Genomic DNA, 72,089 nt, shown 5'->3' on the forward strand with positions numbered 1-72,089 from the left:
CTGCTAAGGTACATGAGGGGGATTCACCACTACACCCAGCATGCTAGACAGAGTAAGTATACTGTATATGTAGTGTGTAATGTGTATGAATGTAAGTGTATAATGGATGAATGTAGTGTGTGTTACATGTCCTGTGTATAGTGTATGGACTGGATGGTTTGTATCTGTATGTAACCGGATGGGTTCATTTCAGAAAATTAAAGTGTCTTATTGATGTAATGAGAAGGAATGTATTATTTTAATGTCTTGTGTGTATATATATATATATATATATATATATTCGAATGGCTATGTGTGTAGAAGTCATTGTAGTTGTGTGTGTGTATGTATACTGTCACACCTATGTCAACTGTCCAGCCATATACCTTAACAATAGTGTAAACATTGGAGGATACAGTTGTTTGTTGCTATTGTTGTATGGCTGAAAGAACCTTATAGCTGTAATTGTAAAAATGGGTCCCCATTGTGCTTGGTAAATATGTACAAGGCCGGAGAAACATCAGATAACTTCCATCCATGGTCATCAGTGGTCTACATAGACATACAAGCACATCACCCCCCACCCAAACTTACTATAAAGGTCGGGGGTATGTAGCTTCGAGCGAGCCTCAGCTGGGACCATGGATGGAAGGTGCCCAGCACTCTGGAGGTCATCGAGGGGAAATGGGCGTATATCAGACCATAATATACAAAGGGGCTCCCCATTTCAATGTGGATGAAACATCTATGCATCTGTACCATCTGTAACTACAGCTAAGTATTGTTCTTTGTATTAAATACCTTATTTTTCTATTAATCTGTGTGGTTATAGCCTTCTCCGACTATTATCAAAAGCAACCGGTTACATAATGGTGTCAGAAGTGGGATAATAGTCATAGAATTGCTATAACTGTTTAATAGGATATAATGTATGTGTTAGCTGAGATGTGTAGTTGTGGGGTAGATGACAAAGCGAGTCCAGTCCCCTGGTGGGTGTGTAGTTCGCGACCCTGTGCACCCAGCACTCGAGGTGGTGACACCATTTCAGCTGACAGACCCCAGTCGGCTGGTGGTGCATCTTGTTATGTCTCTTGAATGGCAGAAGACCGCAGCAGATGTGGGATGGATCTGTCTGCTGGCGCGAATTGAGAGAGACATACAAGAAAAAGAAGTGAAGCAAGTGGGCTTCATGGATGTGGAGATTCTAGGGTGGGAGCAGGCTCCTCACCAGGTTTTGGCCAATGAGCGGTCACAGTGTGATAGTAAGAAGTGTAACTTCCAGCCATAAATGAAGGCTTGTATTTGTTGTGTGTTGTAATGGTTTGTATTGTCATGACATGTAAGAGTTTCTGACGTTGCATGTGTTGTTGCACTGCAGAAAATTTTGTTTGTTTATTTGTATTCTGAAAAGCAGGGCGAGTCTTGAGCAGTCAATAGCCTTTGTTCAGCTTCTGAGACTGATGTCTATATGTTTGATATGGAGTTAGTGGAGTAAAGTTTCAACTTTAAAGTTATGTTTTTAAGTCTAATGTTACTAGATATTCATGTTTGGAACTAATGAAGGAAATGGTCATGGATGTGATTTGTTAGTTACTTTACAAAGGTATAAATGCAAGTGACAGAAGGTGATTTGTATTTTGAATCTCCAGAATATCGGACTTGGTTGGTATTTTGAGTAGTACGTCATTTTGGAAAGCAGGGTACAGGGAGATACTCCTGCTCAGTAATATCTGTGTGTTGGTATTCAGAGAATGTTTATAAAAAGACAAGGTGTAGGTCATGGGAAGTTTAGTTTCAAGGAAAGATGACTAGGAATGTATATTTCTGCTGCTGTGGAAAAGTGTGTTAGTTGTTTGTTTTTTTGTGTGCTATCTCTGTTGAATAAGAATGGTTTTGGTACTGTGTGTTTGTCATTTGTAGGGGAGTTTATGGCTATTTTGTGTCTGAGAGCTATAAACGTAATCTCTGTGCAAAGTCTTGTCCTCTCTCCATTGTTTAGTGTTTGTATTTTCTGTTTGTGGACCAGTCAGATAGAGGATATAATCTGATAGTATATGGTGACGTCATGGGATTATTTAATCTATGATAAAACTAATATGTCTGTGTTTTATCTGCAGGTTCTTGAAGGAATGTTGCTATACAGTATATAGTATGTGTATAACTTGTAATATAATGGATCCATTTAAATTGGTAAATGTAAATTGGGGTATAAAAAGAGAAAAATCCACGTGGTGATATTGATTACACCTTATAAGATTTGAAAAATAACCATGAGTTTTGTTTGTTTCCACAGCTGTAGGAGAGTTTTGCCCTAATGAAAAGTTTTGTTTATTCCACAGTTAAGCAAGATGGAGACCAAAAACTTCAACTGTGTGAAAATGCCATTAATTGTCCATTTATATTTTAGGATTTGCACATGAAAGAGACATTTTTTGATATGGTTAACCACAATTTTTTAGGCATTTCATGATGTTTTTTTTTTTTTGAAAGGAGCTCCATGTTTTGTTTTATTTTTAACATTTCTTTTGTGTGAATTATATGTTATGAATGAATGGCCCCATGTGTGTTTTATGTTTGTACATGTCTGTATTGTTATATGTTTGTCTTGTGATACCACAAGAAGGTTAGTAGGCTTTTATGGTCCCAGGGTTACAGACAACTGACCTGAAGTATGACAATACAAAGACCTGGACTAAGGGGGTGGTGACTAATGACATAGAAAGGTGGGAGGAGAAAGGTGGGATAAGAAAGGGAGAGTGACAGCCCCTTATGTTTGGATATACCAGTCCTTTGCTCTTCCTAAAGATGTTATGGTCACTTGAAACCTGAGAGGAAAATAAGGTTGAGAAGTCTGAATTATCTTCAGATGCCTACTTGGTGCTATATAAGTGGTGTATCTGAATGTTAAATGGAAAATGTTTGATTGAAATTGTTTTGGGATAAAAATTAATCAATATTGAAGTAATAAACTGAATGAGTTCAGAACGTTCAAGATTGTTTACAAACAAAACAATAAGGGTGGGTGAATTGTGTTGGGAAAATGCAAATATGTATGGGTAACCATTACTGAGAAAATGCCTGCATTGGATATAGCTATATATGTATGTGTGTATATACAGTATATATCTCCAATACAGGATGATGGGTTTGCTTTACATGGGATGCATATTAAAGGATATGTGTGTATACTCTTGATTTGTTTAACCATCCAATAGACTGAAGTCATATACTATATGTTTAGTTTGTATGCTTGAAATTTAAGAATGTTGTTTGACGATAAACATGTTGGTAATGGGATTAGGTAGATCGCCATTGTTACATGTCCTTGCTATCAACAGAAACACTTTCCTGGGCAGAGATTTGATTTGTTGTTTTTTTTTTCCCTAAGAAAGACATTTGGATTTTTATTTTTAAGTTCTCCATTTGATGAAGGAATGAGTGACCACCATGAAAATGCACAGGACTTTATACAGAGTTTACAGAGACTTCGCAAATGACCTTCTGTTCTCATGTGACTGAATCTAAAGCCACCATGTTTCCTATCTGCTGTGGATTCATTGATTTATTCCTATTTGGATATTGACCCTTGTTAAGTCTGTCTCAGCAAGTGCAGAGAGCCTGAAGAGCTGACATCCCGAGATCTAGTGTCTTCAAAGGTGCCAAGATGATGCACAAGTGCAGGAAGACAATGTACCTGGAACAGCACTGCCAAAGGGGCTCTACAGTCTGCAGCCATACCTGCAACCCCCCAACCCCTCACCAGAGATACAGAGGGGGAGGGAATGAATGAGACAGATTTCTGAACGTGTAAAGGGCTGGGGCAGATGCCTACTGAGGGTCTGTCCTTTGGCCAACCATGGAAGTAGTGACGTTACCTGAGCAATAGGCCCCTGTGGCGAGGGCACAATAATCCCCTTGCTTCCCTGCACCTGAGATTGGGGTCTAAGAAGATCAGAAGAAAGAAAATTCCCACCAGAATGGATATTGCATTTTGTATTACTGGACATTTGATTTTTCTTTTTTGGTTTTAAGCCCAGCTGTGACCGCACCAGTTTCTGTTTGTAGCAACCGACCAATGTAAGAGAAAATAGGAAGTGAGCAATCACATGGTTAAATGAGGATGATATCAGAAGAATGTGTAAATGGCGTCACAAATAATGTTTTGTAACTTCCTTACATCACATCAATAAGACAAGGGGTGGAGTGTAACCGGATGGGTTCATTTCAGAAAATTAAAGTGTCTTATTGATGTAATGAGAAGGAATGTATTATTTTAATGTCTTGTGTGTATATATATATATATATATATATATATATATATTCGTATGGCTATGTGTGTAGAAGTCATTGTAGTTGTGTGTGTGTATGTATACTGTCACACCTATGTCAACTGTCCAGCCATATACCTTAACAATAGTGTAAACATTGGAGGATACAGTTGTTTGTTGCTATTGTTGTATGGCTGAAAGAACCTTATAGCTGTAATTGTAAAACTGGGTCCCCATTGTGCTTGGTAAATATGTACAAGGCCGGAGAAACATCAGATAACTTCCATCCATGGTCATCAGTGGTCTACATAGACATACAAGCACATCACCCCCCACCCAAACTTACTATAAAGGTCGGGGGTATGTAGCTTCGAGCGAGCCTCAGCTGGGACCATGGATGGAAGGTGCCCAGCACTCTGGAGGTCATCGAGGGGAAATGGGCGTATATCAGACCATAATATACAAAGGGGCTCCCCATTTCAATGTGGATGAAACATCTATGCATCTGTACCATCTGTAACTACAGCTAAGTATTGTTCTTTGTATTAAATACCTTATTTTTCTATTAATCTGTGTGGTTATAGCCTTCTCCGACTATTATCAAAAGCAACCGGTTACACTGTATAATGTGTTTTCATGGATGTGTGAGTGTATGTATATATATATATATATATATATATATATATATATATATATATTAGTGTGTGAGTATTAGCACTGCTGTAGAAGTGAATAGACTGTGTATAGGAGCTGCAGCCATTCTCTGGCCTCATCAGTCCTATGTAATTGCTGCCGATGACCACTGAGGCCGCTGATTGGCTGCAGCTCCTATGTATATAAGGCAATACGGTGTATTTTATTGAGAAAAATAATAAGGTGGTATTCAGTCCTTAGGTGTTGGTCACTGTATGCTGGTAATATTGGTCTGTATATGGTGTATATATAGTCATTACTGCCATAGATTGACTGCCACATAATGACACTATATACAGACCAATATTACCGCCATACAGTGACCACCACATAATGACTATATACACTATATACAATCCAATAGTGCAGCCATAGAGTGATCGCCACATAATATTGATCTGGATACAGAGTCATTATGCAGTGGTCAATCTATGGCGGTAATATTGGTCTGTATATAGTGTGTATATAGAGTTATGTGGCGGTCACTCTATGGCGGTAATATTGGTCTGTATAAAGTGTCATTATGCAGTGGTCACTCTTTGGCATTAATATTGTTCTGTATATAGTGTATATATAGTCATTACTGCCATAGATTGACTACCACATAATGACACTATATACAGACCAATATTACCGCCATACAGTGACCACCACATAATGACTCTATATATACACTATATACAGACCAAAAGAACAGCCATAGAGTGACAGCCACATAATATTGGTCTGTATACAGTGTATAAAGAGTCATTCATTATACAGTGGAAAGTCTATAGCGGTAATATTGGTCTGTATATAGTGTATATAGAGTCATGCGGTGGTCACTCTATGGCAGTAATATTGGTCTGTATATAGTGTATATAGAGTCATTATGGGGCGGTCACTTTATGGTGGTAATATTGGTCTGTATATAGTGTATATATAGAGTCATTATGGGGCGGTCACTTTATGGTGGTAATATTGGCCTATATATAGTAAAGTTTTCTTCAATAACGGTATGGAGGTAATATTTGGTCCTGATTATAGTGATTTTTTAATTTTATTTTTTTAAAGCAATTCATATAAATAGTTCTTGTGTTTACACCACTAGCGGCAGTCCCAGAATGTAGTGGCAGTCCTGGCATTTAGGGGCAGTCCTGACATGTAGCGGCAGTCCCAGAATGTAGGGGCAGTCCCGGCATGTAGCGGCAGTCCTGGCAGTCCCAGAATGTAGCGGCAGTCCCGGCATGTAGCGGCAGTCCCAGAATGTATGGGCAGTCCTGACATGTAGGGGCAGTCCTGGCATATAGTGGCAGTCCTGACATGTAGGGGCAGTCCTGGCATATAGCGGCAGTCCCGGCATGTAACCTTCTGAACTGAGTAAGGGGCCTAATACATGGAGCGAAAATAGTCCGAATCAGGACGCTATCGCTCTGTGGGGACACTGGGGAACATGATCAGGTAGTATATATCACAGAGAAGGCCAGAGGGCACCGGGGAACGTGATCCGGTAGTATATATCTTTATTGTTTACTTTATACAGCAAGGATTGCACACACATCACTAATGATATACTGTATATATACACATAGGGGGAGATTTATCAAACATGGTGTAAAGTGAAACTGGCTCCGTTGCCCCTAGCAACCAATCAGATTCCACCATTCATTACTCACATTCTAAGATGGTGGAATCTGATTGGTTGCTAGGGGCAACTGAGCCAATTCTTCTTTACACCAGTTTGATAAATCTCCTCCATAGCTTTTGCTGCATCATAAAAGAGCCATGTAGTAGGCTCTCTAAGCGAGCTCCATTCTACCCGATTGGCGCTCACTTCTGCAGAATATCAGGCCGTGTAATACAGCCTTAAAAGTGGCCGTACACTTCCAATAACTGCTGGCTGAACAATCCTTCAGCTGACAATTATCTGTCCCATCCGGTCCCGTCCTCCCCATACACAGAAATTTGGCACATCTGAGTGTTCCTGTGTTCTCTATGAGAGGGAAAAGCCATAGCCATACAGATCTGATGGCGGCTTATCTCTCTGAGAACAAAGAGGTTGGGCGTTGATTTTCCATCAAGCTTGACCCCCTATGTCCACTGATATCATCTGTCAGAGGACTGTCCAGAGAGCCCCATACACCTTACGCTGATGGCCAAACCCACCAGGAGCAACAGGTACCACCAACAAAAGAGTAACATGTATGGGGACCTTAAATTGTTGCTAAAATATTTCAGCATTTGGGGCCCCACCTTCAACTTTGCCCAGGGCCACATCTAGTCTAAAACCGGTCCTGCCTGCCGCTAGCGTGTTGTCAGAGCGGGTCTTCAGTGCAGCTGGTGCCGTCATCACTGATAAGCGCACCCGCCTATCAACTGACAGCGCTGACAGGCTGACGTTTATAAAAATGAACAAAGCCTGGATTTCACCTGAATTCAACTGTCCACCCGGGGGAAGCAGCTCAACATGAAGATTCTTTGTATCTCCTCTCCTCCTCCTCCTTCAATTCTCAGCCAACAGTCAAGTCTTCTTCCGCAATGCAGGGTCTGGCCTAATTATTGGGAGGCTCAATTGCTTCCTCACTCACTTACCATGCTCTGATGTCACACTACGTCTGCGGAGGAGCGGGACTGGTTGCCGGGGGCCCGCCGATCGCGCCCCCGCCAACCAGCCAGCTGTTTTATTTTTATTGTTCTAGCCGTGGCCTCACCACCCCCGGTCGAGAGGCATCAGGTGTACCCTTGACGGTGACTGACAACTGGCGTAGCCAGTTAGCTGTCAGCACCCAGGTTCAAGTCCACTAAATATCCCAGCCCCTGGACTCACTCCAATTTTTGGTAGGCTCACTCGCTTCCTCACTAACTTTTAATGGTTCTCTGTGTGCTCAATGCCATGCTGTGTCTGGCCTAATTTTTGGGAGGCTCACTTGCTTCATCACTCACTTTTAATGGTTCTTTATGTGCTTACTGCCATGCTGTGTCTGGCCTAATTTTTGGGAGGCTCACTTCCTCACACTTTTAATGGTTCTCTGTGTGCTCAATGCCATGCTTTGTCTGGCCTAATTTTTGGGAGGCTCACTTGCTTCATCACTCACTTTTAACCCTTAGGGGACACAGCCAGTTTTGGTGTTTATGACACGGCCAAATTTTTCAAATATGACATGTGTCACTTTATATATCAATAACTCTGGAATGCTTTTACCGATCCTTGTGGTTCCAAGACAGTTTTTTCGTGACATGTTCCACTTTATGTTAGTGGTACATTTGGGCCGATACCTTTAACTTTTTTTGAGAAAAACTCCAAAATAAATTTGAAAGTCTCTGCCAATAAGGAAGATAGTTATACCACATAAATTATTGATTAATTCATATCTATAACATGACTACTTTATGTTGGCAGCATTTGGTGAACATGCGTTAACTTTTTTTGGATTTTAGAGGCCGTAATTGTTTGGTAGCAATTTTCTAAATTTTTGTGAAAATTTTAACTCAGAATTTTTTAGGGTCCAGTTCAGTTTTGGAGCATATTCTAGAGGCCTGGATATTAGAAACCCCCATAATTCACCCCATTTTGAACTCTTCACCCTTTGAAGTATTCAAATTGACATTTAAAACAGTTTTTAACCTTTTAGGCATTTCACAGTAATAACTGCAAAGTGTGAAAAGTAAAAATTTCCATTTTCTTTGCAGACATTCCAATTCAATTCTATTTCTTTCATACCGCACAGCTATAAAAAGTGAAATGCAATAAAACATTTATTCCTCTGAATCTGCAGTTTTTATCAATACCCCACTTGTGGACATAAAGTGTTGTGTGGGCGCACAACACGGCTCAGAAGAGAAGGAGCACTCTTTTTAAATTTTGGAGTGTGGATTTGGCTGGAATAAATGTAGGAGACCATGTTACAGTTACAAAGCCCCCCTAGTGCCGAGACAGTGGAAACCCCCCACAAGTGACCCCATTTTGAAAACTACACCCCTTAAGGAATGTAACAAGGGGTACAGTGGGCATTTGGACCCTACAGATTTTTCACAGTTTTTTGCAAAAAAGGGCCGTGAAAATGAAAAATCACATTTTTCACACTTATACATTGGTGAAACCCCACATTTTTCAAAATTTCAAAAAGCTTGGAGGAGAAAAAGCCCCCCAATATTTGTAAAGCAATTTCTCCTGAGCACAGAAATACCCCATTTGTGAACAGAAAGTATTGTACGGGCTCACAAAAGGGCTCAGAAGAGAGGGAGCACCTATGTCTGTGTGTGCACAGAAGTTTACTGACACTTACTAACAGACACTGACCGACACTTACTTACGGATGCTGACTGACTAATGGATGCTGACTTACGATTACTAACGGACTCTGACTGACGCTTACTTACGGATTCTGACTGACTAATGGATGCTGACTTACGATTACTAACGGACTCTGACTGACACTGACACTTATTAACAGAGGCTGACTAACTCTTACAAACGGATGTTGACTGACACTTACTAATGGACGCCAACTGACACTGACTCCTACTAACGGACACTGGCTGACACTGACGCTTACTAACGGACACAGACTGACACGCGCTTACTAACGGACGCTGACTGACGCTTACTAACGGACGCTGACTGACGCTTACTAACGGATGCTGGCGCTTACTGATGCTGACTGAAGCTTACTAACGGACGCTGACTGACACTAACGGACGCAGACTGGCGCTTACTAACGGACGCTAACTAACTTTCGCTGACTGACGGACACTAAGATCTCCCTTATTACTGGGAGATCACAGGGGAGGGGGTACTTTTTATTATGTGTGTGTGTGTGTGTGTGTGTGTGTGTGTGTTTTACAGTATATGGATGCAGGCTTTGATCTCCTCACAAAGTAAGGGGTCAGAGCCTGCATCCATGCTCTGCCACGATCAGATACTGTGATTGGCAGCTCTGATCACAGAGCTGCCAATCACAGTATATAGCAGCATGTACCATGCTGCTGCAGCAGGATGGGGTCACAGCAGAGATTGCTCCTTCCCCCTCCTCCTCGCAGCACTGGCTCCCCGATCCCGGAACTCACTCTGAGCTACGGGATCCGGGGAGCCAGTTCTGCGAGGAGGAGGGGGAAGGAGAGACATCTGCTGTGAGTCTCCGGCACAGTGGCAGCGGCGGCGAAGCATGGGTATTGGCGGCACCAGGGGGGGGGAAATCAGGGGGGCGGCAGCAAGATCAGAGAACGCCACAGTGGGGGAACACTGCAGCAGGGGACTGAGGATCTTCCGGGGACACATTAGCGGGGGAACACGGCAGTGGGGGACTGAGGATCACTTAGGGGACACACAGCGCGGGGGGAGGGGGGACACACACAAGGATCGGCAGACATGGCAGCGGGGGGCGGGACAGCGCGGCAGCAGCTTCCCCCTGATCCCGGAACTAGGCAGAGACCGGGACCCGGGGGTTTAATGCTTGCTTCACCGGTACCGATCCACTGATGCTGGTGATCGTCTGTGCTGGACCCCTTCAGGGGGTCCTGCAGCAGCTACACTAAACTGTCAGCTATCAGCTGACAGTTTAGTCGCGGCTCCCGGTCACTGTTTATGTAAACAGTGAGCACTGGGAGCCGGGAAGTTATTGTACGTCCTGGTGCGGAAAGTAACCTCCTGCCAGGATGTACAGTAACTCCCTGGTGCGGCTAGGGGTTAATGCTTCTCTGTGTGCTCACTGCCATGCTGTGTCTGGCCTAATTTTTGGGAGGCTCACTTGCTTCCTCACTTAGTTTTAATGGTTCTTTGTGTGCTCAATGCCATTCTGTGTCTGGCCTAATTTTTGGGAGGCTCACTTGCTTCCTCACTCACTTTTAATGGTTCTCTGTATTCTCACTGCCATGTTCTGACACTACGTCTCTCTCACACTACGTCTGCGGAGGAGCGGGACTGGTTGCCGGGGGCCCGCCAATCGTGCCCCCGCCAACCAGCCGTTTTATTTTATTTTTTTTGGTCTAGCCGTGGCCTCACCACCCCCGGTTGAGAGGCATCAGGTGTACCCTTGATGGTGACTGACAGCGGGCCTAGCCAGTTAGCTGTCAGCACCCGGGTTCGTTTGTAATTAGCAGTGAGCTTGGCTGCGTGTGACAAGGGGCGGAACCTGGTGGTGGCTGTGCAACTCGGCAGCCTTACACATGTACCATGCCTGGCCCACGTCTTCAACCTAGTATTGCTGCGCTTCCTTAAAACTTACCCCAAGGTGCACCGCATCTGTGTGCATTTCCGCAAGTCAACCAGTTAAACTTACCCCAACTGCTACAGTCAAATTCAAACTCAAAACAATGGTGGTGGTGGTGGGGGGGGATGTGGTGAGTCACATGATGCAGGGAATGTTACCCCAACTGCTACAGTCAAATTCAATTTACCTTTCTTGTCTTCTCCATTTCAAACCATATTATCTGTGGATGTCATCTTTTTTAAAAAAAACATATTTTATTAGTTTTACAAAATAAACAAGGTATACATGTCATTAGAGTAGCCACAATTTCTGAGAATGAACAGTAGAATTGTATCATTGGGATGACTCCATAACACTATACAGTAGGACAAGGTGCAATGTGTCACCCTATAGGTACCATCTATTATTGCGGCTGGTCATATATACACCTATCTAAGGAGATCTAACTTCGGATAAAATTAACCTTATAACATGGTAATGACGGTATAAACCAAAACCGCCATTACTGAACCGAGAAACAAAAAAAAGGAACTGAAATAACTAGGCCATCCAGCCTTAAGTGTGCAAGGTCTAAGGTAAACAAAACATTTTTCAACTCCTCATCTTGTGTGTGTTTGTGCCCCTTAAGAACATCCGTATGTGCGCGGTAATTAGGCAGTGGCCCAGTACTGGGCAAATGACCAAGAGAGGATGAAAGAAGTTACGGAAGCAAGTAGGTAAGTAGGTGAGTATGTAAGTGCATAAATGTATAGACACAGCACGCTGACCTCATGTGATACCTGGTGGATGCCATGCATCCGGAAGCCTGAGATTGCCCAGCGAGTCCCTAAAGGGAACCAATCACCTCAAAAACGCATATATAGCTTTTTAAATGTGCTGTTAGAGCACATAGCACACTTTCCATACATGTTTCTATATACTCCCTGCCTCCCCCGTGTAATCCATAAAGTAACTTTATAAAACTGGCGCCCGGTATGCAAATTACATCAGGTAGTCACCTGGGCGGTGTTCGGCTAGATGGTAGTCACAGTCAGTCCGGGTCCCCTGGGCATTCTTCGGCGGTAATCACGCCCCTCTGGGCGTGATTCAAATCACCCGGTAGCTCCGACGTCACTCGGGAGCGTGCTGTGCACGACGTCGGCGCGCCTATGTTCTTACGCCGCCGCGCATGCGCAGTACAGCCGCTTCCATTCAGGCTGTACTGCGCCTGTGCAGAATAGCCTCGAACTCCTGCTCACACTGAGTTTGCGGCTATTCTGCACAGGCGCAGTACAGCCTGAATGGGAGCGGCTGTACTGCGCATGTGCGGCGGCTTAAGAACATAGTGCGCCGACGTTGTGCACGGCGCTCTCCCGAGTGACGTCGGAGCTACTGGGTGATTTGAATCACGCCCAGAGGGGCGTGATTACCGCCGAAGAACGCCCAGGGGACCCGGACTGACTGTGACTACCATCTAGCCGAACACCGCCCAGGTGACTACCTGATGTAATTTGCATACCGGGCGCCAGTTTTATAAAGTTACTTTATGGATTACACGGGGGAGGCAGGGAGTATATAGAAACCTGTATGGAAAGTGTGCTGTGTGCTCTAACAGCACATTTAAAAAGCTATATATGCGTTTTTGAGGTGATTGGTTCCCTTTAAGATCCGCCTGGCAATACTAAGAAGTCAGCCTTAAGTTATACATTAATTGTCTCCTCCTCTCGTCTGATTGCCAAGTCTGAATATAGCTCTTCCATTTGCCGAAGAACGATTTAGCAGATTGTTCTTTGTCCCTTAAAGGAGAAGTCCGGCCAAAATTATTTTTTTATATGTTATTACTTATGAAAAGTTATACAATTTTATAATGTACATTAATTATGGGAAATGCTCATATACTGCTATTTCCCTTAATTTAGTGTATCAGGAAGTGTTAGAATTATCTCAGAAGCAGTGACGTCACGACGAGAGGTGTAATTCCTATGGAGTGAGCAGCAGGGGGCGCTCTTTATATAGAAGTCAATGAGTACCATTGACTTCTATATATAGTGCGCCCCTGCTGGACACTCCATAGGAATTACAGTGTATGTAATATGTTATGCACTATACTTTTGGGGACTTCATGAATACATTTATAGAATACTTTGGGGAACAAGTGTCCTTGCTCCCCAAAGTATCCCATAAATGTATTCAATGAATAGATTTGCAGGGCACCGAGCAGGGAGGGAGAGGAGTGCCATCTACCTCCCCCTCCCTGCTTGGTGCTGGGAACATATACAAAGTACTACTCCCCCATTATCTGCAGATAATGGGGGAGTAGTACCTGTGCTATGCCTATCATCGCCGCTCACACAGGGGCTGCCGCGCCGCTACTCACTATCCGGCCGGCCGCTCACTCCCACCCGCCCGCGCCGCTACTCACTATCCGGCCGGCCGCTCCTCACTATCCCTGACTCCCGCCCGCACGCCCAGTTCCTTACCGCTCCTCACATTATCTGGCCGCCACTCTCTGCTCATGCATGACGGCCGCGTCAGCCCGCCCCCACCCCGGCCGGGAGCACGGCACTTCCTGGTGTCCCCGGCCAGGGTGGGGGCGGGCTGACGCGGCCGTCAGGCATGAGCAGAGAGTGGCGGCCAGATAATGTGAGGAGCGGTAAGGAACTGGGCGTGCGGGCGGGAGTCAGGGATAGTGAGGAGCGGCGCGGGCGGGTGGGAGTGAACGGCCGGCCGGATAGTGAGTAGCGGCGCGGGCGGGTGGGTGGGAGTGAGCGGCAGTCAGAGGCAGCCCCTGTGTGAGCGGCGATGATAGGCATAGCACAGGTACTACTCCCCCATTATCTGCAGATAATGGGGGAGTAGTACTTTGTATATGTTCCCAGCACCGAGCAGGGAGGGGGAGGTAGATGGCACAGCTCTCCCTCCCTGCTCGGTGCCCTGCAAATCTATTCATTGAATACATTTATGGGATACTTTGGGGAGCAAGGAAACTTGCTCCCCAAAGTATTCTATAAATGTATTCATGAAGTCCCCAAAAGTACAGTGCATAACATAACATTACATACACTGTAATTCCTATGGAGTGTCCAGCAGGGGCGCACTATATATAGAAGTCAATGGTACTCATTGACTTCTATATAAAGAGCGCCCCCTGCTGGACACTCCATAGGATTTACACCTTTCGTCGTGACGTCACTGCTTCTGTTAATTCTAACACTTCCTGATAGCAGTATATGAGCATTTCCCATAATTAATGTACATTAGAAAATTGTATTACTTTTCATAAGTAATAACATATAAAAAAAAAATTTTGGCCGGACTTCTCCTTTAAAGTTGTTGTCAGCTCATAGTGAATCCATACACTCTTGAATTTCCTCAATCTTGGGGGTGGTGGGTTGCAGCCAGTGGCGCAATATGCTTTGAGGGATGCCAGTAAAAACTAATGTATTCCCTTGTGGGCTATTAGCGGGGAGGAAGGGTCTGAGGCGTCCTTGGGGATATAATGGAAAATATAGGTGAGAGGGTCAAGAGAGATATGGGTGTGACACACCTTCTTAATAAAATGTTGTACAGCCTGCCAAACCTCTTGGATCTGCTGGCACTGCCACATGCTATGAAGCAGGTCTGCCCTAGGCATTTTGCACTTGGGACATTAATCTAAATGTACTATCTGAGTATCCCTGAAAGCAATGTTGAATGCATATGTGGCTTTATGTCTCATTCGGAGATGAGTCTCCCTTAGTGTTTCGCTAGGAGTTGCCTGTCTAACATATAAAATGCCTTTCTTTAGTTTGTCAGGTAGGTCTTCGGTTTGGAAGGAGGGCAGCCACCTACTTAGGGCTTTGTGCTCCACTGGTTTGAGATGCAAGTCTATTAGATTTTTGTAAATGTCCGACAGAGTCATGTCTGCTCGACGGTCCTATAAGGGAATCAAAAGTAGTCTTTTTTCCTAGCTTCTCGCATTGGGAGGCCAACGCCCTAAAATGGGATTTCAGTTGTATATATTGCCAAGATTGCGTCGGGGCCAGTCTGAATTTGGAGGAGCAGTCATCCCAGGATAGGAATTTCCCTAGAGAGGGATCCAAGAGGTCCCCAAAGCAGTTCACATCGTGGTCTTTCCATTCCTGGAAAAATTTATTAGTCGAGCCATGGGGAAGGCCGGGGAGTCCCATAAAGGGCTATATTTGGAAACTGTAAAAGGTGGGTTATACAGTTTTCTGACTTGTTTCCAGGTGGAAATAGTATCGATGAGAAGTGGATTGGATCGGACACACCCAGGCAGGGCTGCATATTTAGAATGCAGTAATGCCGCAAGAGACCACAGTGAAACTAGCTTGGACTCTAGGACATAGTTGGAGTGGAAATTAGTGTGTAGGATCCAATCCCTGACATGTCGAAACATGGCCGCAAGGTTATACATCCTTATTTGTGGTAACTGTGCTCCTCCTGCAAATTTAGACAGGCATAACGTCTCGTATGAAATACGCGGCCTCTTTCCCTGCCATATGAATTTCACGAAGCTGCTTCGTATTTTATTGTGATCCACGTGTCGAAGGGGGATAGTTTGCATGGGATAAAGAAGCTTGGGGAAGGAAATCCTTTAGAGGAGGTGAATACGGCCAATCAGTGAAAGGGGAAGGGAGGCCCATCTAGTAAGTTCTTGTGACACTTTCTTGATGACTGGTGGATAGTTTAAAGGACAACTCCCACGAAAATTTTTTTTAGCTTATTTAACACACATTACAAAGTTATATAACTTTGTAATGTGGTTAAATACCCGGTCTGGCCCCCTTCTTCCACTTTCGGACCCCCGACCCCCCCGCCCGGAAGTTAAAGAATATATACATTACCTATTACGATCGTCACGGTCCTCTTCTCCCGGGCGGCATCTGGTGACGACGACGTCAGAGCCGGGGGGCGGTCCGGGTCTTCTTCCTCCTCGGCGTCTTCATAGAGAGTGAATGGGACGGAAAAGGCTGCAGCCTTTTCATTGGCTGGAGCGCATCACATGGCTTCCAGCTTCGTCAGCCCTGATTGGCTGAGGTTGCCTTTACCATCCCCAGGACCCGGAAATCAGAGACATCGCTGGACGGCGGTGACGGTGAGGCGGACGGCGGGCGAATGGAGTGGCGATCGTCACCGGAGGGATGGTGAGTATGGTGTCTGTGTTTTTTTTTTTTTTTTGGGGGGGGAGGGGTCCCGCGGGAATTGTCCTTTAAGTTGTACATGGAGATGGGGATCTACCAACTTTAATTCCTAGGTATGTGATATGGAAGTTGTTCCCTTTAACTGATAGGGAATCAGGTCGTCGTTACTACTGTGGATGTCATCTTATCTTACGGGTGTCCTCTGCCATTCTTTCACCAGTACCTTCTACCTTTTCTTGATGTTGTAGCCGTTTTTAAGGCAGGATTGACCAGAGCAGTAATGGACATCCAGGTTGACTACTGCTGGGCCTTTACTGGCATCCATGTTGACTACTGGTGTGCCTGCCCTTGCCTCCATGTTGGCTACTGCTGGGCCATCACTGGCATCCATGTTGACTACTGCTGGGCTTTTACTGGCATGCATGTTGACTACTGCTGTGCCTGCCCTTGCCTCCATGTTGGCTACTGCTGGGCCTTAACTGGCATCCATGTTGGCTACTGCTGGGCCCTAACTGGCATCCATGTGGACTACTGCTGTGCCTGCCTTTGCCTTCATGTTGGCTACTGCTGGGCCTTAACTGGCATCCATGTTGACTACTGCTGGGCCTTTACTGGCATCCATGTTGACTACTGCTGTGCCTGCCCTTGCCTCCATGTTGGCTACTGCTGGGCATTAACTGGCATCCATGTTGACTACTGCAGGGCTTTCACTGGCATCCATGTTGACTACTGCTGCTCCCGGGAGTTCTCTGTGTGCTCAATGCCATGTAGTGTCTGGCCTAATTTTGGGGAGGCTCACTTGCTTCCTCACTCACTTTTAATGGTTCTCTGTGTGCTCAATGCCATATTGTGTCTGCCCTAATTTTTGGGAGGCTCACTTGCTTCCTCACTGCCATGCTAGGCCTGGTATAATTTTTGGAAGGCTGACTGGCTACCGCTTCTACCTTGTTCACTCTGTCCTCACCGCCATGCTGTGTCAGGCTGAATTTTTGGCTGGTTCATGATATGCTACCTCTGTTTTAATGGTTCCCTGTGTTCTCACTGCCATGCTGTATCAGGCTGAATTTTTGGGTGGTCCATATGCCTACCTCTGTTTTAACCAGGCTGTTGCACAAAATTAGGCATAATGGTGCCATTAGGCAGCCTCAGAGGCATGCATACATGCTGCCCCTGCTGTTTCCTGTCCATTTCCGTGGTGTTTCCATCATTTTCTGAGGTTGACAGGTTTTCACACGACCTTCCCCCTACCGAACTTGGGTTTCCTGCAAATATGCTTGAGTCTGCCATTGACTTCTATGGGGTTCGTTACTCGAAACTAGCACTCGAGTATCAGGAGATATTCGTCTCGAGTAACAAGCACCCAACCATTTTAGTACTCGCTCATCACTAGTTTTTACAAAGAAAATGCCACCCCAAAAATGTCTGGTTTTTAGCTCTCATTGACTTTACTGAGGAATGCTCAAAAAAGCATGAAAACTGCACGGCTGCTTCATTACAGTGGCACGAATATTCAAAAAACTTTCCCCACTCCCAGCAGCATATTGACAAATGATGCCAGGGGGAGGTGAACTCCATGTCAGGCCTTTCGCAGACGGCACTTCCATGAAACACGGAAAGTGCGTATAAGGCCTAAGACCTGTTTTGTAGACCATAATCTAGAACTAATGTTAATCTATAGAGGTGTTCACATTATAAAATAAAACACAGCATGTGCTACATTCATCCATTTCCTTTGAAGACGTATATGCATCCATATTTTATTTGTACTGTATTAGTATCTTTATTTATTTGATCATCTAGTTTTTGAGATAATTAAAGGGGTTATCCAGCGCTACAAAAATAAACATGGCCACTTTCTTCCAGTGACAAAGCCCTACTCTTGTCTCCAACTTGGGCAAGGTTTTGCTGCTCAGTTCCATTAAGGTGGATGGAGCTTAAAGGGGTTATCCAGCGCAACAAAAACATGGCCACTTTCCCCCTACTGTTGTCTCCAGTTTGGGTGGGGTTTTGAAACTCAGTTCCATTGAAGTAAATGGAGCTTATTTGCAAACCACACCTGAACTGGAGACAACAGTAGGGGGAAAAGTGGCCATGTTTTTGTAGCGCTGGATAACCCCTTTAATTGCAAACTGCACCTGAACTGGAGACAAGAGTTGGGTTGTCTCTGAAAGAAAGTGGCCATGTTTTTGTAGCACTGGATAACCCCTTTAAAGGGAACCTGTGCCGGGACAGAGCACGGCTGACCTCCCCCCCCCCCGATGCAAACCCATATACTTACCGCTTCCGAGAAGTCCCGCTCCCGAGATATCTTTGTCCGAAGCCGTGAGCGTGCTCCCAGAGATTAGTCCGATGCTCCGATGACAGGTCTCTCTTAAATCTCCTGCTTAGAAGACGCCCTTAAAGTGTCACTGTCGTGAATTTTTTTTTTGCAGAAATCAATAGTCCAGGCGATTTTAAGAAACTTTGTAATTGGGTTTATTATCCGAAAAATGCATTTTTATCATGAAAAAGCAGTTTGAAGCTCTCCCCCCTGTCTTCATTGTTCTCCTATGGAGAGAGCTAAAGAAAAGACCAAAACAGGACAACAAAGAGTTAATCTACAAATCCCTCACCGTTATCTCTTCTGACCATCACCAGTGACCTGTCTGAGCTCAGATTACAGCTGTCACCCGGCTCCATGCCTGTAATCCTCTGTTATCTGCTTTCAGCTGCCGGCTAACTCCCTCCTTCCTCCTCCCCTCTCCCTAGAGCAGACAGGGTACGACTCCTGCAACAAGTCACAATTTTCAGATTTTTTGGAGCGGATGAAAAAGAGGAAGGAGGGGGGGACCTGGGAAAAGGCTTTTTACATGCAGATAACGGCAGATTTGGCTAATAAACCCAATTACAAAGTTTCTTAAAATCGCCTGGACTATTGATTTCTGAAAAAAAAAAAAAAAAAAAAACGACAGTGACTCTTTAACCCCTTAGTGACCGCCGATACGGCTTTCTACGGCGGTCACTAATGGTCCTTATTCTGCTGCCATCAGCTTTTTACGGCGATGGCAGAGAATAAGGCTGCGGGGCCGGGACGGCCCCCACCCCATCCCCCCGGCTACCGGAGGTAGCTGAGGGGTTGGGGCAGTGTGTGAGGTCCGTCCCGGCCCCCCCCCCTTACCGACGATCGCCGCTATTAACGTTATAGCGGCGGCCGTCAGTAAAGGGGATTACCGGTGCCGCCGCCGCCTTTCATCTCCCCCCGCCGTGAATCTACGGCGGGGGGAGATGAAATAAGTGTATATCAGACCCCAGATCAGACCCCCCTAGTGCCCCGATAACTAACCCCCCTCCCCCGGCGGCCATCATTTCCAAGACGTCGGTTCACAGCGATTAAAAAGTTAAAATGAATGAAAGCCCCATGCTCTCCGCCACCGGAGGTAGCGGAGAGCATGGGGCAGTCATCGGGGACCCCCCTGTGGGGTCCCGGTACAAGCGATCAGCGGTATATACTATATACCGCTGATCGCTTGTACCATGTGCTCCCGGCACTTTTTATCCCGTCACCATAAATGATTGGTGACAGGGGATAAAAAGTGATGTCCCCCCACCCCCCAAGTCGCCCCCTGTCACCCCCGTCCCCCAGTCACCCCCCCTTCCCCATATACTCACCGGATTCACGGAGCTCCTTCCTCCTCGACGTCCTGGCTGGTTATGAAGTGCGCATGCGCTTCACAACCAGCCAACTCTGAAAATTTAAAGTGACAGAGACCAATTTGGTCTCTGTCACTGAACTATGATTACTGAGATAGAAAATATCACAGTAATCATAGTAATACAGTGAAAATGAATATGTAAAGTACAAAAAGTGACAAACATACAAAAAAATAAAACACACACTTTTTATTATAGTAATAATTGCAGTTTACTCCCAAATTACCCCTAACCCCTCCCCAGATTACCCGTAACCACCGCACGTTGCCCGTAACCACCGCACGTTGTCCGTAACCACCGCACGTTGCCCGTAACCACCGCACGTTGCCCGTAACCACCGCAAATTGCCAGTGACCCCCTCCAGATTGCCCGTAACCACCCCAAATTACATGTACCCACCCCAGATTACCTATAAGCACTTCAGTTTATCAGTAACAATCCCAGATTGTCTGTAACCCTTCCAGGTTGCACATAACCCCCCCAGGTTCCCCGTAATCATGCCAGATTACATGTAACCCCCCCAGATTGCACGTAACCACTGCGCGTTGCCTCTGACCACGCCACGATGCCTCTGACCACGCCACGATGCCTCTGACCACGCCACGATGCCTCTGACCACCGCACGTCGCCTCTGACCACCGCACGTCGCCTCTGACCACCACACGTCGCCTCTGACCACCGCACGTCGCCTCTGACCACCGCACGTCGCCTCTGACCACCGCACCTTGCCTCTGACCACCCCAAATTGCCAATGACCCCCTCCAGATTGCGGTGCCCATGTCAGATTACAGGTACCCACCCCAGATTGCCTATAAGAACTTCAGTTTATCCGTAACCACCCCACATTGCCCGTAACCACCCCACGTTGCCCGTAACCACCCCAGATTGTCAGTAAGCACTGCAGATTGCGCGTAACCACCCCACGTTGCCCGTATCCACCTCAGATTGTCTGTAAGCACTGCAGGTTGCCCGTAACCAGCCAACGTTGCCTGTAACCACCCCAGATTGTCTGTAAGCATTGCAGGTTGCCCGTAACCACCCCACGTTGCCCGTATCCACCCCAGATTGTCTGTAAGCACAGCAGGTTGCCCGTAACCAGCCCACGTTGCCCGTTACCAGCCCACGTTGCCTGTAACCAGCCCACGTTGCCTGTAACCAGCCCACGTTGCCTGTAACCAGTCCACGTTGCCTGTAACCAGCCCACGTTGCCTGTAACCACCCCACGTTGCCGTAACCACAGCAGGTTGCCCGTGAACACCACACGTTGCCCATAACCACCACACGTTGCCCGTAACCACCCCGCGTTGCCTGTAACCACCCCACGTTGCCTGTAACCACAGCAGGTTGCCCGTGACCACCCCATGTTGTCCGTAACCACCCCAGATTACCTGTAACCACCTCAGGTTGCCCATAACCACCCCTGGTGGCCCGTAACCACCCCACATTACCTGTAATCTCATTTTTTTTATTTTATTTTAGTAACTGCGCTATTCTAATAACCATTACTAGCTGCGGTTTTGCTCCTGTAAGTTGGCGCTCCTTCCCTTCTGAGCCCTGCTGTGTGCCCATACAGTGGTTTATGCCCACATATGAGGTACCGTTTTACTCAGGAGAACCTGCGTTACAGATTTTGGGGTACGTTTTCTCTCCTGTTCCTCGTCAAATTGAGAAATTTCAAACTAAACCAACATATTATTGGAAAAATTCGAGTTTTTCATTTTTACTGGCCAATTTTGAATACTTTCCTCTAATACCTGTGGGGTAAAAATGGTCACCACACCCCAAGATGAATTCTTTGAGGGGTGCTCTTTCCAAGATGTGGTGACTTTTGGGGGGAATCTATTCTGCTGACACTACAGGGGCTCAGCAAACGCACCTGGTGCTCAGAAACTTCTTCAGAAAAATCTGCACTGAAAATGCTAATTGGCGCTCCTTCCCTTCTGAGCCCGGCTGTGTGCCCATGCAGTGGTTTATGCCCACATATGGGGTACCGTTCTACTCAGGAGAACCTGCTTTACATATATTGGGGTTACATTTCTCTCCTGTTCCTCGTGAAATTGAGAAATTTCAAACTAAAGGAACATATTATTGGAAAAATTCGAGTTTTTCATTTTTACTGTCTACTTTTGAATACTTTCCTCAAATACCTGTGGGGTCAAAATGCTCACCACACCCCAAAATAAATTCTATGAGGGGTGCACTTTCCAAAATGGAGTGACTTATGGCGAGATTTTACTCCGCTAGCACTACAGGGGCGCTGCAAACGCACCTGGCGCTCAGAAACTTCTTCAGCAAAATCTGCATTGAAAAAGCTAATTGGCGCTCCTTCCCTTTTGAGCCCTCCTGTGTGCCCATACAGTGGTTTACGCCCACATATGGGGTACCATTGTACTCAGGAGAACCTGCGTTACAAATTTTGTGGTACTTTTTTCCTCTTGTTCCTCGTGAAATTGAGAAATTTCAAACTAAAAGAACATAATATTGGAAAAATTTGAGTTTTTCATTTTTACTGTCTACTTTTGAATACTTTCCTCTAATACCTGTGGGGTCAAAATGGTCACCACACACCAAGATGAATACTTTGAGGGGTGCACTTTCCAAAATGGAGTGACTTTTGGGGGGGTTCTCTTCTACGGACACTACAGGGGCTCTGCAAACGCACCTGGCGCTCGGAAACTTCTGCAGCAAAATCTGCATTGAAAAAGCTAATTGGCGCTCCTTCCCTTCTGAGCCCTCCTGTGTGCCCATGCAGTGGTTTATGCCCACATATGGGGTACCATTGTACTCAGGAGAACCTGCGTTACAAATTTTGGGGTACTTTTTTCCTCTTGTTCCTCGTGAAATTGAGAAATTTCAAACTAAACGAACATATTATTGGAAAAATTCAAGTTTTTCATTTTTACTGTCTTCTTTTGAATACTTTCCTGTAATACCTGTGGGGTCAAAATGGTCACCACACACCAAGATGAATTCTTTGAGGGGTGTACTTTCCAAAATGGGGTGACTTATGGGGGGTTTTCTCTCTGCTGACACTACAGGGGCACTGCAAACGCACCTGGCGCTCAGAAACTTCTTCAGCAAAATTTGCATTGGAAAAGCTAATTGGCGCTCCCTTCCTTCTGAGCCCGGCTGTGTGCCCATACAGTGGTTTACGCCCACATATGGGGTACCGTTGTACTCAAGAGAACCTGCATTACAAATTTTGGGGTGCTTTTTGTCTCATATTCCTTTTGAAAATGAGAAACTTTAATCTAAACTTATATATTATTGGAAAATTAAAATTTTCAATTTTTTTTACTGCCTAATTGTGAATACTTTCCTCCAGCCCCTGTAGGGTTAAAATGCTCATTATACCCCTAGATTAATTCTTTAAGGTGTGTAGTTTCCAAAATGGGGTCACTTATGGGGGTTTTCAGGATACCAGACTTCTAAATCCATTTAAAAAAAGAACTGGTCTCTAAAAAAATCAGTTTCACGAAAATGTGATAATTTGCTGATAAATTTCTAAGCCCCATAACACCCTAAAAAAGTAAAATATGTTTACCAAATTATGCCAGAATAAAGAAGACATATTGGTAATGTGACTTAGTAACTAATTTATGTGCTACGACTTTCTTTTTTTAGAAGCAGAGAATTTCAAAGTTCATAAAATGCAAATTTTTTCAATTTTTCATGATATTTTGATGTTTTTCACAAAAAACACACAAAATAGTGACCAAATTTTGCCACTAACATAAAGTGCCATATGTCACGAAAAAACAATCTCAGAATCGCTAGCATACGTTAAAGCATCACTGAGCTATAAGAGCATAAAGTGAGACAGGTCAGATTTTGAAAAATTAGCCTGGTCATTAAGGCCCAAACTAGCTGCAGCACGAAGGGGTTAAGGATTTATTCTACAAAGAACAGATGCACTTTCTTCCGTATTTCAGATTTATATTATTGACATATCAATAAACTGGTTTCACACTGGCTAAAAGTTTAACAAATATCCAATAAAACCTGTGGTGTTTTTAACGTGTTTTTCTGTTTTCAACCCACTCCTGGTTTCTGTTGCAAACTGAGCACAAATACTCTGGGGGGGGGGGGGGGGACATAGCCTAAAGGCTCTATTCCACCAACAGATCTGATGACAGATTATCTGCCAAAGATTTGAAGCCAAACCCAGGAGTGGATTTGAAAGGAGGAGAAATCCAGTCTTTCATTTATGACCTGTTCTCTGATTATAGTCTGTTCCTGGGTTTGGCTTCAAATCTTTGGCAGATAATCTGTCATCAGATCTGTTGGTGGAATAGGGCCTTAAGGCATATCAAACTGAACAGAAGGCTCTGTGAATGACCAAAGCTCTAAAAATGCATTTCTGTAGTGAGCAAGCATCCTGTATGGGTTACAGGTCATTGCATTATTTTCTTACATAAGGCAATTGTATAGCGTTTTACTTGGTTTGCCATAGGACAACAGTCACCAAACATTAGAAGGGCTGGAGCGCTGGATCCATTGTGGCTCTCAAGGACAGAGATCTGTTCACACTATTATAAGACTACAACACCCGGACCCCTGCGGCTCTAATGTTCCCCTTTATCGCGATATGGGAACTAGACAGACCAGCGCCACGCTATAGAAGCCCCCCAGCAGACGCAAATCACTGCCCGGCAGCTCCAGCAACATTAAATCACTGCCCGGTAACCTTCCAGCATGATCTACTTTCCACACGCACAGAGAACTTTTTCACTTCCTGTCCCCGACGACCTTGACAGCGAGGCCCTAATCAGGACCCCGCATAGGCGTCCCAGGTGATGCCTGATGCCACGCCAAGCCTTTTGGTCACACCAACCCCCAATTTCGGGAGTGTACAGGCTTCCATCCTTATCCATTTCACGCGTAATCTGTTCTATCTTCCCGGTAACCTGAATACACGCCTGGTTCTTACTGTGCGGACGCTTGGGTGACAGGCGCCCGTTGACTTTCTTAAGGCGGAGCCTGAGGATCGTACCCCTGTCGCCGTGAACTTTGCAGACCCTCCCACGTGGTTCGGATACTTCTAGAAGTGCGCACTGTGACCGGTGTCTATTGCTGCTCCGTCCCTGTGTTGCTGTATTCTGCCGTTTGTCGCCGTCATCGCATCAATAACTCATCATGCTGAGCGCAAGTAGAACCGTCAGCCGCATTCTGTCCTGCGTGCCAAGCAGCGGAGCCCGCAAGGTACAGGCACCATTATAGCATTATGAACACGTGACTTATGTAATGTGTGTGTTGCTGGGGCCGGCACCACTGTGTTCTGTTATACTGGGCCAGCTTGGTTATTTTTTTAAGAACTGAATGATATTTCACAGTCTGTCTATGAGTAGTATGTCACCCCCACTGCAATGGGTCTTGGCTATACACTGCAAGGTTACAGAAAACGTCATAGGATTGCACCATCCTGACGTGAGGGGGGATGGGGTCACAGAACTGGGGGAATCATACTGTTGTGTGTGTGTGTGTGTGTGTGTGTGTGTTTTTTTGAGAACAGAACACGTTTTAATGGAAGCTTTATAAGTGATCATGCAGTGTGTGTGTGTGTGTGTATCATGTGATAAATCATATATCCTGAACAATGATTTGTGAGCAGCACATCTGGGGTTATGTTAGTTGTAGGTTTGCACATAATCCAGAATATGATACGTTACTTTCTTATCTAGTATTATCTAATATTAATCATGTACAGAAGCTCAATGTTCACAAATGGGGGCAGCCATATTGTGGGCAGGTCCTGTCCTCACAATCCTCAGTGTTATATAACCCAGTGATGTAACAGACTGGATGTATATTGACTCCGCCCACAATATGGCCCCCTTGTGTGTGGAACAGTTAAAGGACACCGACACTGCACATGATCAGGATATGCCTGAAAACCACATGTAATCTGCTTGCCATTGTTCTCAGTGGTACACAGTGTATTGCACATTATGCCACTGATAATTTTTTTTGTTCATTTCTTACTGCCTTTAATTTGCAATAACTGATATTCTGCATGTATAACATGATACATGGTCAAAATGTGAATTTGAAGGGTTGATCTGGCTAGGGAAAACTATTTATAGATCTCTGCAGGTATATAGAAAGTAATAAAGAGCCTATACTATCTCTTCACGTTCCCTCTGTGTCTTCCCACGGGTCTCGGGGTCCCCCAATAAATGATCCAATTGTCAGACTTGTCCCGGCAGTGACAATCCGCTCAACCAATCACTGGCTCAGGGCCCTTTTACACAGAAAGATTATCTGCCAAAGATTTGAAGCCAAAACCAGGAACAGAGATCAAGTCATAAAGGAAAGCCTGAGATTTCTCCTCTTTTCAATTCCATTCCTGGCTTTGGCTTTAAATCTTTGGCAGATAATCTTTCTGTGTAAAAGGGCCCTCAGTCATTGATTTGCTGAGTGGGCTGTGACCTCCGAGACTTGTCTCTCGGAAGTGGAAAGCAGGATTGCTTGACACTTCTTGTCAACCAACAATCTGGTAATGGGGTTGTCCAGGATAAAAAAAAACAAAACAGTACCTTACCTGACTACAGGTATTTGTGGTATTACAGCTTAGCGTCATTTAACCCCTTAAGGACTGGAGCAAATTTTATGAATATGACCTGTGTCATTTTATTCATTAATAACTTCAGGATGCTTTAACCTATCAGGCTGATTCTGAGATTGTTTTCTCGTGACATATTGTACTTCACATTTCTTGTAAATTGGAGTCGATACTTATAACGAATCTTTATGAAAAAAACCAAAATAGCGTGAAAAATTGTGAAAAAATGCATTTTTTCCAACTTTAAAACTTTTCTGCTTATACAGAAAATGGTTATACCACATAAATTATATATTAAATAACATTAGCTACATGTCTACTTTATGTTGGCAGCATTTATTAAACTATATTTTATCTTTTTTAGACAATAGAAAGCGTAAAACATTAGCAAATTTCCAAATTTTCAGTAAAATTTCAAAATCAGATATTTTTAGGGACCTGTTCAGGTTTAAAGTGTATTTGAGGGGACTGTATGTTAGAAAGCCCCACAAAGCACCCCATTTCAGAAACTGCACCCCCAAATTCTGCAAAAGCACATCCAAAAAGTTTTTTAACCCTTTAGGGGAGTCACAGAAATAAAAGCTAAGTGTGTAAGAAATTTGAAAATTAAAATTTTCTGTGCAGAGATTTTATTGTAATCCAATATTTTTCATAATTATACACCTATTAGCAGAGAAATGCACCCAAATATTTATTGCCCCGATTCTGCAGTTTATAGAAATACCCCATATGTGGCCCTATTGCGCTATTTGACGCAACCACAAGCCTCAGATATAAGGGAGTGCCTAGTGCATTTCAATGCCTCCGTTATATTTGGTCATTTTTGACCGTACCACTTCAGGTTAGCAGAGGCTCTGGGGTGCCAAAACCTAAAAAACACCCCTAAAGGGACACCATTTAGAAAATGACACCCCTCAAGGAATGTAACAAGGGGTGCGGTGAGCATCTGGACTCCACAGGTGCTTCCCAGATTTTTCGAACAATATGGCGTGAAAAAAGACGAAAGTATTTTTTACACTAAAACGTTGTTCTAGCCTTCAATTTTTCATTTTAACAAAGGGATAAAAGGAAAAAAACCCACAAAACATGTAGCGCAATTTCTCCCAAATAAGGAAATACCCCACATGTGGACATAAAGTGCCAAGCGGGCGCAGCACGAGCCTCCAAAGGGAAGGAGCGCCAATTGGCTTTTGGAAGCTGGATTTCACTGGAATGGATTTCAAGGGCCACGTCGCATTTACAAAGCCCTTGTGCTGCCAAAACACTGGAAACCCCTTTTGGAATTTAACAAGGGGTGCAGTAAGCATATGGACCCCACTGGTGACGGGCACAAATGTGGAACAATGTGATGTGAAAGTGAAAATTTTCATTTTTTTCACTTTCACGGCACAAATGTGCCCGTCATCAAGGGGTCCATATCCTCATTGCACCCCTTGATAGATTCCTTGAGGGGTGTAGTTTCCAGAATGGGGTCACTTGTGGGGGGTTTACAGTGTTTTGGCAGCACGAGGGCTCTGTAAATGCAACATGGCGTTCATCATCCATTCTGGCCAAATCCAGCCTCCAAAATCTAAATGGCGCTCCTTACCTTTTGGAGGCTTGCCCTGCACCCACATGGCGCTTTATGTCCACATGTGGGGTATTTACGGACTCGGGGGAAATTGCTCTACACATTTTGTGTTTTTTTTTTTTTTTTTTCTCTTTTAACCCCTTGTGAAAATGATAAATTCAAGGCTAGACCAACATTATAGTGTAAAAAATGTAATATTTCATTTTCACGCCACATTGTTCCACATTTGTGCCCGTCACCAGTGGGGTCCATATGCTCACTACACCCCTTGTTACATTCCTTGAGGGGTGTAGTTTCCATAATGGGGTCACTTGTGGGGGGTTTCAACTGTCTTGGCAACACAGGGGCCTTTTAAATGCAACATGGCCCCTCGAAATCCATTTCAGCCAAATCCAGCCTCAAAAAGCCAAATGGCGCTCCTTCCCTTTGGAGGCTTACCCTACACCCGCATGGCGCTTTATGTCCACATGTGGGGTATTTCCGTACTCAGGGGAAATTGCTCTACAAATTTTGTGTTGTTTTTTTTTTTATCTTTTAGCCCCTTGTGAAAATGAAAAAATCAAGACAAGATCAATGATTTAGAGTAAAAAAAATTAAAAAAATTACACTAAATGTTGGTCTAGCCTTGATTTTTTTTCCATTTCCACAAGGGGTTAAAAAAGAAAATAAACGCAAAACTTGTAGGGTTATTTCCCCTGAGTACGAAAATACCCCACATGTGGAAGGGACAGAGCGCCATTTAGAGGCTGGAATGGAGGATGGAGGCCATGTCGCAATTACAAAGCTCCTGTGCTGCCAGGACAGTAGAAACCCCCCACAAGTGACCCCATTTTGGAAATTACACCCCATAAGGAATCTAACGAGGGGTGCAGTGAGCATATGGACCCCACTGGTAACAGGCATATATGTAGAACATGTGCCGTGAAAATAGAAAATACCATTTTTTTTTATTTTCACGTCCCAAATGTGGCCGTCACCAGGGGGCCATATACCCGCTGCCACCCTTGTTAGATTCCTTATGGGGTGTAGTTTCCAGAATGGGGTCACTTGTCGGTTTCTACTGCCCTGGCAGCACAGAGGCTTTGTAATTGCATAATGGCATCCTCTAATGGGAATGGCGGCCATACCTATTTAGCTGGGGAAAAGGGACCATTCTAATTTATTTGGGGTATTAGGCTAATTATTAGTTTATAAGGTTGAAAATGACAGGTGTCCATCAAATTCAACCTGTGTTGATCCAGAGGAAGGCAAAAAAAACCCTCGTAAGGCAGACGACAGTAGCCTCATCACAGGGGAAAAATTCCTTCCCGACTCCATAATGGCAATCAGAATAATCCCTGGATCAACGTGACCCTTAAAATAGGAATAAGGGACAGAATTTAGATAATGTAGAACTCTGATGATGTGTGGTGCACCTTGAAGCGATACAGTATGCAGTATGGCACCCACCGGCGGACTGATGCGGGCGCGCGTCTCCGTCCGTGTCATAGACTCCATTCTATGCACGGGCGGATTCCGCTCTCCGTCCAATGTGTTCATTCTTTGGACGGACGATGGAATCCACCCATGCATAACATGGAGTCTATGACACGGGCGGAGACGCACGCCTGCATCAGTCCGCCGGCGGGTGCCAGCTGCGGAATGCACAAAGGGTTATCCTTCGCCATTCCGCAGTGTGCACCTACCCTAAATCTGTAAGTGTACCCAGAGGTACTCTCACAGACTTTGTAGAATTTCACACCATACCGTCATCTCTTATTGGGACGGTACTGGCGGAAAAGACGTGTCTGGGGGGCAGCGTACGCTACGCTACCCCCAGACACGTCACTGGATGAGGATGAGGATGAATGGGGGGAAAATAGGATCCCCCCCCCATTCATCCTCACTGGCTGTTTCGGTGTCCGAGGCAATAATAACGTATTCGTCTGATACCGAAAACACGCCGGGGGCCACTTTTATATGGGGATTGGTATAAGAGGTATGTAGTGGTGTAGTGTCAAACTTTATTCAATGTAGTGTAGTGTGGTGTAATGTAGTGTTTTCTTTACAGTAAGTATAAAAAAAACAAAAACCTACGTCAAAAATGGTGTTGCTGATAAATGCCGCACTTATCAGCAGACCGTGGCAGTAGGATATAGAAAAAAAACAACCTACGCCAAAAAGGAGGAGTTGCTGATTAGCAGCGCACTTTCGTGCGATGCTGATCAACACTCAGCGGCGATAGGGTGCATACTGAACATCCCTATAGCTGCTGATAAGTGTATTACACTTATCAGCCGTTATAGGGCAGCACAGCGCAAAATCCTGAAAAAGCCAACGCTGGAGCCGAAAAAAGCCGAAGGGGACCGCACGGAAGAAGCCGAAGAGAAGACGAGAACGCCGCGAACCCGGAAGACGCCGATCAGGACCCCGGGACAGGTGAGTAATGTACAAATACCTGCTCTGGACCCCTCAGCTACCTAGCAGGTATTTATTACTTTTGGGGACTTTGATCGCTGTGTGTCCAACAGGAAGTGGTGTTTTCTTTCCTGTCTGACACAGTGCTCTCTGTTGCCTCCTCTGTCCATGTCAGGAACTGTCCAGAGAAGGAGCAAATCCCCATAGAAAACCTCTCCTGCTCTCCAGACTGGAAATAATAACACTTCCTGCTGGGCATACAGCAGCTGATAAGTACTGGAAGGCTTGAGATTTTTTAATAGAAGTAAATTACAAATCTCTGGCACTTCATGGCAGCATTTGATTTGAAAGAAATTTTTTTTTGGTGCACTACCCCTTTAACCCCTTAAGGACAGAGCCTGAAATGGCCTTAAGGACCGGAGCAAATTTTATGAATTTGACCAGTGTCACTTTATTCATTAATAACTTCGGGATGCTTTTACCTATCCGGCTGATTCTGAGATTGTTTTCTCGTGACATATTGTACTTCACATTTCTTGTAAATTGGAGTCGATACTTATAACGAATCTTTATGAAAAAACCCAAAATAGCGTGAAAAATTGTGAAAAAATGCATTTTTCCAACTTTAAAACTTTTCTGCTTATACAGAAAATGGTTATACCACATAAATTATATATTAAATAGCATTAGCAACATGTCTACTTTATGTTGGCGGCATTTATTAAACTATATTTCATTTTTTTTAGACAATAGGAAGCTTAAAACATTAGCAGCAAATTTCCAAATTTTCAGTAAAATTTCAAAATCAGATATTTTTAGGGAACTGTTCAGGTTTAAAGTGTATTTGAGGGGACTGTGTGTTAGAAAGCCTCACGAAGCACCCCATTTCAGAAACTGCACCCCCTAAACTCTGCAAAAGCACATCCAGAAAGTTTTTTAACCCTTTAGGGGAGTCACAGAAATAAAAGCTAAGTGTGTAAGAAATTTGAAAATTTTAATTTTCTGTGCAGAGATTTTATTGTAATCCAATATTTTTCATAATTATAAACCTATTACCAGAGAAATGCACCCCAATATTGATTGCCCCATTTCTGCAGTTTATAGAAATACCCCATATGTGGCCCTATTGCGCTATTTGACGCAACCACAAGCCTCAGATATAAGGGAGCGCCTAGTGAATTTCAATGGCTCCGTTATTTTTGGTCATTTTTGACTGTACCACTTCAGGTTGGCAGAGGCTCTGGGGTGCCAAAACCTAAAAAACACCCCTAAAGGGACACCATTTAGAAAACTACACCCCTCAAGGAATGTAACAAGGGGTGCGGTGAGCATCTGGACCCCACAGGTGCTTCACAGATTTTCCAAACAATATGGCTTGAAAAAAGACTAAAGTATTTTTTACACTAAAATGTTGTTCTAGCCTTCAATTTTTCATTTTCACAAAGGGATAAAAGGAAAAAAAAAACACAAAACATGTAGCACAGTTTCTCCCGAGTACGGAAATACCCCACATGTGGACATAAAGTGCCAAGCGGGCGCAGGACGAGCCTCCAAAGGGAAGGAGCGCCAATTGGCTTTTGGAAGCTGGATTTCACTGGAATGGATTTCAAGGGCCATGTCGCATTTACAGAGCCCTCGTGCTGCCAAGACACTGGAAACCCCCCACAAGTGACCCCATTCTGGAAACTACACCCCTCAAGGAATCTAACAAGGGGTGCAGTGAGCATATGGACCCCACTGGTGACGGGCACAAATGTGGAAAAATGTGACGTGAAAGTGAAAATTTTCATTTTTTCACTTTCATGGCACAAATGTGCCCGTCATCCAGGGGTCCATATCCTCACTGCACCCCTTGTTAGATTCCTTGAGGGGTGTAGTTTCCAGAATGGGGTCACTTGTGGGGGGTTTACAGTGTTTTGGCAGCACAAGGGCTCTGTAAATGCGACATGGCGTTCATCATCCATTCTAGCCAAATCCAACCTCTAAAATCCAAATGGCGCTCCTTCCCTTGGGAGGCTTGCCCTGCACCCACATGGCGCTTTATGTCCACATGTGGGGTATTTACGGACTCGGGGGAAATTGCTCTACACATTTTGTGTGTTTTTTTCTCTTTTAACCCCTTGTGAAAATGATAAATTCAAGGCTAGACCAACATTATAGTGTAAAAAATTTAATATTTCATTTTCACGCCACATTGTTCCACATTTGTGCCCGTCACCAGTGGGGTCCATATGCTGACTACACCCCTTGTTACATTCCTTGAGGGGTGTAGTTTCCATAATAGGGTCACTTGTGGGGGGTTTAACTGTCTTGGCAACACAGGGGCCTTTTGAATGCAACATGGCCCCTCGAAATCCATTCCATCCAAATCCAGCCTTCAAAAACCAAATGGCGCACCTTCCCTTTGGAGGCTTACCCTGCACCCGCATGGCGCTTTATGTCCACATGTGGGGTATTTCCGTACTCAGGGGAAATTGCTCTACACATTGTGTTTTTTTTTATCTTTTAACCCCTTGTGAAAATGAAAAAATCAAGACAAGATCAATGATTTAGAGTAAAAATTTTAAAAAAATTACACTAAATGTTGGTCTAGCCTTGATTTTTTTCCATTTCCACAAGGGGTTAAAAAAGAAAATGAACACAAAACGTGTAGGGTAGTTTCCCCTGAGTACGAAAATACCCCACATGTGGACATAATTTGCCATATGGGCACAGGGCAAGTCACCAAAAGGACAGAGCGCCATTTAGAGGCTGGAATGGGGGATGGAGGCCATGTCGCAATTACAAAGCTCCTGTGCTGCCAGAACAGTAGAAACCCCCGACAAGTGACCCCATTCTGGAAACTACACCCCATAAGGAATCTAACAAGGGGTGCAGTGAGCATATGGACCCCACTAGTGATGGGCACATGTGTAGGACATGTGCCGTGAAAATAAAAAATACCATTTTTTTCATTTTCACGTCCCAAATGTGGCCGTCACCAGGGGGCCATATACCCGCTGCCCCACTTGTTAGATTCCTTATGGGGTGTAGTTTCCAGAATGGGGTCACTTGTGGGGGGTTTCTACTGTCCTGGCCGCACAGAGGCTTTGTAATTGCATCATGGCCTCCTCTAATGGGAATGGCAGCCATACCTATTTAGCTGGGGAAAAGGGACAATTCTAATTTATTTGGGGGTATTAGGCCAATTATTAGTTTATAAGGTTGGAAATGACAGGTGTCCATCAAATTCAACCTGTGTTGATCCAGAGGAAGGCAAAAACCCCTCGTGAGGCAGACGACAGTAGCCTCATCACAGGGGAAAAATTCCTTCCCGACTCCATAATGGCGATCAGAATAATCCCTGGATCAACGTGACCCCTGAAATAGGAATAATGGACAGAATTTAGATAATGTAGAACCCCAATGACGTGTAGTGCGCCTTGGAGCGATCCAGTATGCAGAGGCCGGGGTGATCAGGACAGGTGTCACACTGGTAAATGGTGTCCTTCCTGATCCCCCTGTTACCCCACACTCTGCACTTCTTCTGGGGTCTCCTGTTCTCCAGTGTGGGGGACGTCACCTGGAAAATGTTGTCCTGGTGCGATACGGGGTCCTTCATATCCAGAAGCGCTGGGTCCGCTCCATGGCTGCTAAATATTAGGGCTCTATTACTACTTCTGATATGTTCGGATCGTGCCGCAAGCTACAGTAGCTCGGGCAGCGAGGGACCGGAAGAGGGGGTGCTGGTATAAAGGTTATCCCCGTACGGGTGGTGGTGACCTTTATCCAGCAGTGGGAAGATCAGTTCCCGGACGATCTCCCCACTAACTCCGAGGATGGGGGGGGGGGCATCTGGCGGCTGGATTCGAGTGTCCCTTCCTTCATACACTCTAAGGGTACGTGCACACTGCGGAATCGCGAAGGATAACCCTTTGTGCATTCCGCAGTTGGCACCCGCCGGCGGACTGATGCAGGCGCACGTCTCCGTCCGTGTCGTAGACTCCATTCTATGCACGGGCGGATTCCGCTCTGCGTCCAACGTGTTGATGGAATGACGGATAATGGAATCCGCCCATGCATAGGATAGAGTCTATGACACAGGCGGAGACGCGCCCCTGCATCAGTCCGCCGGCGGGTGCCAGCTGCGGAATGCACGAAGGGTTATCCTTCGCCATTCCGCAGTGTGCACGTACCCTAAATCTGTAAGTGTACCCTGAGGTACTCTCACAGAGTTTGTAGAATTTCACGCCATACCGTCATCTCTTATTGGGACGGTACTGGCGGAAAAGACGTGTCTGGGGGGCAGCGTACGCTACGCTACTCCCAGACACGTCACTGGATGATGAGGAGGATGAGGATGAATGGAGGAAAGAAGGATCCCCCCAATTCATCCTCACTGGCTGTTTCGGTGTCGGAGGCAATAATAATGTATGCGTCCGACACCGAAAACACCCTGGGGGCCATCTTTATATGGGGATTGGTATATGGGGTATGTAGTGGTGTAGTGTAAAACTTTATTCAATGTAGTGTGGTGTAATGTAGTGGTTTTTTACGTGTTTTTTACAGTAAGTATACAAAAAAAACCTACGCCAAAAATGGTGTTGCTGATGAATGCCGCACTTATGTTCGGCACTTATAAGCAGACCGTGGCAGTAGGATATAAAAAAAAAACACCCTACGCCAAAAAGGAGGAGTTGCTGATTAGCAGCGCACTTTCGTGCGATGCTGATCAACACTCAGCGGCGATAGGGTGCGGAAAATAGAAAAAAAAAAATTGGGAAAAATTTTTTTTTTTTTACTACATTCTGAACATCCCTGTAGTGGCTGATACGTGAATTACACTTATCAGCCGCTAGGGGGCAGCAGAGCGCAAGATCCGAAAATAGACGACGCTGGAGCCGGAAAAATACGAAAATAGACGACGCTGGAGCCGGAAAGAGACGATCGGGACTCACGGAAGAAGCCGAAGTCCCAACAAGAGGAAGTGGACGCCGGGAACCCGGAAGACGCCGATCAGGACCCCGGGACAGGTGAGTAATGTACAAATACCTGCTCCGGACCCCTCAGCTACCTAGCTGAGGGGTCCGGAGCAGGTATTTATTACTTGTGGGGACTTTGATCGCCGTGAACGGCGATCGGGACGGTGGTACCGTGACCACCATTACTTTTTACAGTAATGGCGGTCGGTGCCGTCCTCGGACAGCACCGACCGCCATTTTTTTCCGGGTCATCGGGCCACCGATGGCCCGGAAAGGTTCCGATCGCCGCTATGGGCTTATCAGCCAATAGCGGCGATCGTCGGCATGGGGGGGGGTTAACAACCCTCCATGCCGACAGGGAGAGATGGCCTGCTATGTATTATAGCAGGCTATCTCCCCCGATCGGGACCCGGCCGGCCGCGGCGCCCGTTTAAAGGGATGACGTACCGGCACGTCATGGGTCCTTAAGTGACAGTGATCCATGACGTGCCGGTACGTCATGGGTCCTTAAGAGGTTAAGTAAACAGGGCTAAGCCACCATATCGCATATGAATGGCAGCCTTTTAATTCGAAATTCAATAATTTTTATTGTCTGATTTCTCCTTCTAGGGTTGCTTCAATGGCCTTAGTGAAGGGTTGCTTAGAGCAGCATCTAAGAGGAACTATGCGTAAGTGCTACGTTACTTTTGTTGGCTTCTTTGCATTATGAGTGTCATTTATTTTTGCATGCTACTTTTACAGTAAAAGAAGTTCATTTAGAAACCCTTATCTACTGTCCTCTCCCACAATAATGTGAGTCTAGCAGGTCTTGCTGAAGAGGACAGTCCCTGTTTATTGCTCATAGTAGTGGCCTTTAGAGTTTTTATGCAATACTTGGTTACAGCATGGCTGCCACTGAGAACTATAATTTGTATCCCCCATGGTGCAGGTGGAAATGTGTATACAAAGACACCAAAACAGACTCTTCTCCTTATTCTTCTCCTCCTCCTTCTCCTCCTTCTCAGCCAATAGGAGTTCTAAGGTCTTGTCAGGCATGTATCACAACATCCACAGTCACATGTCCACTATTGTCCAATAGAAGATGTAATATATGGAAGGTCCTTAACGATTTTGTCTCCCTGACCTGAGTAAGATTGTCATGGTAACCGAGCAATGATCTTTACCAATATAAGAAGCAGAGGTCAGTCAGTAAAAAAGCAAAGCTGAGGCAGCCATGTAGCAGGGACGGTACCCAAGCCGCTTTTAAAGAGACCGTACCCAAGCCGCTCTTAAAGGGATGGTAACAAAGTCGCTGTGTAAGGGGAATTACATAAGTAGCTCTTAAAGGGACCCAAGTGGCTCTAAATGGGTCCCTTTTAAGAGCGACCTGGGTCCCTTTTAAGAGCGACCTGGGTCCCTTTTTTTAGAGCGACCTGGGTCCCTTTTTTTAGAGCGACCTGGGTCCCTTTTTTTATAGCGACCTGGGTCCCTTTTTTTTAGAGCGACCTGGGTCCCTTTTTTTAGAGCGACCTGGGTCCCTTTTTTTAGAGCGACCTGGGTCCCTTTTTTTAGAGCGACCTGGGTCCCTTTTTTTAGAGCGACCTGGGTCCCTTTTTTTAGAGCGACCTGGGTCCCTTTTTTTAGAGCGACCTGGGTCCCTTTTTTTAGAGCGACCTGGGTCCCTTTTTTTAGAGCGACCTGGGTCCCTTTTTTTTAGAGCGACCTGGGTCCCTTTTTTTAGAGCGACCTGGGTCCTTTTTTTTAGAGCGACCTGGGTCCCTTTTTTTTAGAGCAAAGGGAATCATGTCGGTCTTAAAGGGACGGCACCCAGGATTAAAGTTTCTCTTAAAAGGAAGTCACTGGTAAAGGGGCGCTCTGGAAGTCACTATGTATTTTCCTGGAAATGCAAATCTAGTTTAGGTAGTGATTTCACATATTTATTTGGAACACCATGGGACTACTGGGGGCCTGGTTGGCACTATATTCGGAACACATGCGTCAAATCCCAGTCCTAGGGTTGTATAATATGATCTGGTGAGCAGTGTAAGCAATCATCACTCTGCTAGATTGTCGCTCACTTACTGAGCCTATTACACGGCTCAATAATCACATTCATCAGCCACAGATTAATTTTACACATAGCTCCCAGGAGCTGATGATTTTTAGGTAGTTTTCATTGGCTGGTCATTGTCTTTATTTCGTCGAGTGATAATCTGCCAAATTGGCCTGGTTCGGCAGACTATTGCTCGGAGTAATAGGGCCCTTAGTGTTTTGCCCAGTACATGACCTATATCTTTGAATCTGAGCACTGCAGCATCTCTATGGTCTAAGCATAAGTGTCTTGTTTTTTGGGCTTGTTCTTTTATATTGCTTAACACAGGGCTGTGGATTTGGTAGGCGGCAGCTTCGACTCCTCAATTTTATTAGGTCCGACTCCTTCATAAATGGTCATTCAGACACCAGGGGACGTACTTGTCCAACTAATGTAAAGTAGAACTGGCTCAGCAGCTTTAGTGTAATGTCCTACATGATCCTGGGGGGACTTCTGAGGGAATAAGGCAAAGATATAAAGCAGAGTTTTCTGTGTGTGTGTGTGTGTGTGTGTGTGTGTGTGTGCAGTGGATTCAGCCAGTCTCCAGCCACCATATCCTGAACAACTCAGAACTAGACTAATATTTACATAATTCAAGTTAAGCAAAACTCCCCCCACAGATGGGACAAAGTTGGGAGACCACAAAATGGGGGACAAGGTGTTATTCAGATATAACTGTAGAAGGGTTCTAGTAACAAACCAACAAACATATGAAGGACAACTGAACCTCTAATTAATCAAAGCATAATCTTTATTGATGAGACAGATATAATAAAATAGTAATACAGGAAAGACAATGAATCACGACTGGAAGAGATGTTAAAAACAATAACAACGAACATACAAACGGGGGGTAGTGCAGGTGGACAATAGACAGGATATGGACCCAACACGGGACATAAGTAAAGGTTAGAAACATAACAGTATATCTCCTAGAAAAGATAAATTAACACCCAAAGATCGAGATGACAAACAAAAAAGTTTATTACCGAAGTGGTGGGTGGTAATAATGTCTGCCTGCTACCACCGCCCCTGAGTTTTCTGCGTGTGTGTGCGTGCGTGCGTGCGTGCGCAGTGGATGCAGCCAGTCTCCAGCCAGCATATCCTGAACAACTCAGAACTAGACTAGATGGAGCAGATGGTCTTTTCTGCTGACAATCTTCCAAGTTTCTAACCATTCACTATACACAAAGAAACACTGCTAACAATGTCAGATACCTGTGACCTGTGTCACATGACAAGCCGTGACATCGGCGCGACCCCCGATCACCTGACCGGCCGTGACGCTGCGCCACCCGGAAGTAACGCTGCTCGGATCCAGGTGTAAGGCGCTCCCGCGTGATGTCACCGGAGTGCAGGGGGGAGAGAAGGGAAGCACTTTGAGTGCCCGATGACTCCCAGGATGGTCAGGGGACTCCTGCCCCGAGGAGTACTGATCCCATATGACACCGGAAGGAGGTGACGGGCCCCGATCGATCCAGGTACCTGGCTGCTCCGCAGAGCAGTCTCTCTGCTCCCATCCCTGAAGGGACAGGAGAAACACTGAGGTGGTTGGGAGGGGCTGCCTTTTAAACTTTCTGTTTCCTGTCCCTACAGCGATGGGAGAGGCATCCTCCATTCTGGTGCCTCCATGAGGGAGGATGCGGTGGAAACACTGCTAACAATGCCAGATACCTGTGATATAGAGAGGGTTAGCTATAGTGATTTATCAGCACTCAGTCAGTCAGTCAGTGACTGCAGCTGTGTCCCGCCTCACTCACTGATTGGGCCCATGACATCACAGGATTGGAAGCGTGTTGCACCTTGCACTGTGGGGGTATGGGGATGGGAAAAATGGACTTATTCATTATGACCCCCTGGATTTTTCACTGACACACATGCAGCCTGCTGCAGCCATAGCGCGCGCACACACACAGCCTGCTGCAGCTAAAGCGCACACACACAAAGCATGCTGCAGCCTTAGCACACTGAAGAAGAACACACAATCTTCTCTCAGAGAGAAAACACACACTGAGGACAGAGGTTACTGCTACTCATGGCTTCTCCTCCTTCTCTAGGAAGAGAACACCACTGGTTTCCCCCACACAATGGCCTCTTCCAGCTCAAAAACAAGCTGCCAAATAGAGACCACCAACTTTTTTCTGATCACTCTTATCCAATAGGGCCAGTGCTAAATTACTGATATATGGATGAAACTAAATGTATGTGAGAGGGTTTTTCTGGTTGTTATTAATAAGGGGCTTAGATTGATAGAAAAATTATAAAATTTTGATATATTTTTTTTTTTTAAAGCCGGAGTCAGTACATTTTTAACATAATGTTTACATAGCCCATGCTTGGACTCTAACGCTTGTATTTTGATGTACAGCTCTGAAGCAATTAAAGGAGCAGTTATTGGAATAGATCTGGGAACAACAAATTCCTGTGTTGCTGTTATGGAAGGCAAACAAGCAAAGGTATCGTACAGTAAAGGGTTTGCAGATTTTTTCTTTTTAACCAATTCTGTGCTTGAATGGCTGTGATGATTTTATTTAGTAGTGCCAGATTTAGAAGCTTTTTACTCTGTTTTACCATCCAGGAGTGAGGGGCCCATAGCTTGGGTGTGGGAGGTGGTCAAAAGGCTGAAACCGGCTAAGGCAGCTGTTTTAAGCGATTTGTTTAGCTGCCGTTGACTTAAATGGGAATTGGGTAAGCAGCATAGTTACTTAAACACTAGCATGTGGCGTTAAGCTGTTAATGCTGCATCCATTGTATATTATAGCCACCTCAGCTGTTTTGAGCTTCTGGACCATGTCTGGCAGCCACAGTTAGATTGGAAATCGGCATAAATAAAAAAAACCAATGTAAGATAGACATACGGCACTACCTGTTGGAGGGGACAACCGCACTGTGTGACCGCGTACTCAGACCCGATTCAGCTGGTGGTGCTCAATTGACCCAACAATCTTCGCATAACACAGTCCAAAGAGACCCGAATGTCAAGGTACTCACCACAGCTTCTTAATCAAGTTCGCTTGCTTTATTCACATGTAACACAGATACATAGATGCAGACAGGTGAACGGGCGACAGCCTGTTTCACGTGCTTCACTCGCACGCTTCCTCTCGGCCCTGACGTCACTACGTTGCACAGTCCTTTTAAAGACGTACTAATTACTACATAAATACACACGTCTAAAAATGCACATAACTTATTTAAAAGAACATGGAACGTTACGTAACTTACAGCAGTGATACCAATCAGTAATAACCATGTAGATCGGAACGATCGTTCAGACCCAATGGTCCGAGTGCTTCCGTCTTTAAGATCAGCTCCGTTTCCTTTTTAATCAGCCTCTTGTCTCTACCGCCTCCCACTGGGGAGTTCTTAACCTGCAATAAACCCATAAAGCGCAGTGCAGACGCATTTCCACAGTGCACTGTGCGCATATGTGAGATTACTCTTGGACAGCCTTTACCTGTTCTTAAAGAGCGTACATGTTCGGCAAATCGTTGATACAGTGGGCGGGTGGTCTTCCCAATATAATAGAAACCGCAACTGCATATAAGTGCGTAAACCACAAATGCTGTGCGGCAAGTGATAAAATCACGTACCTGCCATGTTAGACCACCTAGCCGCACTGTATAACTCTCATTAAGATGTCCACAAAAGCTACAATGGCCACATTTGTGATTGCCTTCTAACTTTTTGTGACCCAACCATGTATTTCTGTGTCTCACCTCAAATGAGTTTTTAAACCGTCCCTGAACTAGTTCATCACGAATATTCCTACATCTTTTAAATGCTAGTAGGGGTTTACTTTTAACATATTCCTGTAGTGATTCTTCACCTTCCAGTAAATTCCAATGTCTGTATATTACAGATCTCACTGTTTTATCCATCGGGCTATGTCTTAAAGAGAAGACAAATTTATCCATTTTACTTCCTCTATTCTTCCTCCAATAGATCAACTGGGTACGCTCAAGTGTCCCTGCTCTTAGTCTAGCCTTATCAATGACTTCTTTGGGATACCCACGGTCCAATAGTCTCTCACTGAGATCGTTAGCTTGTTGTTCGTATTGCTCATCACAATTATTGATCCTGCGGAGGCGTATAAACTGACCATATGGTACTGACTGTTTAAAGTGATGGGGGTGATAGCTCTTATAATTTAACAACATATTTGTGGCTGTGCTTTTACGATAACCAGTTACTTTTAGTTCTCCCTGTTGGAGCTCCAAGTGTACATCTAAAAAATCAAGTTTTTTCTCACCATAGATGGCTGTAAATGACATATTATATGTATTAACATTGATGTATTGAACAAATTGGTTAAACTCGTTTTCTGATCCCGCCCACACCAACAGGACGTCATCTATATATCTTAAATACAAGGCGATCTTAGATATAAAGGGGTTCAGTACATTAAAGATAACCTCATCTTCCAGTTCAGCTAGGTATAAGTTTGCGAAAGTAGGAGCCACTGGCGTCCCCATCGCAGTTCCAGCCAGCTGACCAAACCATTGGCCAGCGAACTGGAACGCATTGTGACGGAGGACAAACCCCAGTAGCTCACAAACGTACCCCGCAAATTCTGGTTCGCACCTCCCACTATGTAGGAGTCGACGTCGCACAGCCTGCACACCGGCATCCTGCGGGATGCGGGTGTACAGGCTCTCGACGTCGACACTTGCCAATGACAATCCCTCTGACCACTCAAACTGGTCCAGTATAGCTAGCAGGTCTTTGGTATCCCGTAGAAAGGAGGGGACACCTTTTAACAGTGGACGTAATAGCCAATCAAGGTATTTTGATACCGGTTCTGTAACCGAACCCCGGCCCGCAACGATGGGTCGTCCAGGAGGACGCTCCATCGATTTATGGACCTTGGGGATCCAATACCAATAAGGCTTACTAGGGAACTCCACCATAAGTTTCTCAGCAAATTTCTTGCGCATAAACCCCTTCTCCACCCCCTGTCTTAATAGGGATCTAAGTTTGGTAAGATATCCCGTTGTCGGGTCATTACTCAATTTTTCATATGTGGTCCCATCCCCTAGCAAACGCATAGCTTCTTCCACATAATATTCCTCAGTTAACAGAACCACATTGCCCCCCTTGTCCGCCGGCTTCACTATAATATCTTTCCTGGATTTTAACCATTTCAGTGCCGATAATTCGGCTTCTGACAAATTTTTCTCCGCCTGCGGATAGATCAAAGACTTGACCTCACGCAGTACATTGCGTTCAAATTGATCTAAAAGTGAGCCGGGGGACAAGGGGGGATTAAACATAGACTGTACTGAACCTCTAAAAATCTCCTCCTGAGTGTGTTCATCGGGAGCGATGCCCTGTAGTTCCATAAGTGTAGTCAGTATCTCTCTATCCTGGGAGTCAAAGTGTGGACTGAGGCTAAAGCCCAAAGGGCCTACATATACAGGCTGTTCTGCTATGGGTGTCTCCTGAACAACTAGTTGTGGTTTATTGAAGAAATATTTTTTCAAATTAACTTTCTTATACCACTATGCAATTCTAACTGAAACTGTGTGAAATCAAAATCAGAACCCAAACAAAAATTTAAGCCCTTGGTTAACAAAGAAATACACCCATCTGTTAGTGTTATGTTAGTTAAACCATCACGTTAAACAGTCAGTACCATATGGTCAGTTTATACGCCTCCGCAGGATCAATAATTGTGATGAGCAATACGAACAACAAGCTAACGATCTCAGTAAGAGACTATTGGACCGTGGGTATCCCAAAGAAGTCATTGATAAGGCTAGACTAAGAGCAGGGACACTTGAGCGTACCCAGTTGATCTATCGGAGGAAGAATAGAGGAAGTAAAATGGATAGATTTGTCTTCTCTTTTAGACATAGCCCGATGGATAAAACAGTGAGATCTGTAATATACAGACATTGGAATTTACTGGAAGGTGAAGAATCACTACAGGAATATGTTAAAAGTAAACCCCTACTAGCATTTAAAAGATGTAGGAATATTCGTGATGAACTAGTTCAGGGACGGTTTAAAAACTCATTGGAGGTGAGACACAGAAATACATGGTTGGGTCACAAAAAGTTAGAAGGCAATCACAAATGTGGCCATTGTAGCTTTTGTGGACATCTTAATGAGAGTTATACAGTGCGGCTAGGTGGTCTAACATGGCAGGTACGTGATTTTATCACTTGCCGCACTGCATTTGTGGTTTACGCACTTATATGCAGTTGCGGTTTCTATTATATTGGGAAGACCACCCGCCCACTGTATCAACGATTTGCCGAACATGTACGCTCTTTAAGAACAGGTAAAGGCTGTCCAAGAGTAATCTCACATATGCGCACAGTGCACTGTGGAAATCCGTCTGCACTGCGCTTTATGGGCTTATTGCAGGTTAAGAACTCCCCAGTGGGAGGCGGTAGAGACAAGAGGCTGATTAAAAAGGAAACGGAGCTGATCTTAAAGATGGAAGCACTCGGACCATTGGGTCTGAACGATCGTTCCGATCTACATGGTTATTACTGATTGGTATCACTGCTGTAAGTTATGTAACGTTCCATGTTCTTTTAAATAAGTTATGTGCATTTTTAGATGTGTGTATTTATGTAGTAATTAGTACGTCTTTAAAAGGACTGTGCAACGTAGTGACGTCAGGGCCGAGAGGAAGCGTGCGAGTGAAGCACGTGAAACAGGCTGTCGCCCGTTCACCTGTCTGCATCTATGTATCTGTGTTACATGTGAATAAAGCAAGCGAACTTGATTAAGAAGCTGTGGTGAGTGCCTTGACATTCGGGTCTCTTTGGACTGTGTTATAAATAAAAAAACACAACTTGATTGGTCAGGCTTTCTCTCCTGATGCCCCCACTAAACTGGAGGAGTCAGGAGAAGGGTGTGTTAGCACATTTCACTCCCCAGCTTGCATCCCTATCTTGCCAAGTGGGGCAAGTTTGCCCCAGCAACTTGACTGCCTGGTGTGTTGCGTCTCTTCGTGCCAAAATGTGGATAGCATGTGGGATGGCATCGTGGGAGCAACCCTTTAACCCAGCATTGGTCTGTCTTCAATGTGTTGTGGGTTTTCTTTTGCAGGTGCTGGAAAATGCAGAAGGTGCCAGGACCACTCCTTCGGTTGTTGCTTTTTCTGCAGATGGGGAGCGCTTGGTTGGAATGCCTGCAAAACGCCAGGCAGTTACCAATCCCAACAACACTTTGTACGCAACAAAGCGTCTTATCGGACGTCGATTTGATGACCCTGAAGTTAAAAAAGACATGTATGTATACAATGCAGTGCTTGACAAATGCTCCTTAACATGATAAAGTGAATATATTAATTTATTAACCTTAAAGGGCTACTCCAGCATATTTTTTTCCTTTCAAATCACCTGCTTTCAGGAAGTTATATAGATTGTACTCCCTGCAGGACATACAGCAGCTGATATGTACTTTAAGACTGAAGATTTTTAAATAGAAGTTTACAAACTATGTAACTTCCTGGTGATTTAAAAGACCAGGTGATTTAAAAGGGAAAAAAAATCAGCTGGAGCACCCCTTTAAAAAAACAATGATTTAGAGTTATATTAGTTTGTATGGGCATGACTCCACCGCAGTCTGTTTATAATGTGTTTTCATGGTTATGCATTATTTGCTGCTAGTACATAAGCAAAGAATGTTGTACACTTTCTTAATGTATTAATTTATGTTCCTTAGCAAAAATGTTCCTTTCAAGATTGTCCGTGCATCAAATGGGGATGCCTGGGTGGAAGCACATGGAAAGCTCTACTCCCCCAGTCAGATCGGTGCATTTGTACTTATGAAAATGAAAGAGACGGCTGGTGAGTTAGTCTCGGTTATTTTGGTTCTTACCTAAAAATTTCTTTAAAAAAAAACAAAACCTAAATGGTGTAACCTTTTATATATTTTTCTGTTTACCTAGAAAACTACCTGGGCCATTCAGCGAAGAATGCAGTTATTACTGTTCCTGCTTATTTCAATGACTCCCAAAGGCAGGTAAGTCTTCATGGTAGCCAGAAATTGAAGGTAGAAAACTATTTCCTAAGGTTTATGTTTAGTAATAAAAAAATAAACGGTAAGGCCCTTTTTACATAAAAAATTTATCAGGCTGATGAATAACACAGGTCACTGCTTGTGGCCAAAACTGCACTTCCATTGACTGATCAATAACTTTGTAAATACACTGCAGCCAGTAATAAGCCAACTATGGAGATTATTATCATTATCTATTGATGTATGGCTGACAATGATGGGCCACACGAATGATACAGCCGATCAGAACTTTTTAGATTACTCTTACCTTTGAATGTGAAGCTACTTTGAATTTCCGCTGGTATAAATGGTTTCCTGGGTATAAATGTTTCACCACCTTAATGTTTTCATTTTTAGGCAACAAAAGATGCTGGGCAGATCGCGGGGCTCAATGTTTTGAGGGTCATAAATGAACCAACTGCTGCTGCTCTTGCTTATGGCTTGGATAAGTCTGATGATAAAGTGTAAGTTCATACTTTTACCTGTATTTAACTATTTTCTAAAATATTAAATCTTTTGTGATAAATGAAGCTACCGCATAACTAGGGGAGGTTTCTACTTGTGTTTACTAGAGTTGAGTGAACTTTGGGCACGCTTGGGTTTCTCAGAACCGGAGCGTGCGGCATTTGATTAGTTGTGGCTGTTGAAGGTGGATACAACCCTAAACTTACTTGGAATACAGCCTATGGCTATATGTATGTTTTCCAGGACTTCCTAGGGCTGCATCCAACTTCAGAACCACCAGTAATCAAATGCCGCATACTCTGTATCTGACGAACCCGACTGTGACTGCATCCATTGACCTATGACTGCATTTAGACCTAAATATCAAAAGCGTTATGTTTTGAACCACATAAAGGGCTTGACGAAATACCTTATATTGGTCAAAATGAGAGCGTGGGAAGATCAATGCCTCTACGACATGTAAGAGGGTTTTTCTTTTTACAGTGACAGATAGACTTTAAGGTTATGTTCCCACACAGTATTTTTGCTCAGTATGTTGCAACCAAAAGCAGGAGTGGATTGAAAATACAGAGAGGCTATGTTCACACACTGTTGAAATTGAATTGATGGCCATCATTTAATGGCAGAAAACTTCTGTTATTTCTCAGTTGTGTCATTGGGGGACACGGACACAGTAAGTATAGGCTGGTGCCACTTGGAGGCGACTCTCTAAGATCTGAAAAAAGTGCTAACTTCTACCTGCCTATACGACCCCACAGGCAGTAAGCTAAGCCAGTTTAAGCTTAGTGTCTGTAGGCGGTACACACTGCTGCAGGTTTACCTTTCTTTTTTTGTTTTAGTTTATTTATTTTTTGTACATTCTCTCCTTCTAGGTGGAAGCCTGGACCTTAGTGGCCATGCTTCCTCAGCGGAGCAGGGTTCAACAGTAGTGCTGTTTACCATACCCTAGGTCCAGAAGAAAAGTGGCCACATGAGTATCCCTTCCAAGCTGATTCAGTTGAGAAGTGGGACAAGGCCCCTTAAGTAGATACCCCTCCCCCTTTTCTTGCTTATCTAAGACTACCATACCCACATCCAGTGAGTCATCCTTCCACGATCCCTTGGATCACAGTGTTGAAAACTTTGCTAGATATTCCTTTGAGGCTGCTGGCTCCTCCCTTAGACTGATTCTTACTTCTACCTGGGTCAGCTGGGCTTCCACCAATGGGCCCGTCAATTGCCCCAGGGCATTCTGTCAGATGCCCTTCAAGAAGAATTGGTCTTTCTCCCCTCTCAGCTCCCTTCAGCTGGCAAATATCTCTGTGAGGCCTCCATGGACACCGCACATCTTGCCTCCTCCGTCGCCGTTCGCACGTCTGACTTAAATCTTGGTCTGCAGAGTCTGTCTAAACATTCCTTATTTTCCTTGCCTTTTCTTGGGTCTTTTCTCTTTGGCGCAAAGCTAGATGAGATCATCAAGGACGCTACAGGAGGAAAAAGCTCCCATATCCCTTAGGCCAGGCCCTGCCGTTCGGGTCCCTCCAGATGTTCCTCTGCCAGACTTTGGCCAGCCATCCACTCAATTTCAACAGTGTGTGAACTTTCTGTGTTTTCAATCCACTGCTGGTTTTGATTGCAAAATACTGTGTGGGAACATAGCATAAAACAGCACACACATAAATTTCACTTTTTTTCTTTTTGTATTTAAGTGCTCATATGTAGGAAAATGTTCTACAATTTTTTTTTTCCTGCAGCATTGCAGTCTATGATCTTGGAGGTGGTACATTCGATATTTCCATCCTGGAGATCCAAAAAGGTGTATTTGAAGTAAAATCAACAAATGGTGACACTTTCCTTGGAGGAGAAGATTTTGACCAAGCTTTGTTGGAACACATTGTAAAGCAGTTCAAAAGAGAGGTTGGTATATATTGCCAGTATAATATACTTGGTTATTAACAAAATTATATGGATGGTGCTAGGTATGAACTGTAAACAGTAAGGATCATGCTCCGCCTCATAACACTTGGTTGGGTTCCCAGTAACAGTACAGATACACATAGTGTAACAGCTGCGGAGTACAGAGAACTATCAGCATCTACTACAGTAAGGAAGTTAAACCAAAATACAGTCCATTTAAGAGTGTGTGGTGACAGCGCGATCCACTACCTGGCTGGCCACTAATTCAGACAATGTCGCCTCATAGACTAGGGGTCTTTTTACACAGAAAGACTTATCTGACAGATTAGCCATTGGCCATTGGCTCCTAACGTGAAAAATTTAGGCGCCAAATAGAATATTTGGTCGCCAACATTTTAAAACATGTAAAATTATGTTATGTTAAATGGGACTTACTGTGTGCAGAGGCCACGGCAGCATCCTCCTCCTTTAGATTCTTTCTTTTCTTAGTTTGAAAACGTTCAACATGGAAACTTGCAACTTGACAACCATATACCCCCCTGCTGCCGGTGTGTTCCCTCAGCCAGCTGCTATCTTACTGGCAATGATCTACTATATATATATAGCCCCCGGCAGCCGATGACATATAGCCCCTGTGGCAATGTATATGGGAAGTGGTACTGTGCAGTGTATACATGCACACACACTGAGGGAAGTGGTACTGTGCAGTATATATACATACACAGACACTGAGGGAAGTGGTACTGTGCAGTGTATATACATACACAGACACTGAGGGAAGTGGTACTGTGCGGTGTATACATACAGACACTGAGGGAAGTGGTACTGTGCAGTGTATATACATACAGACACTGAGGGAAGTGGTACTGTGCAGTGTATATACATACAGACACTGAGGGAAGTGGTACTGTGCAGTGTATATACATACAGACACTGAGGGAAGTGGTACTGTGCAGTGTAATTACATACAGACACTGAGGGAAGTGGTACTGTGCAGTGTATATACATACAGACACTGAGGGAAGTGGTACTGTGCAGTGTATATACATACAGACACTGAGGGAAGTGGTACTGTGCAGTGTATATACATACAGACACTGAGGGAAGTGGTACTGTGCAGTGTATATACATACAGACACTGAGGGAAGTGGTACTGTGCAGTCTATATATACAGACACTGAGGGAAGTGGTACTGTGCAGTCTATATATACAGACACTGAGGGAAGTGGTACTGTGCAGTCTATACATACCTCCCCCCCCCTCCCTCGCACCCCACATGCACTGACTACCGCACCTGGCCGCCATCACAACATACACTACCAATCAGCCGCCCAGGCCGCGGTCCCCCCACACAGATTAATGGCCGGCCGCCACCCCTGCCGTCCCTCCGGTTGTACTCACACACACTATCCACAATCTTGGTGCCGCTGGGGTGCACTTGAAGAACCGCCGGGTGAGGAGAGGCGCTGGAGGAGTGTGGCGCCTCTGCGGCCGTCCGTCCAATGAATGACGGACGTGCTGGATGACGTCACTGGAGAAGCGTGTCCCCGCACACGTCATCCAGCACGTCCGTCATTCATTGGACGGACGGCCGCAGAGGCGCCACGTGCTTCGGTGCAGCGTGCGGAAGGTGGAAGTCCTTAAAGAGACAGCCGCTGCCGGGGCCAGTCGCAAATGGCGCCCGGATTAATAAATCTGGGCGCCATTTGCAAGATATCAGTCGCATTGGCGACCATTTTGGTCCCTGTTGGGTGCTCAATACTGGAGATGAACATTTCCTGATGCTCGGGCGCTCGTTTTGAGTAACGAACCCCATTAAAGTCAATGGGAAACTCAAGCATTTTTGCGGGGGACAAAAGCTCTGCACAAGGAAGGTTGCCTGGAAACCTCAGAAAATGATGTAAAGAAGATGGAAATGGACAGGAAACAGTAGGGGCAGCATGCATGGATGCCTCTGGGGCTGCCTAATCTCAACATTATGCCAAATTATGGACAACAGCCGGGTGGTGGCCCTCAGTACAATTTAAAAAAATTGTTATCCCTTAGAAGGACTGTCGGGTTCTTCATGTCGGATTCCTTCTTAACCGCACTCTTAATTCCCTGCCTATCACTCTCCCTGATAGGCAGCAGCTGTCTCCCCAATCTCTTCCAGCCTGCGTCTGACACGAGCACCACGGGACCTGATTCTTATATGCCCAGGTCCTCTGATCTGGCAAGCCAATCGCTGCTATTGACATGTAGGGTTCCCACGTGATGCCACCAGCTCACAAAGACTCTCCTGCATGACGATTGGCTAAAAAAAGCCACCAAACATGCAGGAAGAGGAAGATGCCATTGTCTTGAGTATCACGAGATGATCGTCCGAGTAACGGGCACCATCAAGTACCCTAATACTCGAACGAGTACCAAGCTCGGACGAGCATGCTCTCTCCTCTCTAAAGCCAAAGCTAGGAACAGACTATAAACAGCGAACAGGTCATAAAGGAAAAATTTTGATTTTTTTTTTTTCCTCTTTTCAAATCCATTCCTGGTTTTGGCTTCAGTGATCTGTCAGATAAATCTATCTGTGTAAAAGGACCCTTAGGGCCTTAGGATCTTAGGGTGCCGATACACAGAAAGATTTATCTTGACAGATTTTTGAAGCCAAATCCAGGAACAGACTATAAACTGAGATCAGGTCATAAAGGAAAAAGTGGGATCTATCCTCTTTTCAAATTCATTCCTGGCCTTTGCTTCCAAAATCTGTCAGATGAATCTCTCTGTGTAAAGGCACCCTTGCACGGCCTGATCACTATAGTAAACGAGTGCTGATCTGCTATCCGTTAGCAATGTCTGTGCAGTCCTCGATTTTAAAATTACCTGCCCACGCTCCCCAGTGTTCTTTGTTTCTTTTTTCTCCCTGCAGCCTCTGGTGCAACTTCATAGCTGGACTGTGAAATGACAGGCCGCTCAGCCAATCACTGGCCGCAGTGGTCCCGTCCCGGCCAGTGATTGGCTGAGCAGCCTATCACTTCAGAGACCAGCTATAAAATTGCAGCGGTGGCTGCAGGGAGCAAGGAGAAGTGAACACTGGGGAGTTTAACAGGTAAGGTATGAACTTTATTTTATTTACAGATTCATCAGCAGATGATTTTAGGTCATGACCTAAAGACACGATCAGCTGTTGATCATTGTCCCCGGCTGATTGGTGTCTTTATTACACGGAGGCATGATCTGCCAATTTGGCAGATTATCGCTTTATGTAATAGGGTTCTTTTAAAGGGGTTATCTAGCGCTACAAAAACATGGCCAGTTTCTTCCAGTGACAGCAAGACTTTTGTCTTCAGTTTGGCTGGAGTTTTGCAACTCTGTTCCTTTGAAGTGAATGGAACTTTATTGCAAACCACACCCAAACTGGGGACAAGAGTCATGTTGTCTATGGAAGAAATTGGCCATGCTTTTTCTAACATTGGATAACCCCTTTAAATTGTCAGAATTGGCTGTTGCAGAGTACCACTGTGATAAATAACTTTTGACATGCCTTATGACTTGTCAAAAAGTTATTTTTCATGATAGGTATTTAAAAAAAAAAACCATCAAAAAATGGTGCATGCATAGCATGAACGGGAATTGTTTTCATACACTGCTCAAAAAAATAAAGGGAACACTTAAACAACAAAACTCCAAGTAAGGGTCGATTTACACAGAAAGATTATCTGCCAAAGATTTGAAGCCAAAGCCAGGAATTGATTTGAAAAGAGGAGACATCTCAGGCTTTCCTTAATGACCTGATCTCTGTTTATAGTCTGTTTCTGGCTTTGGCTTGAAATCTTTGGCAGATAATGTTTCTGTGTAAATGGACCCTTTATCAAACTTCTGTGAAAATCACACTGTTCACTTAGGAAGCAACACTGATTGCCAATCAATTTCACATGCTGTTTCGCGAATGGAATAAACAGGTAAAAATTTTTAGCAATAAGCAAGACACACTCAATAAAGTAGTGGTTCTGCAGGTGAGGACCACAGACCACTTCTCAGTACCTATACTTTCTGGCTGATGTTTAAGTTACTTTTGAATGTTGGTGGTGCTTTCACACTCGTGGTAGCATAAGACTGACTCTACAACCCACAGAAGTGGCTCAGGTAGTGCAGCTAAGCCAGGATAGCACATCAGAGCAAGCTGTGGCAAGAAGTTGTTTTTTTTTTTTTTTTTTTCTTAATATTCGGTTTTCTTCTTTCAGACTGGTGTAGATTTATTAAAAGACAACATGGCTCTACAAAGGGTCAGAGAAGCTGCTGAAAAGGCAAAATGTGAGCTTTCTTCCTCTGTGCAGGTGGGTACAGTGTTTGCATTTGCTCTTAAAAGTTGTATTATCTTTGATAATACAGAGTTTAGTTAAAAACAATAATCCTTTTTTTTTTTGTAGACTGACATAAACCTGCCATACCTTACCATGGATTCTTCTGGACCCAAGCACTTGAATATGAAGCTGACCCGTGCTCAGTTTGAGGGGATTGTGGCTGATTTGATTAAAAGAACTATTGCACCGAGCCAGAAAGCCATGCAAGATGCTGAAGTCAGCAAGAGCGACATTGGAGAGGTGCTCCTAGTTGGGGGCATGACCAGGATGCCGAAGGTAAAAAAAACCATTTGGAAATGTTATAAGGTCCACATTCAGTGAGAAACATCCATTTCTCGTTTTAGTGTCCTTTGAGTCCAGAGTATTTAGGGCTAGTTCTGTTTCTCTCCAGTATATTCAAATAGCATGTTACATAAATTACATCACATAACATATAGTACTTTATATCCTAAAAGCATTATATGTATGTCATAATACTCTGTTCTTATTACACCAGGCTATAACATGTTTTTTTTTGTATGATCTATGTAGGTTCAGCAGACTGTACAAGACTTGTTTGGTCGTGCTCCAAGCAAAGCTGTTAATCCTGATGAGGCTGTTGCCATTGGAGCTGCTATTCAGGGTGGAGTATTGGCTGGAGATGTTACAGATGTTTTGCTGTTGGATGTCACTCCCCTGTCTCTTGGAATTGAGACATTGGGTGGAGTCTTCACTAAGTTAATTGGCAGAAACACCACTATACCAACAAAGAAGAGCCAGGTAAAATGTCACATAACTGTAAATAGTTATTAACCACTGAAAATTGCATTGAAAAGCAGTCTTTAGGGTGATCTCCAATAAGAAAACAGTCCCTGATTTGTTGGAGCTGCCAGGGGAGTATAGGCAACCTAGTACATATCTGGTGGACTTTTTCCACGGAATAAGTCACTATGGCAACTGATTCATATACTCATAGAGGGAGATTTTCAAACATGGTGTAAATTGAAACTGGCTCAGTTGCCCCTAGCAACCAATCAGATTCCTCCTTTCATTTTCCAAAGAGTCTGTGAGGAATGAAAAGTGGTATCTGATTGGTTGCTAGGGGCAACTGAGCCAGTTTCACTTTACACCATGTTTGATAAATCTCCCCCATAGAGCATAGTCTATGCATAAAGACCACCTGGAACCCAGGAATAGCATTACTAGGATTGGGAATTGATGATTAACATGTCTCAGACAAAACAATTGCAATGCATGTTTTTTTGACCACCCAGAACAGCATTGCAAAGAAATGCAAAAGTAGTCATCTTCCTAGTATAGAAGGAATTGTGGCAGTAGTACGCTTTAACCATCAAATGGCATCCATAGCATGTAGATTAAATTCCCTTCCTCAGATAATAGGTGGGCCAAATGGTGGGACTTCTGCTCAGCACCTAGAGTTATGGTGTAAATGTCATTTTTGTGTCCAAGTATCACTCGTTTGCTTGATAGGTTTTATTTCATTTCCTATGTATGGTATTTCTCCAACCACACTCTGCAGGATATGTAATATTGTTTGTTGTACTGTTATGTTTTTACTTCTTATGCAACATCTAATCTCGTATCTCCAAATGGGCAAGCTGTTTTAAGGTAGCTTTTGTGATTTGCTATTTGATTTGATACTGTATATAGTAAATAGTAACATCTCAATTTGGTTGTCTAGGTATTCTCCACTGCTGCTGATGGACAGACCCAGGTGGAGATTAAAGTCTGCCAAGGTGAAAGAGAAATGGCTTCTGACAACAAACTACTTGGACAGTTCACACTAGTAAGTGGTCATGGTTAAATGAGTCTTTTTCTTTGTTAGTCTTAGATTTGAGGGACACTGGGATTGGAGTATCAAAAAAACCTTCTAACTCTTGAAACATTGTCATATACTGTAAGGATCCCCACTTAACAAAGTCTTTTTATTTTTATGCTTCTTAGGTAGGAATTCCCCCTGCACCTCGTGGTGTTCCTCAGATAGAAGTTACTTTTGACATAGATGCCAATGGAATTGTACATGTATCCGCAAAAGACAAAGGAACTGGCCGCGAGCAGCAAAGTATGTGCATTTTGCCTGTTCTATTTATTGTTAATTGCATTTTCCCTCCCCGCCTGGCATTCATCCACCTTGGTATAAATATAGTAGACTTATGTTCTTTTGGATATTCATAAAGTTAGTGTCCCTGTACCTGGCTGCTTATTTATTATTATTACATGTCAGAGACACGTCAATAATTTTAAATCCGGGTCTTGGGTGTTCAGACCCCCATTGATCATTAAAATGAGCTAGGTTAAGCGTATGGCTGTGTGCTGCTTCTTCCCTCCCCAGCTCTCTGCAATCCTGTGTCACTACATCATAAGTCTATAGAGCCTCCTCCTCCTGCAATAAGATGGAGTAAGCTGGGGAATAAAATGCACAGCCATTCGCTTCTCATGGCTTGTTCAAACAATCGGTGTGGGTCTAAACACCCAGACCCCGACAATCAAAGCTTTTCTTTTTTTAATGCTGCACTAAATCATAAAGATATTAATATTTCTATTTTTTTTTCAGTTGTCATCCAGTCTTCAGGTGGACTTAGCAAGGATGATATTGAGAATATGGTGAAAAATGCTGAGAAGTATGCAGAGGAAGATAGAAGGCGAAAGGTAAGTATTTAATAGGAATTTGTTGTCACAAAATGACCTATTGTTTAAATCAATTATTAATTGTAAAAAATTGAAAAATAGTTTTTTAACTGTAACTATTTAGTCACTTTGTGTTGACCAATAGTGTGTGTGTTGTTTTTTTGGGGGGCATTCTAGGAACGTGTTGAAGCAGTGAATAACGCAGAAGGTATTATTCATGATACAGAGTCCAAGATGGAGGAATTCAAAAGCCAACTGCCAGAAAATGAGGTTTGTGCTTGTAACAAATTCTGTGTTAGTTTTTTGTTGTCTTTCAAAACTTCTTACACCGTCATATTTATTTTACCAGTGCAACAAGCTGAAGGAGGAAATAAGCAAAATGAAAGAGCTTTTGGCAAGAAAAGATTCAGAAACTGGAGAAAGCATCAAACAGGCAGCATCATCACTTCAACAGGCTTCATTGAAGTTATTTGAACTTGCATACAAAAAGGTAATAATCCTATAATTACTTAGCTAGGGCCCCATTACGCCAAACAATTATCTTATGAACTTGGCCGATTATCGTCCATAAAGGAATCGTTTGGTGTAGAAAGTCATTTTAAATTTATTTTAAAACATGACCTATCAAAACAACAACTATGGCATGTAATAGCACAGACAGTGAGTCGGGAACAAGGAGTAAACGAGTGCTGACCTGACAGGCCGGTGCTCGCTTGCCCTTTAATATCAGGTTTTGTAATACGGCCCTTTGTACCAAGTGAGGTCAGTGTTCTGTTTTGTTAGACAGATGTAGCATTTGTTTTTGTTTGACTTATAACCCCGTCCCAACCCATGATGTACAATTACATCATGTTTTGGGTGAGTATGGTGCGGGCTCATGAGGCAAGCTCACTCTTTATCCAGCTGATGCAGACAGCTGACACTATTAATGACTGGCACCCAGGATTCATCCAGTGCTGGTCAGTTAACTGTTCGGATGCATCTTTTTGCTGTGGATCAGTGGCCTGATCGATATTCCTGCAATGATATGCGTTTCTTTACTTATATTTTTTTCAGATGGCATCAGAGAGGGAGAGTTCTGGAACTAGTGAACCAAAGGCTGAGCAGAAAGAAGATAAGCAATAAAGCAATAGTACAAGTTGAATTGTGGCTTGGGAGCCAATTTCCATAGGGATGTCCTGAGCAGATATGTTCAAATGTTAAATGTTCTACTGTGTTTTGGCAGTACTCTATATAATTTCTTTACCAAATTGAATGTCCACACTTTTTTCTCTCTGATTTCCCTAGCCATTCCCCATTTTGCATTAACCATGCATCTTTGGCCTATGTAGACTTTTTTTTTTTTTTTACTATATTTCCTTCATTTATCTTGGCTCAACAATTTTGTTTTATACTGTATAGAAGTTTGAGAGTCTGTTGTACATTTCACATTAATGCCTCATATTTGAGGCAGTATTGTGCAAGTCAAACTTAAGTTATGCTAAATCATTATACACATTAAAATACTGGCTTAACAGTGTCTGGTGGAATCCATCTTTTTCTCGCATATATAATATATTTAATAAAAACTGAAGCAGCAGTTGGCAGTTTTTCTGAAAAGGTGTTTCATGTAACCACTGTTTACTGGAAGACATCTAGAGATCTTCTCTTAACAGAATGTTTTTGTTTTTTTGTGTGTCACATAGCATGTGCCTAAACAGCAGTTTATGGTTACGTGGGTTCTGCCACTTTCAGGAGAAATTGTGTAAGAAGAACTTTTTTGGTGCTTATACAGTGTTTAATAAATGAAATTGTCAGCTAAAAGGACATCTTAATGGAAAGAAATGGAATTTCCTTTGCATAGTGCCTAAAAACTATTCCAGTAAAATCTGCTCTGAAAATCCAAAACTTTACTTTTTCCCTTTTAGGGCATGTGCACACTGAGGAAAAGGCGAGGAATTAGGTGGGGAATTGAAGAGGAATTTCAGCTTGAAATTCCTCCCGTAAAATATGTACAGAGCAATGTCCCATTGTGTTCAATGGGTTTTCTGCTCTGTTGTTCACACTGCAGAATTTTCTGCTGTAGATCTACTAGAGGAATCCTATAGAAGTCAATGGGGGGCTTAAATTCTGCTTGAATTCTGCCTGAAAACTTTCTGCTTCAATTGCTCATTGTGCATATACCCTTTAAACTTTTTTTTTTTTAATCAAATAGTTTTTATTAAAGATTTTGCATTTTTAAAGTACACAAAACCGCAAGGAGGCTAGCACAGTAGCTCAAACCCTACGCAGAACAAAACAGAACACAAAATAAAAAAGATACACAACAAATTGGCAGCAACCAACCTAGTTCAAGGGGGCGACCCTTCAGAAGAGAAGAGATACGCAGCAGTATAGAGAGTAAACCAGTAGATAGGTTCTATATCTTTCATTACAAACAGAGAACTCCTAGATATATGATTAGGTGGCCGGTGAGGGAGAGAGCCTGCCTCTAGTAAGTGACGGCGGTGCCATACCGGGGGTATCCAGCCAAGGGGCCCAGATCTTCTCAAACTTTTTCATCGCCTCCCGCTTTTCATAGGCATATTTATCATTGGCAATGAGCCAGTTGACTTTAGCTACAAAGACAGTACTCGTCGGAGGATCCTGGTCAAGCCAGGATTGAGCTATCAGCTTTCTAGCCATATACAAGATCCTAGCAACAGCAACTTTACCAGGATTAGATAAGGCTATATCCTCTACGTAGCCTAAAATGCAAACTAAGGGAGACTGTTCAAGGTGAACAGAATAGACTTTGTGGATAATTGAAGCAACCTCCTGCCAATATCTCGTTAATTTTGGGCACCGCCAGAACATGTGCAGGATCCCTCCCTCGTCTCTCCGGCACCGAGGACACAGGGCATCGGGACGAAGTCCCACTCTAAATAAGAACTCCGGAGTTCTGTAGACACGGTGTAATAGGTACAAATGGGACAGTCGGTGCTGCTCCCCCACGGACAGCTGGGGCGTCATCTCCAAAATTTCCTTCTATAGCTCATCCTCCAGGGGACCCAAGTCAGCCTCCCACTTCTCCTTTATGGTCAACGGATGTTTTTCTAAGAATTTGTCATGTAAATGAATATATAGCAAGGAAATGAGACCAGATGTGGAAGTAGAGGCACCCACTATATGAATAGGTGGAATAATTACCCGCTCCCAGGACAAAATGTCCCCCTCACTATCACACGCATGGCGTAACTGAAGGTGTTTGTAAAAATGTGTCCTAGGGATGGGCAATTCTTCACACAGCCGCTGGAAACTTTTCAGCTGACCACTAATATATAACTGCTCCACTCGTCTAAGACCAAGTGTCCGCCATGGTGTAAACCCTTCCAAGAAAAATAGCTCACTCAACCAGGGGGTATCCCGTATAGAGGTATATGCAGAGCATCTGGACAACCCATACATGTCTCTAACCTTCCACCAGACTCTATGATAAAGCTGAAGTGTAGGGAGGCCTGTAGCAGCCGTCGAGAAACGTTTAGCCTCCAGAACCTCAAATAACTGCCCCGTTCCAAAAGGAGGATTTTTTACTCACCGTAAAATCTCTTTCTCGTAGTCTTCATTGGGGGACACAGATACCATGGGTATAGGCTGCTGCCACTAGGAGGCGCTGACACTAAGAGAAACAAAGGAAGTGACTCCTCCTGAGCAGGATATACCCGCCCACAGGCACTGAGCTAAACCAGTTTGTACAAGAGCAGTAGGAGAAGTCAAGAACAGGTAAAGTAGGAATAACACCAAAACGGAGAAAACTACCATACCGAGGAAAAAACCCAAAACAAAATGGGTGGGTGCTGTGTCCCCCAATGAAGACTACGAGAAAGAGATTTTACGGTGAGTAAAAAATCCTCCTTTCTCGTGCGTCTTATTGGGGGACACGGATACCATGGGACGTCCAAAAGCAGTCCATGGGGTGGGAAAGATAACCGCTAGACAAGAGCGTTCAGTGACGAGGAACTGAATAGCACCAACACAACTATCAACTAGGAAGAGAGCAAGGGATGATGCTGAATGCAGTCTAAAAAACCCCTACGGATCCGCCGCAAAGGAAAGAGGGTCTAGTCCCTGGAGCAATGTGCTGCACTGCAGACAGAGTGGGTTGTGGCCTTCCTGTAAGCCAGCGACATGACGTAACATTGAGTCGAACAGAACTAGTAGGCTAGATGTGCAGAAAAAAAGGAGACGCCCAGCCAAGTAGGCGACCACAGGCGGCAGGGACTTACCCAGATGTAGAACAGAAAAAAGGCAAATACAACCATGACGGGAGAGACTGGAAAGTGTTTTATGGCGCATAGAGGCCTAAGGCGTCAAATAAAGGAGAGAGGACTGAGCGTCTCTCATAGAAGGTGCCACATGAGATGCAGGAGAAGCTGCGTCCCTGACTATGGAGCAGGGAAGAATGGCCAGGCTGGAAGCTCCATAGGCCTAGGAGAACAGTCTTCACTGAGAAGACAAAGATCGAGCACAAGAGAAGTATGGCAATCTAGGAGAAGCCATGGCCTATGACATGAGTAACCCCATCTGAGAAACACATAGATGGTAATATGAAGAATAAAGCTTTCCAAGCGTAATGCAGTCCAGGGAAAGGAAGGAACAGGAGAAGGGAAAACCGCGATCAGAATCCTGTGTAAGTTGACCTGGAAGGAGTACAGTAGTACCTGGTACCCCGCAGTGCCCGACAGAAAAGAGGAGCAGAGGAAAGCCGGTAAGCTGGGAAAAATCATCTCCATGGGCTGTTAAAGCCTTAGAAAGGAGGTCGATCATCTAAAACACTCTGCTCCCAGGAGACTAGAGGAGCCCGAGAGCCTGGAGTCCCAGAAGAAAACTGTAGAGGGAGGTCAAGGTAAGGCTGATGGGCACGGGAGTTGTCACATGGCAATGGGCACAGCAGTTAATAGATAGACTAGGGCCCATATGTAGACTAGATCTAGAAATCAACGCCTCAAAATGTGAGCAGAGACGTTGCTTGGTAAGAGCAGAACAGAAAGAAAAAACATTGTGTGGAGACTAATGGCCACATGGAAGAGATCAAAGGATCAACCAGCTCAACCGGAGCCTCAGGCAATGGGAAGGCGAGAGCCAGATGCATTCTGGTGGGCAGAGCCACAGAGAAACAAGGGGGCGTTAACAGTGAATGAGACAAGATGATAGAGAATTGGCAACTTGCCGAATAGATGTAAGCCTGGCCAGAATGTGATGAGTGTGGAGACGATAGAGCCTTGGGTAGGGCCAGACATGGGCCCCTGAACACCCCTGTTTGCAAGGAGACCTTTAAGGGATTAAGTTCTCGAGGACTCCACATGGGAGACAAGATAAGAGAGGGGGACCGTGAGCCCTGAATGGAGAGCATGGCAGGTCAACAAGAAGACCAAGGACAAGGAAGGCCAGCAGGAGTGCTCATAGAGGCCAGTGAGGGCCGGAAACCCACACCCACCTGTTGGAAGAAGCTATATCGGATAACAGTCCTCAGAAAAAGTATCTGGAGGATACTTATTATACTAAATATTCCAACTCTGTGGAGGAGGAAAGGGCTGTTTGAAGATTTCCTTGCTGAGTGGTAAAAAACCAACCCTGGGATAGGGGGGTCTTGAACAACAGTGCATTACTCCAGAGAGAAGGAGTAATGGTGTATGTGGGAGAACTGCGAAACACCGAAATGAGAACAATGCCCCATAGTCCATATGGCCAAACAAGGACACCTGGAGGAGCTAGACCACGAAGAGACCATACACCTGTGCTGAGGGCATTAGAGAAACAGTACAGGCAGTAAACAGGAATGTTCACCCTGTGAGACTGCAGCTGCCTAAGAGAGAGAAGACTAAATACTTGCTATGTTGGCCATAGGCAGATGCAGAAGGAGAAGTCCTACAGTAGTACTGTGATGGTCATGTAGGCAGTTGATGTCCTACCTACACCAGGGGTAGAGGAAACCCTTTACTGTTTTACCTGAGGAACCGAGAGGCCTCGCTATACACAGATCAATGAGAAGAGGCAAAGTGGCTGGTGCTGACCAAAGCCAGCTACCGGAAGTAGAGCACCATGAGAAACTAAGACCAAACGATGCTGAGGACCATCTGCAGTATAGCAGAAGGGGCGGTCTAAGCAATACAAGCCATACCACTGGGGAACAGCCAGCGAGACAAATGCAAGTACGTGGCCGTTATGCCCAGATGAAGGACAGAAGAACCACCCTGACAGTACCAGGAGAAATAGTGACCGGAACTGTATGCTGGCGGCCACCTGTAGTGGGACATGTAGCAGAATGCTAGGGCTTTAGAAAGGATACAGCCCAACAGGAAGACACCAAGGTTACGCTGCCTGAGAGCAGGTAATGAGACTTGTCAAGGAAAACATATAGAAGACAAGATGGTGTAGTAACAAGTTACCGTATGATGATCCCCTGAAGTGACAGGCACAGATCATGGAAGTCCTGCGAGGAGGAAAAAGGTCATATACAGGGTAACACGAGCAGACTAGCTGCAAGCAGTAAGTAACAGAGGACCAGCATTCAAGAGATACAAATACCTGGATTGGAAGCAGGTAATGTACCTGGTCAGACATGTAAACTAGACATGTAATATAGGTCTACAGTGTGAGCTCTGGGAGCAGGGAAGAGATCAGGGCTGTGTCCCAACGTAAATGTGAACTGGACACGAGAAAAGCCCAGCATCACCAGTATAGTGAGTGGACCTGAAGAAGGTGTTATATCATATAACAGAACACCCCAATCTGTGCACACTGAACTACAGGTAGTTGTATCCATATCATGCAGCAGAGGGCAGAGCTCTGAATAACCTTGTACCACCATCTGGGAGGGGGTAGCGTGTCCGGTTCTATGTATGTGACATCATGCAGTAAAGGAATCTATTTCATGAAGATGAGAGGCAGGTCTGAATCACCGCCCGCTAATGGGTGATGTGAATGACCGGATATGTGTTGTACCTATGATATCCTGTAGCAGAGGGGGAAGCTCTGAGTAACACAGGAACAACGACTGACAATGGGTGATATGTCTGGTCCCATAACCTGCATGACAAACCACGTAGCAGAGGGTTCTGTAGTGAGAGCACAGGAACACCGCATAGTAATGTGTCTGGTTCCATGTCCTGTTTGCGACACCAATTAGCAAAGGATTCTGCCCCGAGAACACAGTAGTCCCCCTAGGAACGGTAATGTGTCTGGTTTTGTGTCCTGCTTGTGACACCATGTAGCAGAGGGTTCTGCTCAGAGCACAATTACACTGCCTGGAAAACAGGCAACGTGTCTGGTTCCATGTACTTACCGAGACACCAAATAGCAGAGGGTTCTGCTCAGAGCACAGATACGCCGCCTGATAGCGGGTAATGTGTCTGGTTCCGTCCTACTTGTGACACCATGTAGCAGAGGGTTCTGCTCAGAGCACAGATACGCCGCCTGATAGCGGGTAATGTGTCTGGTTCCGTCCTACTTGTGACACCATGTAGCAGAGGGTTCTGCTCAGAGCACAGATACGCCGCCTGATAGCGGGTAATGTGTCTGTTTCCATCCTACTTGTGACACCATGTAGCAGAGGGTTCTGCTCAGAGCACAGATACGCCGCCTGATAGCGGGTAATGTGTCTGGTTCTGTTTCCTGCGTGACACCATGTAGCAGAAGGTTCTGCTCAGAGCACAGATACGCCACCTGATAGCGGGTAATGTGTCTGGTTCTGTTTCCTGCGTGACACCATGTAGCAGAGGGTTCTGCTCAGAGCACAGATACGCCGCCTGATAGCGGGTAATGTGTCTGTTTCCGTCCTACTTGTGACACCATGTAGCAGAAGGATCTCTCTGAGGGCACAGAAACACTATCTGATGGGGAATGTGTCTATGTGCATGTGGTTGTATATATGTATTAATGTAATTGTATATATATAAAATCTGACACAGAGGGGTCAACCAGCACCAAAAATGCTGGATCTGCTGCCTAAGGGTTTCTGGAACAGTGCAAGGAACCTAGGACATAATAAAACCTGATGCAAGCCATTTTCCTATATGTAATGGTGTAATTATCACTTCCACCAGTAGGTGGCAGGAGAGATGCATTGTGTCCCAGGCTGCTGGAATAGAGAGCAGTGTGTGTGGTAGCTCCATCAGGAGACCACACACATACACACATGTGGCAGGGGGAGGGGGAAGCAGCATCCCTCAGTGCAGGCTCCAGAGAGAGCCATAAGGGGGGATGCCACGGTCCGCGCTGCACCCGAAAAGGGGCGGGGCCTACCGGGAGGGGGAGGGGCATCCTACAGTGAAGGCTCCAGAGCCACAAGACTAACGTGGGATGCTGCGGGCCGCCTGGTTCCTGAAAGGGGGCGGGGCCTACTGGGAGGGGGAGGAGCATTTCAGTGCAGGCTCCACAACTTGTAAGAAGGCGGCAATTCTCCGGCTTGCGCGGCACCCGGAAGAGGCGGGGCCTACCGGAGGAGGCGGGGCCTCCCCAGCGCAGGCTCCAGTGAGCCAAACATAATAAAAAGGAATGAAGTGGGCCGCGCATCGCCCGAAAGGGGGCGGGGCAAACCGGGAGGGGCGGAGGCAGCCCAGTGTGTACTCTGGAGAGCCACAATAGAGGAGGATGCCGCAGCACCCGGTAAGGGGCGGGGCTTAGGGAAAAGGGGCGGAGCATCCTTTAGTATGGTCTCTAGAGCCACATGAAAGGAAAAGTGCGGGAAACTGCGGCCTGCGCAGCACCCAGTCAGGGGAGGAACATCCCTCACAGTGCGCCCCATGGCACCCAGAGAGGCACAAATAAAAATAAAATGGTGGAGGGGCTGGGCTGCTACTGACTGAGGGGAGACCCTGAAAATGTCAGGAGAGGAGCATCTGCCTGGGGAGGGCTGCAAGTGACTGGAGAGAGGGAGAGTTGCCGATGGGAATAAAATGGCGGCCTGGGAGGGCAGGGGGAATATACTCACCAGGTAGGAGCCCATACTCACCATTGTAGTCTTCAGCCGGTGGGTGCCTCACCTTACGCGCCAAGCTTTGGGGGGCGAGGCGGGAAGGGGCTGTGCGGATACAGAGTCCGCAGAAAGGCGACCAGATAGTCAGACTGATCTGGGGCCCTGGTGTCACGTTGCCGGCCGGTGGCAACCGAGGGGTCACAGCCCATTTACATTTATGGTCTGTTCCCTGGTCGCATAGTGGGGGGATCAGGGTGAGTTTTAGATAACCCACCGTGCCCAAGAATCCATAGGACCTAGAAGGAAAAAGAAAATCTAACTAACTAAACATAAAGGAAGAAACTGGTCTGGAGAACCCAGACCTGTGTCTGCCTCCTACTGACACTAAGCTAAACTGGTTTAGCTCAGTGCCTGTGGGCGGGTATATCCTGCTCAGGACGAGTCACTTCCTTTGTTTCTCTTAGTGTCAGCGCCTCCTAGTGGCAGCAGCCTATACCCATGGTATCTGTGTCCCCCAATAAGACGCACGAGAAATGGGCCTGTAATAATTGGAAAGTAGGGTCCATTAACGTGTCTGTCTCCCACCCCCTAAGATGTTGCAGCTGAGAGGCTAAGAAATAAATCATGGCATTAGGCACCGCCAACCCCCCTGCTGTCTTAGCTCTCTGCAAAGTTTCTAGCTTTATACGAGGGCGCTGGGAACCCCAAATGAGGTCTCTGAATAAGCTGTGTATTTTGTGAAAGTAACGGAGAGGAATCCGTATTGGGGAATTATGCAATACATATAGTAATTGGGGCATCCATATCAGATTAGAGCGTCCCACTACTGATAGAGGGAGCTTACGCCACATCCCCATTTTGGCCTGAAATTTGGAAAGAATCGGTGTGAGGTTCAATCTCTCATAGGCTTTAATATCCTTAGAGATGATAATGCCAAGGTATTTAAATTCCGTGACAATCTTGAGAGGGAAGGGGAGGACAGGCATGTGAGCCACATTAACATCCAGTGGCAGCAGCACCGACTTGTCCCAACCAATAGACAATCCCGAAAATCTGCCAAAGTCATCAATAAGCGTGATAGCTGTGGCCAGAGATGCATCAGTGTAATTTAAATATAACAATAAGTCATCTGCGTATAACACTATTTTCTCCTCTTAGGGACCCCTCTTAAAACCACACACACCCGGATGGCCACGTATTAGGGATGCCAGCGGCTCTATGGCTAACGCAAAAAGCAACGGCGACAGGGGACACCCCTGCCGCGTACCCCGCTGTAAATCAAATCTGGCAGATAGGCCACCATTTATTTTCACATGTGCATAGGGTGAGGAATATAGCAGCAGAATCCAAGAAATAAAGTGTGGCCCAAACCCCATCTTGTCCAGTACTGCCCATAGAAAGGCCCATTCGACACTGTCAAAAGCTTTGACAGCGTCAAGTGAGCACACCGCCCTCCCCCCCCCGAATCCTCCGAGGGCAACTGGAGATTAACATATAACCGTCTAATATTCATGGCAGTGGACCTGGCTGGAATAAAGCCTGTTTGGTTAGGATGAACTAGAGCACTCATGTAGAGGGAGAGTCTGTTGGCTATGGCCTTGGCCACTATCTTGATATCTGTAGATAACAGAGAGATGGGTCTATAGGAACCCGGCAAGGTTACATCTCTCCCAGGCTTGGGTAGGACTATACTGCTTCCCTCATGGACTCCGGAAGGGAGCCTGATTCCACAGAGGCCTGCCATACCTCTAACAGTTTGGGCAACAGCACCTCTCCGACCTTTTTAAATAATTCTCCCGGCAACCCATCCATCCTCGGTGCCCTGTTGTTGGTGATAGAGGAGGCCGCAGCCTCTAGCTCTTCCAAGGTCAGTGGGGTCTCCAATGTTTCCCGCACATCAGTAGTTAGGATCGGGAGAGAGACAGAAGACAGGAAATCCCTGATATGATTGGGAGTGGCCTCCAATTTAGAGCTATAAAGATTAGAATAGTAAGAATAAAAGACTTGTAGGATGTCAGGGGTAGAGGTCACCAGTGCTCCCTCATTATTCTGTATGTGGGTGAGGAAGGTCGAACTTCTCTGGGCACTCGTGATAACAGATAAGAGATGCCCAGTACGCTCGCCTTCTACAAAAAACATGTGCTTAGAAAAGTTTCTCTTATGGGCGGCGGATTCAAGGTCAAAATCTGTAAGTACCTGTTGGGCCTCTCTAAGTCTAGCTGAGGTAACCGCAGAATTACCTGCAATGTGATTCTCCTCCGCCTGTAAATAGGAGTCCTGGAGAGCCGACCGTAGTTGGCCTCTTGCTCGCTTAGTACGGGTAATTGTTTGTATAAAATATCCTCTTAAATACGCCTTCATGGCATCCCACTCGATCTGTGGAGTGGCAGTACCAGCATTATGACTAAAGAATTCTTCCGCTGCCATTTGAATACCAGGTGTCTTGAGGATAAAGAGCCAATGCGGATTAAGGCGCCAAGATCGCACTGTGGGGCGCCACACTCCAGGGTGTTCCAGGAGGAGGCTCAGGGGGGAGTGGTCAGAGAGTGACCGCGGCAAATATTCCACCTCTATCACCAAGGACAGCGTCCGAGCATCCCCAAGGGCAAGGTCAATACGAGACAGACTATTGTGCGTGGCCGAGTAACAGGAGTAGGTGCGCACACCCGGGTGTCGTGCCCTCCAGAGATCGAAGAGAGCTACCTCAGGTAAGAGCGCACCCAAGGGGGTCAGGCGCGCATTGGAGGGCGATGCCACTGCAGACATCCTTTCAAGGGTGCCATCCACAACAGAATTGAAATCACCTATGAGGAGCAGTGAGGCATCCGGGTGTGCTGCACCAAAACTCAAAATTGTTTTCAAGACTGAGCTATTGTAAGGTGGAGGTATATAGAGTCAGTGTCGGACTGGGCCACCGGGGGGCCGGGGAAACCCCCGGTGGGCCCCTGAGGTGTCCTGACAAAGGTCCGGGTGACTCAAGCAGTTTTCCCCCTTCCCCGGACCTCACAGAGCACAGCCACTCCACTTCCTCCTCCTCCTTCCTCCTCCATGCGGTCCCGTGCCTCACTCAGCAGCGCTGGATGTGATCTCCTCAGCCGGCGCGATGCGATGACGTCATCACGCGTGCCGGAGGATCCATCCCTGCGGTGCAAAGAAGAGAGAACACAGCTAGAAGAGAGAAGACCCGTCCCCTGGCCGGATTACGTGAATATGACTTTTTTGTTTATGTTGAGGCAGAGCTGGGGGCATATACTATGGGGCAGAGCAGGGGGCATATACTATTGGGCAGAGCAGGGGGCATATACTATGGGGCAGAGCAGGAAGCATATACTATGGGGCAGAGCAGGGGGCATATACTATGGGGCAGAGCAGGGGGCATATACTATTGGGCAGAGCAGGGGGCATATACTATTGGGCAGAGCTGGGGCATATACTATGGGGCAGAGCAAGGGGCATATACTATGGGGCAGAGCAGGGGGCATATACTATGGGGCAGAGCAGGGGGCATATACTATGGGTAACAGCAGGGGGCATATACTATTGGGCAGAGCTGGGGCATATACTACGGGGCACAGCAGGGGGCATATACTATGGGGCAGAGCAGGGGGCAAATACTATGGGGCAGAGCAGGGGGCATATACTATGGGGCAGAGCAGGGGGCATATACTATGGGGCAGAGCAGGGGGCATATACTATGGGGCAGAGCAGGGGGCAAATACTATGGGGCAGAGCAGGGGGCATATACTATGGGGCAGAGCAGGGGGCATATACTATGGGGCAGAGCAGGGGGCATATACTATGGGGCAGAGCAGGGGGCATATACTATTGGGGCAGAGCAGGGGGCATATATTATGGGGCAAAGAAGGGGGCATATACTATGCGACATATACTATTGGGGCAGAGCAGGGGGCATATATTATGGGGCAGAGAAGGGGGCATATACTATGCGACATATACTATTGGGGCAGATCAGAGGGCATATACTATTGGGGCAGAGCAGGGGGCATATACTATTGGGGCACAGCAGAGGGCATATACTATTGGGGCAGAGCAGGGGGCAGATACTATTGGGGCAGAGCAGGGGGCAGATACTATTGGGGCAGAGCAGGGGGCAGATACTATGGGGGCAGAGCAGAGGGCATATACTATTGGGGCACAGCAGAGGGCATATACTATTGGGGGAGAGCAGGGGGCAGATACTATTGGGGCAGAGCAGAGGGCATATACTATGGGGAAGAGCAGGGGGCATATACTGTGGTGGCAGAGCAGGGGACAGATACTATGGGGGCAGATACTATTGGGGCAGAGCAGAGGGCAGATACTATGGGGCAGAGCAGGGGGCATATACTGTGGTGGCAGATACTATTGGGGCAGAGCAGGGGGCATATACTGAGGGGGCAGAGCAGGGGGAAGATACTATGGGGGAAGAGCAGGGGGGCATTACTATGGGGTCAGGGGGCATTACTATGGGGGCAGGGGACATTAATATGAGGGCAGGGGAAATCACTATGAGGGAAGGGCAGGTTACACACATACTTCCTTACTTTACTGCACATGACACCAGGTAGTGGAATTACTACTGTATGGGAGTCTATGGGTGGGGAAAAGGGAAGGAAGTTGCTGGAAATGTGCGGAGCCTAAGATGTCTGTCTGACAGGTTCTGAGGAGAAGAATTGTAGCAAGAGGAACTCATCATGGAGGCCGGGGCCGGATGGAGAGGAAATGAAGAGTGATCTCCTCAGATCAAAGAAGACGTCACCTGTGAGTCACTGAATTAGTTTTTTTTTTTGTATTTTGTAGAACTTTATTTTGTAAGTGTGCCCCGATGTATAAAGGTTAGGAAACATTGCCATATGCCAAAATACACACATAGAAACTTTCCTATACAGGGTGGGCCCCTAGAGTCAGTTTCCCTGGTGGGCCCAAGGTACCCCAGTCCGACACTGTATAGAGTGAACACAGTACCCACTTAGTAGCATAAATGGAGCAATACAAACAAATGAACTGACCATGAGGGTCTACTTTAACCTTTAAACAAACAAATGGTATATTTTTATGGACCAGTATGCTCACCCCCCGGGAATACTGTGAGTAGTAAGAATGATAGCTCCAGCCTATCCACGACCTGCGTAACAGATGAGCTGTGTCTTTAGTAAGGTGGGTCTCCTGCAGACACAAGATGAGGGGGTGGAAAGTACGTAATCTATCAAACAGTGCGTAACGCTTATCAGCCTCACCCAGACCTCTTATGTTCCAGGAGACCACTCTAATGCCATTCGCCATAAGGGAACAGAAACAAATGCATTTGAAAATATAAACACATCAATGCACAGTGCGTAGTACAATGAAAAATATCGGAGGGTAGAGAGTACATGTATAGTGTGTGGGAGCTGCCAAGAAACACAGGGCCTGATAGACCCAGCAACCAGAAAAAAAAAAGAAAAAAAAATAAGAAAAAAGAGAAACAGAAATGAGAACAAAAAACAGGGACAATTGTCCACTACGTGTGGACAGTGGGGGCCACCAGTTCTCCACACTACCGAGTGTAGGTGAAAAGCTCGCATCTTCTTCGGGCCACCCCGCTTCAATCAGGATACAAGGTGCAACTGCGGGCTAAGGACAAAAGGCACCAAAATGAAAAACACATTCTCCACAGCGGAGGGAGAAACTTTCCACACGCCACGGAGGAAAGCAAAGGGACGTGAAACACATCAGGGGTTGGCCCCCTGCCGAATCTGCTGTTGATGAGCTTCAAGCCAGCGGTCAGCATCACGCGGTTCAGTGAAGAAATGCGTGTCTCCCATAGCGACAACGCGCAATTTGGCTGGGTACAACATGGCATAGGGAACATGAAGTTGGCGTAGCCTGCGTTTGATTTCCGTAAAGCGTGCCCGCTTCTTTTGAATTTCTGCGGAGTAATCCGGGTAGAAGGAAACACGACAAGCGTTGTAGGTAATATCAGGATTTTGGCGTGCAGCCTGCAGGATAGCGTCTCTGTCTTTGTAGTGTAGCAGTTTCGCCAGAACCGAGCGCGGCTGGGCCCCCGGTGGTAATGGGTGAGCAGGGACTCGGTGGGCTCTTTCTATAGCATACAAAGGTGACAGCGTCCCCTCTCCTATAGCATCCTTAATCCAGGAGTCAAAGAAACGGGTGGGATTAGGGCCTTCTGCTTTTTCTGGGAAGCCCACAATGCGCACATTGTTGCGTCTCAGTCTGTTTTGCAGATCATCTGCTTTTAGGAGGAGAGCAGAAATTTGCTGATCATGTCTGCGAGTATCTATAGCAACAGGGTCTAGCTTGTCCTCCAAATCACTGATTCTGCCCTCAGCAGCAGCCATTCTCTCATTGACTTTTTGCACATTTTGGCGCATAAAGGACAGTTCTTCCTGAATAGAGCCTACTTGCTGTTGTAGGGAGGCAATGGCCATGTTGCCTTTCATTACTGCTCGAAAAACCTCCCTCAGTGTGGGCTCAGGCAGGTCGTCCTCCTCCGCCTCCTCCCTGTGGATCTGGGCCTCATGGCTCTGCTGCCTAATAATGGCAGGCCCCAGTGAGGATTGAGCGGGCAGGATTGCGTCCGGGGAACGTGGGCTCCGGTTCTGGCCGGCGTCTGGGCTGCCCCCCTGCTCCCCTAGCTGGTCCCCTGCACACACCACCAACTTGCCTGCAGCCTGCTGTGTGGGCGCCCCGCCGGACCGCTGCACAGTGCTCTTTTTGGATGTCCCGCCGGCCATATCTGGTCCCCGCTGCGTCCTCTGCCCTCCGGTACGTGGGGTGTGTGGGTGCCGCCGTCCTCCAGCCCGCAGGAGCATGTATGATGCGGCTGTATGCGGGAGCTCACACGGTGTGCGGCTTACTCCATCCCCGGTCAGGCTCCGCCCCCGTCACCCTTAAACTCTGATATATGCTCAAACAGCTGTTTTTGACAAAAAACTGTGTACTGTTGTATAAAATGCATAAAAAACTTTGGGATGCCTAATTTGAGAAAATGTAAGATGAAACAGTGTTACTGTAAAAACACTATATATTTTCATTTGGGCTAATAAGCTGTCCCGATTGGCCAATTCCACTCTACCGTACCAAGATATCAGGTGTAATCTAATATTAGCCTGTACTATGTAGCAGCTGATGCCTTCTTCTCTAAGGGCCACCTGGCCCCTTACCCTTACTTAGGGTACTATTACACGGAACGATAATAGGCCGAATCGGGCCGATTATCGCTCCGTGTAATAAATACAACGATCAGCCGATGACAACGGTCATCGGCTTATCGTTGATATAGGTTAGAACCTATAATTGTCAGGCGCCGACCGCACACCACTACGTGTAATAGGACCACCAAGGCCTGTGATTGGCTGAGCGGCCTGTCAGCTGACAGGCCACTTTGAAGCTAGAGTGCGCGGGACTCGGGGAGAAGCAGACCTCAGGGGCAGCCCTGGAGCGTAAATAGGTAAAGTATACAGTTTAAGCAAGGGCTGCAAGGACATCGGTAACAATGACTTTGCAGCCCTTGTTAAACGATTATCGGGCCGTGTAATAGGCCCAGTAAACAAGCGCAGATCTAGCAGATCGGCGCTCGTATACAGTTGTTATTGGGCCCCTATCGGCCCGTATAATAGTACCCTTAGGGCATGTGCACACTGAGGAATAGGTGAGGAATTGAAGCAGAATCCGCTCTCCCGTAAAATATGAACAGAGCAATGTCCCATTGTGTTTAATGGAATTTCCGCTCTGTTGTTCACACTGCAGAATTTTCTGCCACAGATCCGCTTTTGACATGTCAATTCTTTGGGCAGATTCTGCTAGAGGAATATTATAGAAGTCAATGGGGGCTTAAATTCTGCTTGTATTCCGCTTGACTTCCACTAAAATTTTTCTCCTTTTCTGCCAGAGCTGAATAGGTGAGGTATTTCAAGCAGAAAACTTTCCTGAATACTGGCCTATTCCTCAGTGTGAACTTACCCTAAACTTGCAAAGCACAGCCTTTTTCCTCTGGGCTGGATGACCAGGTCCTCTAGGATAGGGATATTTGAAATAAGGGTAAAGCTAAATCATTTTTACAAAACTGTTCTGTCCTGGCCAGTGATTGGCTGTGCAGCCTGTCAAGGAGAAGTGAAGAGAACAATAGGAGCATAGAGAGGTAAAGCGAACCATTTATAATTTTCTTTACAGATTCATCCGCCATCGGCCTTTTGCACGTAGTGATGCCAAAAGACATGATCAGCCAATGATTGTCATTGGTTGATTGTTGTCTTTATTACACAGAGAGATAATATCCCGAAACGGTCTTATTTGTCAGGTTAT

General features: G+C 45.4%; 1 protein-coding gene across 2 annotated transcripts; it reads left to right on the top strand.

The window, feature by feature from the left end:
* The first annotated feature begins 24,828 nt into the window (after positions 1–24,828).
* Positions 24,829–56,369, top strand: HSPA9 (heat shock protein family A (Hsp70) member 9). 2 transcript variants are annotated; one of them, XM_069969877.1, is made up of 17 exons: positions 24,829–25,149; positions 36,041–36,099; positions 39,871–39,958; positions 44,568–44,749; positions 45,186–45,310; positions 45,412–45,485; positions 45,879–45,985; positions 47,720–47,882; positions 52,103–52,195; positions 52,289–52,498; positions 52,754–52,981; positions 53,904–54,008; positions 54,167–54,284; positions 54,777–54,871; positions 55,028–55,120; positions 55,200–55,340; positions 55,907–56,369. In XM_069969877.1, the coding sequence occupies exons 1-17, from the start codon at positions 25,078–25,080 to the stop codon at positions 55,973–55,975; spliced, it is 2,022 nt and encodes a 673-aa protein (XP_069825978.1). In that variant the 5' UTR covers positions 24,829–25,077; the 3' UTR covers positions 55,976–56,369. The 2 variants fall into 2 exon arrangements, with proteins under 2 accessions (XP_069825978.1, XP_069825987.1); XM_069969886.1 differs by having other exon boundaries at positions 24,831–25,143.
* The last annotated feature ends 15,720 nt before the right edge of the window (positions 56,370–72,089 follow it).

The sequence above is a fragment of the Dendropsophus ebraccatus genome, chromosome 1 (genome assembly GCF_027789765.1).
Source record: "Dendropsophus ebraccatus isolate aDenEbr1 chromosome 1, aDenEbr1.pat, whole genome shotgun sequence".
In the NCBI taxonomy this organism is placed as follows: domain Eukaryota; kingdom Metazoa; phylum Chordata; class Amphibia; order Anura; family Hylidae; genus Dendropsophus; species Dendropsophus ebraccatus.

Bases quoted from the DNA above. Each gene is read 5' to 3' on its own strand.
- HSPA9 (XM_069969877.1), top strand. From the start codon at position 25,078: ATGCTGAGCGCAAGTAGAACCGTCAGCCGCATTCTGTCCTGCGTGCCA. The intron at 45,986-47,719 runs GTAAGTTCATAC...TTTTTCCTGCAG, and splicing joins GATAAGTCTGATGATAAAGT to CATTGCAGTCTATGATCTTG. The intron at 52,982-53,903 runs GTAAAATGTCAC...TTGGTTGTCTAG, and splicing joins TACCAACAAAGAAGAGCCAG to GTATTCTCCACTGCTGCTGA.